General features: G+C 42.1%; 2 protein-coding genes and 1 pseudogene across 2 annotated transcripts in view; 1 reads left to right on the forward strand and 2 right to left on the reverse strand.

Moving 5' to 3' along the window:
* The window catches only part of DACT2 (dishevelled binding antagonist of beta catenin 2), an 18,491-nt gene extending 16,616 nt beyond the window's left edge, over positions 1 to 1,875 (reverse strand). The window contains exon 1 of the mRNA XM_048843978.2: positions 1,161 to 1,875. Within this exon, the coding sequence (XP_048699935.1) occupies positions 1,161 to 1,394 (234 nt within the window). The 5' untranslated portion in view covers positions 1,395 to 1,875. The remainder of the gene's footprint in view (positions 1 to 1,160) is intronic.
* Positions 1,876 to 32,947: 31,072 nt separating this feature from the next.
* Positions 32,948 to 59,550, forward strand: LOC125634962 (sulfotransferase 6B1-like). The gene is made up of 7 exons (XM_048846284.1): positions 32,948 to 33,149; positions 35,330 to 35,469; positions 39,744 to 39,833; positions 40,539 to 40,663; positions 41,639 to 41,735; positions 57,840 to 57,996; positions 59,420 to 59,550. The coding sequence occupies exons 1-7, from the start codon at positions 32,948 to 32,950 to the stop codon at positions 59,548 to 59,550; spliced, it is 942 nt and encodes a 313-aa protein (XP_048702241.1).
* Positions 45,263 to 55,504, reverse strand: LOC142071363 (sulfotransferase 6B1-like; annotated as a pseudogene).
* Positions 59,551 to 72,089: the final 12,539 nt, after the last annotated feature.

The raw sequence follows: 72,089 nt of genomic DNA on the forward strand, positions 1-72,089 counted from the left end.
ACATTTTAATGTGAAAAAGAACTAGAGTCAGGGCCAAACTATAGAAATGGGCTGTAAATCATTTGGCCGGAATTGATAGCTGCAGCCACTGTTCTTAACTCAAGCAGGCTAAATTACTGTGCATCAAAAATGATGTATAATACTGTTATAATCAATAAAAGTAAAACAGACATTAATTTCAGGCACAAATACCAGTGCCTTGGAAATCACTCATCCTTCATTCCTATCATTTTGCCCCAGATAATCATTTTCACACTAGACAATCCACTCACACTTTTTATTAAGATAATGTTGAAGTAAAAAGAAAACGGTACAGAGCTTAAGCATAGAAGTTTCTGGTTATCAGGGAATAAGGTACAGATTATCAAGGGGTGCGAAATTTGGTTTAGGAGCGGGTGGCGTAAGGAATACATAATCTGCAATCTCCCCGATTGGGGGTAAAAGTTTAAGGGGTAAAAGTTTAATGGGTCAAAGTACACACATTGAGCTATGCGGGTATGTTGTCCATATATAATGGCTATATTCAGGTGTGGAGTATAATGAGCGGATAGGATGATGAGGATGGATCTACCCTCATTTGGTGGGATTTAATGTTCAGTGAGTTTATGGTTCCAGTTCATATGGTCCAACTTGAAATGTTCCAATGTGCGGAGTAACCAAATACAAAACTAAGCTCATATTCACATGTTGTCACAATCTTATGCCCTTAAAATGTGAAACTCGTTGCTCAAATCATCTGATACAGACAGGAAATGTTACTTAAAGAAACAGGATGTGAAGGAGGAAAAAAATCATTTTCTGTTGCATTGCACAGTGGCAAAGTTTTCCCTCTCACACCACACGGTAGTATAAAAATAGAGTTATGAATGGAACAAGTTAAAGACAGCAGCGAGTTGTAGCCACAAGCGCGTACCTGTGCATGAGCACGTGTTTCTACCGCTGTGGGGACTAAATACCGTACAGACACAGCCTGGTTACTGAGCCGTCCTGGTCTAACCTACCCTATGTAGGTGCGCACGAGAGACGGAGAGAACTGGTTACACACACACGCTTAATCTGCACTCTGCCCGCAGGCACAAAACACACTCTCAGATCCTTAACCCACAGTGCTAGAGAAAACATCTGGCCGAACAGCTGGGCGGTGGCGCCTCGTCCCTTACCAGTTGTTCCTTCAAGGCAGTCAGCGTGGCCTCCAGCCTGTGCTCCTTGCTACGCGCCTGGTCCCCTCGGGCTGCCGGCTGCGGCTGCATGGCCAGGGCCCCGCTCACCAGCGCCCGCTGCTTCTCCCGCAGCACCTGGAGCTCCTGGAGGCCGGCCAGGGCCGCGTGCAGCCTCTCCCCGACCCTGCAGCGATCCCAGCCGCCCGGCCGGTGCTGCTGGCTCCCCCCCAGCATCTTCAGCGGCCGGCACCCGCCCGGGCCATGGCAATGGGCTAGCAGCGAGCCGGGCGGGCGGCGCTGGGTCGGGGCCGGAGCTGCTCGCCCTCTCCCTGCGGCTGGCAGCGGAGCAGAGGGAGTGCTGCGGAGCCACTGCGGCTCCTGCGGTTTTGGAGAAGGGGCGGGAGGCGGGGGGGGGGGGGCACCTATCTGCGTGGGTAGAGGTGGATCGTCCGCCTTTCCCTCCTCCCCCCGGCCGGGAGGAGGCTGGGTGGTGCGGGTGCCTGACTGATGAGCCTGCCTTTGGCAAGGGCAAATCCAGCCCCAGAGGTTACGTCCCGCTCTGCCCGCCCCGACCCTGGGGGAACGGGCCCGTCTCCCGCCCCAGCGAGAGCGGGACAGGGCGCAGGCCGAAGAGAGCGTCCGCACGCGTGGAGGCTGCTTAAATCCGGCAGCGAAGCGATTACGGGAGGCTTCCTGCAGCCTTCATCCCAAGGAGTTGTCGTTGCAAACACAGGGAAAGCCTGGAATGTGGGGCGGGGGGAGGTGCAGTAAGGGCTGAGGCTCAGCTGTTTGCCATTACACTGCAAGCAGCAGCTTTCTGGGGGGCACATTCTCTTACCCCCTTGCCAGGGGCCAAATTCTGCCCCGACTGCTCGGTCAACCCGTCTGAAGGCGGAGGGCCAAAATTCTGATCTCACTTGCACCACTGTAACTCCACTAAAACCAATGGTATTATCCTAGATTTACACCAGTGTGAGATCGGAATTTGGTCCATTGAGGTTTCACACAGTGTAATAAATTCTACCCCAAGGTACAATTTCATATACAAAATATACATTTTGTAACTTCATCTCTCTCTCTCTCACCCACAGGATCTGCTGCCCTCTCCCACCCCTCAGATGGAGATTAGGCAACACTCTAAAACTGCACTCAAAGTTGCAATAACAGTGCTTGCTCCACGGTCACCCACATAGGGTACCAGAAACTTAGGTGCAAGCAGCTGAGGTGGCTGGCTTGCATGGCTCACACCAGAAAAGGTCATATGGAGGGTTGAGGGTACATGCTAAATGGTGCCTGAAAGCACAGCTGACAGTGGAAACCTAACACAACAAAGCTGTTGCTACCCAGAAATGCCTACACTTACCCTTTCAAACACAGGCAGCTGCATGCAGGAATCCTAGAAGACATTTGGTCAGCAGACAGCCAGGCTAATACACAGGCCAGAGGAAGAAAAGAAACACTGACACTATAGGGGTCTGATGAACAAAATGGACATACGTGAGGCACACTGCAGGAAGCAAATTTGCTACTGCTGCCACTAGGATATGAATCATTGCTACCGTAGCCATCGGTCGCCCAGATCTCAGGTGTGGAGATCGCTGCTTTCAAAATACTTGAGATCGGTTCAGCAAAGGCATATGCTTCCCCAAAGCAGCAAATAAGACATCTAGTACTGGGCTAACAGAGACACACCATCTGCCCATGCTTCCCCTCTTCTGGTTCTATGGCATACACTCTCAAGCAGTCTTGCTTGACTTTGAGTATCACAGTGCCCTTGTCCTGAGTACGTTGCTGTGGTGGGATGGTGGGAACATGCTGCACCGGCACCCATTCCTCACGCATGTTCCTTTCACTGTCTTTTTTTGGCTAATCACGTCCCCCTCATTGGTTGCACCTATTCTACACTAACATTTGTGGGGGGAAATCGTCTAGTTTCAGCAATGGCAGGAGCACTAATGTAGACAGGACATAGGGCCAGCTCAAATCAGGTGTAGAACTGACGGTGGTAAAAATGTCTGTCTACGCTTGTGCCTCTGCCATTACTACCCTCTGTCGAACTACTTTGCTGGTAATGACAGCTTTCAGAGTAGCAGCCATGTGAGTCTGTGTCCGCAAAAAGAAAAGGAGGACTTGTGGCACCTTAGAGACTAACCAATTTATTTGAGCATAAGTCACGAAAGCTTATGCTCAGATAAATCGGTTAGTCTCTAAGGTGCCACAAGTCCTCCTTTTCTTTTTGCTGGTAATAAGGCAGAGGGAGATTTCCTGAAAAATGCTAAGGTAGGCAAGGCTATTGGCTTAATCTGTGTTACACACAGACCCATACTGGGATACCTGGTTATAATATGGCTGTTCCCTGATCCAGTTGCAGCGAAGTACAATTCTGTAGTTCAAATGGGATCGATCCTTATTTTCACCATGCCTCCATCCAAGGCTTTCCCATGAATATGGTTATGCTATTACACCACAAAATGGAGCTGTATTGTAACTGGTTCGGGGATGGAAACACTCTAACCAGATCTCTCAACATGGCTCTACTTGTAGTAGAGATGCCACCCTTCCACGTGGGTACAATTCCCATTCCTAAATTGCACATTCCTAAAGGACTAACTGTGTATGCAAGAGGGTGGTCAATGGGGATACCTTGTGCAAGCTTTACCCACTCTTTCATGAACATCAGCTTTCTTTTCTCACTGAACCCCTGGTGTGCAGAGCTCAGCAACCAGGATGATTAGGCCCTGACTGTCAACAGACACAGCTGGTAGAAAGTGAAACCAACATCGGAACAGAACTAGGCTCGATGTGTGCAGACTAACAACATGAAAGGCTGCCACCTCTGGGGTGGAAGGTGGCAACAAACCAGTACACAACATGCTGTTAGATTCCTGCAAAATGCCATGACACACATAAGATAACAAAGTGTTTTTGAAATTCACTTGTCTTGGCACATATTAAAACAGACATGCAGTACAGATTATTTTATTCAAACCCCACACAAGTCAGTCATACACCACTATATATGCTATATATTTACTATAAGACTTAGATTATGTAAAGTCACATTTCTCTTCTTTCTTTCTTTCTTTCTTTCTTTCTTTCTTTCTTTCTTTCTTTCTTTCTTTCTTTCTTTCTTTCACAGAGAGCTATTATTCTTTGCTCTTTGTTCTTCCTTTTCTTTCATCTTTTTATCTTCCCCTACATTCAGTCCCAAATGAGGCATATCTCAGTGTTATCTTTATCCTAACCAGCTTCCTGATTATCTCCTTGGTTGTATTGATTACTTTCTTCCCCAGAACCTTTGAAGATGCCACTTAATCTTTTTTGGCTAACTCAACAAATAGCTTGTTGTAATCTATTATCTATTACTAGATGAGAGACAAAGGTGTGAGCCCCGCAAAAATTCAAACCATAAAATTGGAGGTGGAAAAGAAATGATGGTGGGAAAAGGTTCATACTGATGAACTGTACAACTTTCACTGTACTTAGCACTGGATCAAAACAAAAGGGACATTCAAGCAAAATACTCGGTTTTGCTGACCAGCATTAGTATACAGAATCCTGCAGCAGTGAATACTACGTTTGCTTTTGATTTCCAGTAGATTTAGCACCTGATTCTTCTTCTACTGATGTCAGTCGACTTCATGGATTTCAAAGGCATGACTCCTGATTTGCACCTGCGTGAGTGAGAGAGAATCAGCCCCAAACTTTCCAATATACAGTTTTGGTGCTCACTTAATGAGTAGTGTGGAAGTAGATAAAGGGAATTTGGATGCAGGCCTCTGAAATGAGCAGGAGTCAGGCTAACTCTAGCTTTAAGAACGCGAGATTTGTAGAAGCGGAGATAGTGCGAAGCGAGTGGAAAACAACTGTGAAAGAGGCTGTTGTGACCTTGTATTAGATAAGAATAGAATGCAGACTATAAAAGAAATGGTAAGAAAAATAAGATATCATGAAGGAATATGTATAAACAATATGCAGTTGTTGCTTATTATTGCCTGCAATAAAGGTATAAATACTTGCTCTAATTGTTTATCTGGGAGAAACCTGCCTAGGTGGGGGAAACCCTGTGTCCTAGTGCGCTCTCTCCCTCTGTGCAATTGCTTGAGATAAGAAAGTGTATCTGATTTGCTGCACCCAACCTGAAAGTGAGAACTGTATTTTTCTCCGACAGTAGCTATGAAGTATTTTGTTTTATCCTCATCCTTTGGTGGTCCCATGCCTCATTTACTGCCCACTATTCAAACCCCACTCTGAAGACAGAATTATTCATTTCCTTGTGAGCTCCTTTATAGTATTTAGCACTGTGGCATTTGAGTACTTCATAAGCACGAATTAATAAGTTTTCACAATACCCCTGTGAGGTGAGGGGTATTATTATCCTCATTTTAGAGATGGGGAACTGAGGCACAGAGAAAGGTCAAAAGTATTCCCTAATTTTTGGTGCCCAATTTGAGATGCCTACAGCCTGATTTTTGTAGAGTACATAGCATTAGCTAACACTTCATGTATCCAAAGCACTGCTCATATTGACTTCAGTTGCAGTTGAGAGTCCTCAGCATTTCTGTAAATTGGATCCCAGGTGAGAGCAGCGGAATGTAGATGGATTCCTGGGTTCAATTCTAAGCCCTGGATGGCAGTGCTCTCTTGCGGTTATAGACCCTTCTGATCTAGTGCCCCAGCCTGTCTCTAGCTCACTCTACTCCAACCACTCAGCCCACCCTGACCCCTGGCCCCTTTCCCCTCCTATACACTCACCTTACTGGCTGTTATCCCCCCACTCCGGATCCTGCAACCCCCTCCCCGCCATTTCTCACTCCTCTTCATTCCAGATGGTGGGGCAGCTTCCTCCTTTTCCTCCTCACATCCTGGACATCAGTAGGGGGAGTATGAGAGCACAGTTGTGACAGTTTCCCAGCTCTCAGTTCTGGTGCCCTGTGGCAGGAGGACAGACTTGGTGCAGCCAGGAGGAGCAATTACAGATATAGTCCTGCTCAGCTCATAAAGCCCTGGAATAGAGCATCTTGGGGAGACGGAGCATGGCATGGGCTGTCTAGTCAGCACATAGGAGCTGGGAGGGGCTGGAGCATGCTCAGTGCAGACAGAATCCTTGGAGAATTTAGCCACCAAAGTCTAAAGGATCTCTATTGAACATGTGTGAACTGAAACATTCAGAGGATTATAACTTGGCCAAATATGACCGTATTTCTGGGTAGACAGCAAAAGGCACATTGCTGGCACCAGGGGGATGCCTCTGCAAAATGTCAAATCCCTTTTCCAAAGATTGGAAGTGCTGTAGCGTTTCACTCAGAAGGCTGCAAGAATTGTTTTAATGATATATTTTCTCTAACCTTGTTCTTGGAACCATTTTAGGTGACACTTTCTAAAGAAACTCAGCCTGAGGCAGACACCTAGCATAGAAAATTTCTCTCCAAACAGATGAAGTTTGGCAAAGTTATAAGCAACTGAGAACAGGATCCCAGAAAGGGAAGTGTTAGAAAACCTTAGCTACTAAAGGTGGCACTGGTAGCACCACTTATTATGCAGGCAGAAGATAGAACTGAACCATGCTTTGATGCCAGGACCAAGTTTCAAATATTTTTGTGGAGTTCCGTTATTTTAAAGTGGTGCAGTCACTGTAGCAGACGTGTATGCTAGTACTGTAGTCCTCTGTCTAGGGAATTATTGTATAGCCTGAACTGTCAGGAACACGGACTTTATAGCCTGAACTGTCAGGAACACGGACTTAATTATCTATGAAGTCTTTTCCATATCTAACTTCTAAGGTTATAATTTCTATGAACTCAACTTAAGTGAATGCAGATTATAGGGACATAAAATTTACAAGACTTTCTTAACTGAATTACTGTATGGCTTGTCCAATCACTGAAGTCAGGTATAAAAATCTTTCTTCTGGATGCTCACAAATTCCCCAATTACTCAGCTACCTCTTACTTCAGTAGTTCCACTCCCCACTACTACCCCTATCCTTCCCTGTACCTCCTGCTGCTTCCTTCTTCACAGAACAAGTTGAGAACAGGTGACAAAAATGTATGTTAGATTGTAAGCTTTTGGGGGAAAGGACTGTCTTTTTGTTTTGTGTGTACCTAGTACAATGAGGTCCTGGTCTATGAAGGGGGCTCCTAGGCACTATGACAATACAACCCCCCTCAAACAAACAAAATTAATGAAGAAAAATTAAAGAAGTTGGGATTACATTCATTGGAAGAGAGGAGACTATACAAATAATGGACCAAATTAATTTATGATGGAAACCCACTTGAAGTCAATGGAATTATATGGGGGATGAATCTAGCCTAATGAAACTGTACTTACATAACACCTTTTATTTAAGCAGCTCAGCGCACCTTCCAGACATTTAATTAGGGTGCAAAGTACCCCAGTGAATTAGTTAATTACTATCACCCCATTTTACAGATGGACAAACTGAGGATCAGGGAGGCTGAGCTATTTGCTCAGTGTCAGGAGCAGAATTAGACAAAATCCAACGGCCCTGACTCCCTGTTCTGTGCTCTAACTAGGCTCATTATCAGTAAGAGAAATATAAAATTTATGAAAGGTTAGTACATTTACTAGAGCCTTTTTAAAAAAAAGGTAAAAATTTAAAAAAAAGAAGATGACAAATTAGGCGATAGAGACTAAATGGAGCTCAGGCAGAACTACTTCATGTAAAATATAATAATCGGAGCTCGTCAAAATGTTTTCCATTAAAAGCAATTTTCTGTTAAAAAATACAGTTTTCTCAAAGTGTTTTGTGGGAACATGTTAATTTCCATTACATTTCTCCTGCACAAAGTAGACAAACAATTTTGACTCCCTCTTTTTGTTTGAATATAGTTATGTGATTTGTTTTGATAAGGCAAAACATTTTTAATTCATTTTGTTTTAACTTGTATACCAAATTAATTTTAATATTAAGTTTAACCAAAATGATAAAGGTGAAACAAAATGGTTTTACCTTATCAAAACAAAAGGATTTAGCATTACAAAATGAAATGTTTCAATGGTCCCAAAGTGATTTTTTTTCAGAATTTTCATTTTGCGGGAATTTTCAAAATTGTGGCTGTTGATTCCAATTCTGAACAAACTTTTTTTTTTTTTTGAAATGTCAGAAATTCCAGTTTCTCATCAATTCTACTAATAATAGATATTACTTACTTCTTATCAGATGACGATAATGAGCCAAAGAGAACATGGCCCCACCTAGCCAGTGAAACTTACTGTTTCTTGCAGAGAAATCCCAACTGATTTTGAAAAATGGTAAGGTTGAGTTGAACCTGTTGGGATTTCAACTTGTGGTTCTATGTGGCTCAAGTTTGATGCCTCAACCACAAAGCTCAGGGTTACTTCAAGAAAATCTGGGGCTCCTTGCACAACTATCCAGATGAGCCCCCCCCCCCCCCCGCTGCAAGGGCTAAGCTTCAGTGTGCAATATTCTCCACACTACCTGCCTCAAATTTCTATGGCATGCAGGCTTTGAGTGGTGAGAGTCAGTTCCACTGCAGGCAGGCAGATAGGGAGGATAGGTGATGCGACTAGGACTGGTTTGTGGATGAGCTGCTGTGTCATGACTGAGAGATATTTGGAGACAACAACTTGAGCCCCCTGGCATACAGATACAGATTTTCACTCAGGTGGGGAGGAGAGAACCTGTGAGATGCCCCAGCCTGAGCCAGAATTAAAAAAGTATATTCCTGATTCCCCAAGGGATTCAAATTATTGTCATCACTTCGGTCACTAACCACACAGCACAGAAGCAGTAAATATTATACTAGCATTTCTTGTCCCAGAGGTTCCTGAAGGATTTGAATTGACACTGCCTCAGCCAATCTTTCCAAGATTTGGTTCCTTACCAAAACCGTTCTTTTCTTTTCATTGTGTCTCTCTCGTAGAGTTGGCCTGAGAACAATAATTCTGCTTTGCAAAAACCTTCAAGGTTTTGAAATTTGTTTTTATTCTACTTGGCAACAAAAACAAAACCTTTCAAAGGTTTTTAATGAAATGGAATAGTCAAAATATCTGTTTTGCAATCTAGGTCTTTCTTTCTCTCTCTGGTTGTGTCTAGACACTGCATATTAAGGTGTAATTGTAGCATGGGTGGTCATACCCTTGCTAGCTTTGATCTAGCTAGCACAAGTAACAATAGCTGTGAAGCCGGGGTGCTACAGGCTTCAGCAAGCACTAACTATCCCAGTACAAGCCTGCCAGGGACCCTGGGTACATACGCCAGTTGTTAGTGCATGCTGGGGTCCATGGTGTGTCTGCACTGCTCTTGTTACCCATGCTAGGTAGATTAAAGCTAGTGTGGGTATGCCTACCTGCACTGCAATCACACCTTCATTTGTAGTGTAGACATACCCAGTCTCTCTCTCTCTCTGGAACTGACCAGAGAGTCCACCCTAGACCTTAGAAATCTTCCAGTTAAAATCTTCATCCTTAATAATTTAAATTTCACTCCGTATTTTTGATCGGATGACTTGCTGTTGGAAAAGCTGTTAAGTAGTGACCTTACCCTAGTAATCGTATGAATGCTTCCCTCCAATCTAACACTGTCTCGCATGCTCTCAATGCCCACCAGAACTTCACCACTGCACTGGCATTCACACACTGCCATGCAGCCTCTGTGCTGCACCATTGCTTAAGAGAGTTCCAGCAGTCCACTGGCACACATCGCACTGCCTCACAAGGCTCAGTCAGAGGAGCCCAAAGGTGATGTCCTAGAGGGAATCTTTAGGGTAAGGGTGTTTGTACAGCGCCTAGCACAGTGGTGTTCTAGTCCATCTTAAAAGCTTCTAGGCCCTACAGTAATACAAATATAATGAGAATAGGATCTTAGTCAAGACAAGGCCTAAGAGTTTCCCCAGCACTACTCTTGTGCATGTTCCCCACTTCCCTCCCCCCCACCCCCACGTGCTCAAGACAGATACAGTCCTATGAGCGGACAGAGCAGGGTTGGGGCATATCTTAACAGCTGCAGGGTTCAGGCTGTGGGGGAGACATTTGCTGGTTTTCAGGAAGTGTAAATTTAGCCACCCTGCATGTTCTGGAGGGGCAGAAGGCAATGTTAGGTAACCTTTAACTCTGAGTTAAAAAAACTTTTTCAACAAATGTGCTCTATCATGCATCCCTGTGTGAAGTGACTGTAAGTAAAATAACAATCTCTGAGCATTATATCTGAGTGGCAGAAGAGCTGCCTTTGAAAACATTCCTCCTGAAGCGGCTGATGTCACAAGGATTACTTCCTCTCGTTAGAGAGAAAGCAATAATTGGTGAGACAACCTCTTGTCAGAGTTCAGTGAATTTGATTTGAATTGAAACAGTGACTTTTTGACCGAAGCTTATAAGGTGATGGATAGGGAGTGAGGAAATCAGAGCATAGCTGGCAGCTACAGCATCTGCTAGAAAAAACAAATTTTGGTTGATAGAGGTGTTTCGAAAAGGGAATCTTCTAAAAACATGAGTAAAATCCTGCCCTAGGCTAGTGGGGTTAGGAGATGTCCATCTGTTTTTGTGATTATTTCTGTTTATTTTTCACAGGGTTATGTTTGATTCTCTTGCAACATTCCTAGCCCAAACAGGGGGATGAGTTTTCTCACACAATTGTGACTATCCAGCATTAAATACACCATTGTTCACTCCTGTCTCCTTCCCATTCACACTTTTGAACTTTATTTTCCACATGTAAATGCCCTTATTTCAGATAATGCAAAGATGCACATACGTGTGCCCACACACACCAATATATACAGTTATATATATATACACACCCCCCCAATACATACAGTATACACACACACATGGAGAACATGACACACAGCTCCCCCAATATATACAGTGCACACACACACACACACACACACAGGGAGCAGTACACACCAATACATACAACACACACACGGGGTGGGGCGGGGGAAGCAGGGAGAGAATATGAGACCTAGTGGTTGGATGGGGGAACCGGAGAAGCATAGAATGCTCAGGAGATTGTGGAAGTGTGGGACATCAGAAGTCCAGAGTAGTCTTAAGAATTTTTATGTCACATTAGTCAGGGTGAATCAGGGGAAAGAAGGGCTCAGAATGGCACTGAAGACAAGATTCATGGAGGAGACTGGAGAGATTGGGGACCAGAAAGGGCTAGAGAGCGGATTGGAAAGTAAGCAATGAAAACCAGGAAAAAAAGTATAATGTTTCTCTTCACAGAGGCAGCAGATTCCAGCCCAGGATCTCAGTCAGTTTTATCTCCATTTTACAGATGAGGAAACTGAGGCACAGAGAAATTAAGTGTCTTTCCTAAGGTACCACATTCTGTGACAGACCTAGAAATAGCATACTGGTCAATGCCTTTCTGAAATAATGTGCACAGAACTGAATAAATATGGCCCGGGCTGTCACATTAGAGCCTTGGAGAGTAATGATTACCACCTGGCTGCATGATGTGATGCCTTCTTGTTGTACGCAGCCCCAAATTGCATTGGCCTCTTTGCTGCCACACAACATTGCATACTCATGTCTGATTTACTATCACTCACAAGTCCCTTTCAGCCTTATTGCTTTCCAGGTTTTCCCCAATCACTACACATGGGGCTTAAATTCAGCCAGAGCTGTCCGGAGGAGAGCTCCAGTAAATATTTTCAAACCCATGGGATAGAAGCCCTCAGCCCTTGTGTGCCCTTTGGGGCTGAAATCCTGAGCCCCCTCACCCCACAGCTGAAGCCCAGAGCTCCAAATGGAGGGCTCCAGGAAATACTGTATGAGAATTTAACCCCTGACTAAACAGGTGCATTTCAGGTTATAGTTTGCATTTTTTTTCAAGCTGAATCTAATTTTCTGCCTATATTGCTATTCTCTCTAGGCCTCTCTTCACTATCTCTTTGTCCTCAGTGTTCATAACATGTCCCAATTTCATATCACCTGAAGATTTCATTAAAGTGTCATTTAGACCCTCTTTCTGATCATTACTCTTAAATAGACCAAATACAGAGCCCTGCAGTATCTTACAAGGCACCTATGCTAATTCAATACTTGCTCTTAATTATTACATTTGCTTACTTCATTACCCTTCAACAAGTTTTCAGTCTAAATGACCATGTTCCTATTCAAGCCACAATCTTTTTGGTATGCCGCCTTATTCCAAAATTCAAGTAGCCCATAATCACCGATTCCCAGTTCTGATACTATTCTCATACACTCTGTCAGTTCTCACGTATTGATTTTAAAAAAATCCAGGAAGGCTTATCTTTACATTGAATTGTCTGCTTTCTGCATAATACAGCTGTCCTCTACATAATTTTGGAATCATATTGACTGTGCATGTTTGATAGTAGTTGTAAAAAGTTCCCTGCTCTCCTGTACACTGTGGTTTCAAATACTGTGTCAGTTGGTCTAAGACTTTTTCATTCTCACTCTCCTCCAGTTCTGGGGCCTTATTCTCCTCTCACTCCAACTAGTGTAGTTCCCTGCAGAGGGAATTCCCCTGAATAACACTGAGGTCCTGAGAAAAGACATTCCCATCCTACAAGACAGGTGGCATTAAAGACTCAGTTCTTGCAAAATCACCAAAAATTGTTTTTGCAAGGAGTATGAATCTGAGAGCCAGAAAAATGTCAGGTTTCAGAGTAACAGCCGTGTTAGTCTGTATTGTCAGATCATCTATGCATTTCCAAGTTTAAACATGGCAGAAGTTCTTAGGACTTAGTGGGATAGAGAATTCTGAGGCCCCAATTTAGCAAGTACACTTATCTTAAGTACATGAGTAGCCCCATGGAAGTTAATGGGACTGCTCATGTGTTTAACATTTGGTACATGCTTCAGTGTCTTGTTGAACTGGGGTCCAAAGGCCCACTGAAGTCTGCGAGTGTCCTTACATTTATTTCAAAGTGTTTTGGATTGAGACCTAAGTGACATCAAACTAAGTGAAGGAATGAAATTCCATTTGTTACAAATAGGTCAATTGGTTTAACAATTTCTAGGGAGAAGACAGACAGGAAGAGAAATTCCTCTCGTTAAGTGTTTACTATTTGCAGATAATCAGGAGTGGTGGGGGGGCGTGGTTCCAGTTTGTTTCTTTGAGATGAAGATCTATATGGAGAATGGAAGTGTGATTGTGTTTCTGGAGTTACTAAGGTAATACACATTTTATTGACTAGCAGCCTCATACATTTAGCACATTAACATCTCACAGCCTCAGCTTGGTGGAAGCTCACATGCCTGCTTCTTTATGGACATTTCCCCTTAAAAGTAGAAGAAAAAAAGATTACAACAAATACACAGATCTGTATGGGGTTCAAAACTCACCAAGCATCCCTTAGATCAGTGGGTCTCAACCTCTCTAGACTATTGTACCCCTTTTCAGGAGTCTGATTTGTCTTGCATATTAAAAAATTGCTGACTTTCTCATTTTTACCATTTAATTATAAAATAAATTGACTGGAATATAAATATTGTACTTAACATTTCAGTGTATAGAATATAGAGCAGTATAAACAAGTCACTGTATGAAATTTTAGTTTGTACTGACTTCACTAATATTTTTTACGTAACCTGTTGCAAAACTAGACAAATATCTAGATGAGTTGATGTGCCCCCTGAAAGACCTCTAAATACCACCAGCGGTACATGTATCCCTGGTTGAGAATTGCTGCCTTAGATCAGTAACGGCCTTAGATCAGAAATGTTCTTTCACAGAGTTTGGGCCAAGTCCAATTCACTTACTTACCTGAATAGACCCAAAGTAAATGGGAATATTTGAGTGAGTAAGGCAAGTAACAGCTGACCTGCTATAAAGTGCATAAGAATGCCCAAAAGTCATGCTGTATACTAGAGCTAGGCAACATTTTCTGACAGAAAGAAAAGGAGTACTGGTGGCACCTTAGAGACTAACCAATTTATTTGAGCATGAGCTTTCGTGAGCTACAGCTCACTTCATCCTGTAGCTCACGAAAGCTCATGCTCAAATAAATTGGTTAGTCTCTAAGGTGCCACAAGTACTCCTTTTCTTTTTGCGAATACAGACTAACACGGCTGTTCCTCTGAAACCTGTCATTATGCCAGATTTTCTGACAGAATAGTTTTCCATCAGAAAATAGAGTTTCATTGAAATCGAAAGGTTTAATGGGAATGTGTAGACTGACAATTTTTGTTTCAATAATATTGAATAGTTTTGAGATGATAAAACATTTTGTTAAGACTTTATCATTGTGATTCATTTTCTATGGACTTTATTTATAATAAGATTTTATCAAAATATATAAAGTCTAAACAAAGTGAATCTTAGTTATTATATTATGTTTTGACATGACCAAAATGAAAGGATTCAATGTTTCTGATTTGAAATTTTTCTAAATTTCCTTTCGGCAAGAAATTGCTAACTCGGGACTTCTAATCCAAATTGGAACAACAACAAAAAAAGTCAACATGTTGGATTCTGTCACAGAATAGAAATTCCTTTGTTTTTGACATGTTCCACTGTGCACTGAACAGTATTTACTTTACAGGCAACTTGGGTTTTTTTGTTTAAAGTGTCTCTGACATTTACTAATCCTGACTGCTGCATCAGAATATCCATTTTATGTTATACTGATGATCTATCCCTTTGAAGAATAAGAATATTAGCCACTATACAGATCTTATTTAATTAATCTCCACAACAACTCTGTCAGGTAGGTAAGCATTATTATCCCTATATTTCAGAAGGAAAATATAGATAGCGAGATCAAAGTGACTTGCCAAAGACCACATAGGAAGTCAGTGGGTACATCCACATAACAAAACAACGAAAAACAAAACAAAACCCACCCACCCAAAACAAAACAAGAACAGTCCTGCAGCAGTGAGTCTCAGAGCCTGGAACAACTGACTTGGGTTTGTGGGGCTTACTCTGTGGGGCTAGAAATTGCAGTCTGGATGTTCAGGCTTGGGCTGCAGCCTGGGCTTTCAGACCCTCCCCCCACTTACAGGGTTTCAAAGCCCAGGCTTCAGCTTGAGCCCCAATGTCTACCCTGCTATTTTTCGCCCCACAGCATGAGCCCCATTAGCCTGAATCAGTTGATCTGGGCTCTGAGACTCGCTGCTGTGAGTTTTTGTTTTTGGTTTTTTGCTGTGTAGGTGTATCCTGTGACAGAGTGCAGGGGTTGAACATGTAAGCCTACACTCTGATCACTCAGGTATTAATGGGTTCCCCTTGAGAAAGCTGATGGGGTAATCAGGCTGGATGGGATAAGGAGCCAATTAGCCCATCAGCCCAAGGCAGGAAGGAAATGCCAAGGGGAGAGAGGGGACCAGGGCTATTTTAGCTCAGTTACATGGAGGTTTTGGGGCAAGAGACCTCTGTTACCATCAGGTCCTGGGATGAGGGCCAAAAGGCACGGTGATGCTGTAAATAGACTATTTATTGTGGAAATTCTGAGGGGAACTTAAAATAAAAGGGTTTGGTGAAGGCACAACCACTGGAACCTGTGAAATTTCTGTGGGGAAGAAGGTGTGGGAGTAACCACGCTCTGTTACATACTCCTTATGAGACCCTGTATTCAAACCAAGGTGCTCCTGACCCAGAGTTCCATGCTCTTTACTTTACTCCTGTTTAAAAATTAAAAAAAAATAAAAAAAAATTGAGAAATCTCCAGCACAAATATGCCCTGGTAAAAAGTTTCCCTTCCAGCCTACAAGCAATGGCGTTTAAACAGCTACTGGGTTTTGAGTGTCTCCCCTATGGGGGAAGAGTGCAGTCTCTCACACTGGAGAAGCCTATCTCCCTGCTGCCTCCAGCCTTGTTGCAGTTTGTCTCCCTGCCCACAGCGATTTTAACAGGTTTCAGGCAGCCCTTAATTGGACTTAGGTGTCCCTAACTGACCTGAAGTAACTCCTTCCCAGCTTGTAGGAAAAAGGGCCTTTAGAATTCTAGGGCTAACACCTGTTTCCCAGACCCTCCTGCCGCTGTCTGGCCTGACTTTGTGACAGTCAGTGACAAATTAATCTGGGCGGATTTGGCTAGTCGGCCATATTCTGCCCTCTTCTCTCACACAGCACAGGTAACACTGAAGAGTTTAACCTCAATACAATTGGAGCTCTTGCAAGCATGGCTGCTGAGAGCTCAAGGAAGCAGGCTCCCACCTCTAATCTCCTTGCTGCTCCTCACTGGAATAAGGGAAGAGGTGGTGCTTGAGCCCATCCTTAAACTGGTTCCAACCTTGCCCTTCTCCTTCCACTAATGAGTGACTATGGCGGAACTGGGACTGGCCTCTCTCTGCTCAACACAAGCACTTGGTGACCAGGTTTCCCGGTTTCCCAGCTGCACTCCATTCTGAAAACATGCTATAGCATTGAGTAGGGTTAAAAACAATCGGGTTTTACATGTGGGTATGTGTACTGTTTCTTTAAATCTGTAACAAGCAAGAAGGGGCTAAGGAAGGTTCTAGGCAGAAGCTGTACAGTGAAGAACAGAGGCAGAATAGCTGTAGGGATGATGCTGCTTTCCTTATTTCTAATGCATTTTCTTGTTCAGTGTTAGAAGAAAGCGATTCAGATTATATTTTTACTACTGTCACAGGACAGTCTATTGAAATTAAATAACATTCTTTAGAAATTAAATGGGTTTCTATGGAAATTACTTTGAAAACCTGCTGTATCATTCCATTGATTGGGATTCAGTCTTTATTAAAAAGAAAAGGAGTACTTGTGGCACCTTAGAGACTAACCAATTTATTTGAGCATGAGCTTTCGTGAGCCACAGCTCACTTCATCAGATGTTTACCGTGGAAACTGCAGCAGACTTTATATACACACAGAAATCATGAAACAATACCTCCTCCCACCCCACTGTCCTGCTGGTAATAGCTTATCTAAAGTGATCAACAGGTGGGCCATTTCCAGCACAAATCCAGGTTTTCTCACCCTCCACCCCCCCCCACAAATTCACTCTCCTGCTGGTGCTAGCCCATCCAAAGTGACAACTCTTTACATAATCAAGTCGGGCTATTTCCTGCATAGATCAAGGTTTTCTCACATCCCCCCCACCCCCATACACACACAAACTCACTCTCCTGCTGGTAATAGCTCATCTAAACTGACCACTCTCCAGGTTTAAATCCAAGTTAAACCAGAACATCTGGGAGGGAGGGGGGGTAGGAAAAAACAAGAGGAAACAGGCTACCTTGCATAATGACTTAGCCACTCCCAGTCTCTATTTAAGCCTAAATTAATAGTATCCAATTTGCAAATGAATTCCAATTCAGCAGTTTCTCGCTGGAGTCTGGATTTGAAGTTTTTTTGTTTTAAGATAGCGACCTTCATGTCTGTGATTGCGTGACCAGAGAGATTGAAGTGTTCTCCGACTGGTTTATGAATGTTATAATTCTTGACATCTGATTTGTGTCCATTTATTCTTTTACGTAAGCTATTACCAGCAGGACAGTGGGGTGGGAGGAGGTATTGTTTCATGATTTCTGTGTGTATATAAAGTCTGCTGCAGTTTCCACGGTAAACATCTGATGAAGTGAGCTGTGGCTCACGAAAGCTCATGCTCAAATAAATTGGTTAGTCTCTAAGGTGCCTCAAGTACTCCTTTTCTTTTTGCGAATACAGACTAACACGGCTGTTCCTCTGAAACCAGTCTTTATTAAGTTGTAGAAGATATTTGCATGAGGGATCGCTGGAAGCTCAAGGAAATGGAAAAGTGACCCAACATTTTTCATGTTGCTGTCCCAGAAGAAGGCAGTGGCAAGGATTGTTAGCATGTGCAGAGAGCAATGGATGTTGGAATCAGAATTCAGAAAATGGATAACACGGTGTGATGGTATTGGCATGTCTAGGAGTATTTTTGTGGGGTGGGAGTGGAGATCTGAGTTACTACAGAGAATTCTTTCCTTGTTATCTGGCTGGTGAATCTTGCCCACACGCTCAGGGTTCAGCTGATCGCCATATTTGGGGTCGGGAAGGAATTTTCCTCCAGGGCAGATTGGAAGAGGCCCGGGGTTCTTTCTCCTTCCTCTGTAGCATGGGCCACGGGTCACTTGCTGGAGGATTCTCTGCACCTTGAAGTCTTTAAACCATGATTTGAGGACTTCAATAGCTCAGACATAGGTGAGAGGTTTATTGCAGGAGTGGGTGGGTGGGATTCTGTGGCCTGCGTTGTGCAGGAGGTCAAACTAGATGATCATAATGGTCCCTTCTGACCTTAAAGTCTATGTGTCTATGACATTTTAATTGTTTTTTACTTCTTCCTAAACTACATTTGGGCTCTCTCTGTACTGGTGTTTGTTTTTTGGTAGCTATGCCAGTGCCGGATATGCAGCTGCAGTGTAAATTGGCAGAAGTTACCAGGTCAAGTCACACCAGTGCAGAGCATCTACATTTGGGGTTTACACTGGTGTAACTACCAATCTAGACAAGCCCTTGGCTTTCTTCATACCTGACAGCACCATTGGGGGAGCCTCGGAAAAGGAGAGAAGGAGGTTATAGCCATTTGCTTGTTCAGTGCCCCAGCCGCCTTGCCTGAGGGATCAGGTAAACCTGTTCCTCACTATTAGAAGTATATAGCAACTTCCATTATTTCAAAATGAGTGGTGCTGGTGGAGAAACAATACCCATGATGAGAAGCTGTGTTTGCAATCAGACATACAATATCCAGAGATTATAATAAATCCCTCTACATGTTAATTTTGACAAGCTTTGAGCTGTTTGCTTCTTGTCTGATCGTGAGGGGGTCAACCTAATGCATTGCATCTAGCACCAGCTGTGGTGGTGATCAGCTGTAGGGTCATAAGTAATTTAATGCATTACAGAAAAACAAGCGGGAATGTTGGTAAAGGAATAGAATGAAAGATGGACCTGAGTCAGAAAAAGTCTGAACCTCTTTGAACTTGGCAGCCTAAACCCATCTCTACGAAATGCACCCAAAGCATCCTCTGAAAGATACTGGATTGACTCCACTTCATCCATCCTCCTGCCCTCAGATACAAATGTTTTACTTATTAAACAGCATCTGATCAAAATCCCTGCAGATATAAATGGATGCAGCATCACAGAAGTTAATGGAGTTGAGCCTGTTTATGCCGGTGGTGAATTTGGCTCATTGTGTTTAAAATAATCAACTGTGCCGGAGAGTAGGTTTATGGATAACTGCCCTTCTTCCACTGGGATTAGCAGCAGCACTTGTGCTGGAATTGTTGCGGCTCTGGTTCCACTGCTTGAAATATGAACTCTGTGGTATCCATTGACATATACAGCCTCTTAAAAGAGGGTTCGCAAAAAGAAAAGGGGGACTTGTGGCACCTTAGAGACTAACCAATTTATTTGAGCATAAGCTTTCGTGAGCTACAGCTCACTGCTCACGAAAGCTTATGCTCAAATAAATTGGTTAGTCTCTAAGGTGCCACAAGTACTCCTTTTCTTTTTGCGAATACAGACTAACACGGCTGTTACTCTGAAACCTGTTAAAAGAGGGTTGGACTGAATAGCTGAAGAAGTGACATGGATTGCTCCTTCCCTAGAATGTCAAAAACAAGTCACTGCCCATGGCATTATAGGGAAGTACTTATCTTTATTTTTGGAGACTATAGGAATTGTAGGTGAGTACCGATCCCTGAATTTTGGGATGATGGCATACTGGCAATTCTGGCTCACTTAGGCCGACTTTTGACTAACTGCCACTCCCTAAGTATTCATTAGGCTGACACCTGAGGAAGGAAGGGGTGAGGGTGCAGCCTCCATCCTGAAGTGTTCCTACAGATAGAAAGGGACAAAGAACTACAGGGAGGCACAAGCAGCATCAGTGACTTAGAATGAAATTGTGGGGAAGAGGAAGGAAAACCAGGAAGTGCAAAGTTGTCATTTACTTAAATGGTTAATTAGACTTTTCTGAGCCTGAAAAGAAAAAAAAAAAAATCCAGGCTGATTTTGGATTTAAGGACTGAACTGGTCTTTGTCCTATCTGGACTGGTTCACCCTTTCCTAGCTCAGATCTGATAATTGTCACACATAGCAGAGACTACTACATTTTCTATTCTCCTGCCCCAATCCTTGGAGCTCTGGCATGAGCAGGCAAAGGGCATCTTTCAAGTCTTCCTCAGAGTCATTGAAGCCCTCTTGCCTTTGTGCTGTCTCCAGCCACTTTACTGAGAGAAGGAATGGCATAACGCAGGCCATTTCTTCCCCCAGGGAATTTCCATTCCCAACCATTCCCCGCCAGGTAACACACATTCAAACATTTCCACTCCCTTCTATGCAAATGCATATTTCTTCAAAGAATTTGTTTCCCCAGCCAGGAAGGAGCAATTTCCCACTGCTGATATTGGAATTCTTGCCACTTCACAGATTCTACTTAAGCAAAAGATGAAGGTTAACACCAACTCCTTTGTGAGCCGCATGTCTACCTAAGTGACATTATAGGGCATGAAGTTGCCAATTCCCTCACATAGGGCACTACTATATATTTTGATCTCACTAGGCACACAAGACCCTCTAATGCTGGCCCTGAGTCTAAGCATTGATGTGAGGGTCAAATTTTGTCTATCTCTACTACAGAACAGATGCAGTTGCGGTCTTCATTGTTACCAAGAAGAACATCTCCTGCTGCAGAGCCCAGAATCGCCACACTAGATCAAGAGTTTGAAACGTTAGCTAGCAACTAGCCTGCTAATGTTTTTAATGCTGTTATAACAACAGCGATGTTCCAGCTGCTGTGTTTAAGGGCAAACACAGACACGCTTGCAAAAAGCTATGTGTCTCTGTGTGCCTGAAGAAATAGTTAATCTAGTCACACAATGGGGTGTTTTAAATGAGAGAGACACATGGCTCTGCTGATCTGCAAGTAAATTCTTGTGTAAATCCTGTAAAGTTCTTCTTAGAGAAAACTTGGACAGGCTGGGCCTGCTCTGTACCATCCATATGTGATAATAAACCTATTCTGTTCAAGACTTTTCCTGGCTAGAAGTCAGTATAAGCCACCCCTCCAGAACACTAGATTATAGTGACAATAGAAGCTCTTTCTAGTTTGTTATATTCCCTGTACATTACTGAAGCTACTGTAACTGCCTTATTTCTTACCATATCAGACAGACATGAGGCAGCATCTGCTATTAGGCTTCCTTGCAGCAAAGATTTTGTATCAGACTCTGGACAACCCCCTGAGGGATGTTCAGGGGGACAAAGAGAAATATTTAATTGGCCAGAATGTAATTAGAGTGCACAGGCCTTGCTCCCTACCGGTATCCCCATAGACCGGGAGAGAGAAGGGGAGGTTGGGACCCTGGTCCAGCGCTTTCCACACCACCTAGACATGGAGTGAGGAGTGCTCTTCACTGTCTCCCAGGCTGGCTGGCTGGCTGACTACTCCAGCCAAGTGTGTGCACTGTGAGAGCCCCAGGAGGGATTCTGGCTAAGTAAGGCACAGATCCTTCTGGGGACTATGGTACAACTACAGTGTAGACTCCTGTGTGCCCCCTTCCAACAGCCCTCAGGAAACAGCAGAAGCTTGCCCTTGTGGGAAGGTTGATGGTGACTGCAAGAGGTTTGAGGCCCCCCTGGGAAACAGGCCACCTCCGTTTGAAATGCCAGAGTTCTACTCCCTCTACCCGAAGAACATTCTCCAACCTGGGGAAGATGATCTGTGGATAGGTTACTGGCCTGGGACTGGAAACATTGGACTTCTCTTCCCAGCTCTGCTACAGACTAAGTGATTTCCCAAGGTCACATATCATCTCTCTAGGAGAGACGTTGGCTAAGTCTACACCACAGACCTTACAGCGACACACAGGTGAACTGCAGCTGCACCACTGTAAGGTCTCCTGTGTAGCTGCTCTATGTCAATGGGAGAGAGCTCTCCTGCTGGCATAATGAAACCATCCCAGTGAGCAGCAGTAGTACCCCTGACTGACAGAAGTGCTAGAGTAGTTATAGCCTGTGAGCCCTTGACATAAGGCAATACTCATCATGTGGCAAATCATTCAGCAAAGCTTGTACTCTGGAAACCCATCTCTTGTGGATGGGTGAAAAGAGAGGGTTAGGCTGTTTGCTTCTCTACGCAGCCCGCCCTTTTTTGGGATCATCTCTCTGGAGAAGGGCTGCCAGTTCCAGTGTGGAGTCTCCCAGGATGGCACTGTGATGCAGAGATCAACACACTGTGATGCAGGTTGGGTATTACGTATGTGGCCACCAAGGTTTGTAGTTACCCATCTCCTAATTTCTTTGGGCTAGTCCATCTCTACCATAAATATAAACAATAGCTTTGCTATTACAGAGCTGAGCCAATAATAACTTTTATGTTTATAATCCTCTCTTTAGTTTCATTTTGAGCAGAAAGAAGAGCGAATCCAGTTCCGTCTTGCTGAGGCATATCAGGAAATCTGCCTAAAAAGAAATCCTCTTGATTAGATTACAAGTTATTAGTTTAAACATGCCCCACCTCCAGCAGTTTGTGGAAAAGGGTTTAAATTAATGGCAGTCACATAACAATGGTCAAAAATTCATCATCAGAAATAGGCTTTTTATCTTTAACTAAAAATCCAGGGTGAGTAAAAATCGTTAGCTGGTGTCAGTCACGCGTTCAAGTCAGCAGGAGGTCTGGGAGTCTGTTTTGAGAAGGCAATTCTGTTCCTCCTTGCAGGGCTAACATTTTAGTTTAGAAAGAGGCAATATACCATAGTGACAGGGAAACAATACGACAATCAGGTGTGCAAAGACCCTGCTCCTGCTCCCACAGAAGTCAATGGGCCACAGGATGAACCCCCAAAGCTCTAAGAGCTGAGGCCCTAGCACTTTTCCCCTCCCTCCATCAAGTTCAGAGTAATAACTGCTTCTCCTGAGCGAACCACAGAAAGCTGATGAACTGTTTTACTTGGAACAAATGTGCAAAGACTGGCAGAAAGAAAAGGAAGATTAAAGGAAACAAAGTTAGAAGAAAAAAAAAAAAGAAAGGAAAGCAAGAAAGCAGTTAATTAGCTGGTCTACCCAAGTCCATTCTGCAGAGCACCCCTTTCCAGTGCTTAACATAGTCTGAAAAAATGAGGGGGTGAGAGAGTCTGAGCTTTGGTAAGACACTCTTTAATTTTTTGGTGGGATGAGAGGGTGGGGTCTGAGTGTGCAACCCATGCCACAGCCCCCCACCCCATACACCCTTTAAGCACTGCCTTTACTATATTTCCCTTGAATGTGAGAGCCAGGCTCAGAACTGCACTGCCCATACTTTCTGCTTCTCAGTCTGAGCACTGATTGCAGTTGTAGAAAGCTTGAACCACTGACTTTAGAAATGTTCCTTCCTGAACAAAAGAAACAGGGGGCAAGATGTCAAAGGCTGGTTGTGGGTGCAGGTTAAACACATTTGCTTGATCTCCTGCTGGGAGTACAAAACCTGTATTTCTGCACACAAAGGAGCATTGGCACCATGAAAATGGAGACTGGAGCACAAACACTGGCTGTCCACATGCAAAGGGTACATATGCACTTTTCTGGAGCATAACACAAACATTAGTCTTTGAAAATTTGCCCTATGTTTTGATCATTTATTTATTGAGTTAAAAAGTTGTTTGTTAATCCCTTTTACACGGTCCAGAGTGACACCCAGTGGTACAATATCAGGCTGCAGCTTGACTGGGGATAGCTAAGCAGTCATTTCTACACAGCAAAGTAAAACTCATGGTATGGAGTCAGATATCTATACTCCAGTAAGACCCCTGCATCAGGCCTGTATCAGCTAACTTGGGCTCACATGGCTATAAAACTACAGTGGCGATGTTCGGGGTTGCGCTGGAGCCTGGGCTCTCAGACCCCATGACGGGGGAGGTTCCCAGAGCCTGAGCTCCAGCCCAAGCCTGAACGGCAATGTTATTGCTCCACAGCCCGAGCTCCAGTCAGCTGATACAGGCCAGCCCGGTGTGTTTTATTGTAGTGTAGACACACCCTCAGAGCCTGCATCAATTGACTCAGGCTTGGGCTGCGGGACTAAAAATGTCCAGAGACGTTTTTGACGGGGCTGGAGTCCAGGCTCCAAGACCCTCTGCTCTCACTGGGTTTCAGATCCTGAGCTCCAGCCTGAGTGGGAATGTCTACATTCCTATTTTTAGCTGTGCAGCCCATGCCCCATGAGCCTGAGTCAATTTACCTGGACTCTGGAACTTGGCACTGGGCGTTTTTCTTTGCAGTGTAGACATACTCAGAGACTACAGTTTCCAGCATTCACCAAGTGACATGAGCCAGATTAATACAATAGCAGATTAAAGTAAAATGGTACACTGGGCTAGATCCTCAACTGGTGTAAATCGGCATAGTTTCATTGAAGTCAAAGCTGTGCAGGGAGCAAATAACAACAAGAGAAAAAGTCTGGCACACCTAGCAAGCAGCAAACCAATTAAAGGCAAAGAGCATAATAAAAGGGCCCGATTCTGCTCTTGGTTACACTTATGCTAAATTGTTAAGTAAATGGACCATATAAGACAACAATGAGAGGTTTTTCGCAGGAGTGGGTGGGTGAGATTCTGTGGCCTGCGTTGTGCAGGAGGTTGGACTAGATGATCATAATGGTCCCTTCTGACCTTAATATCTATGAATCTATGAAAAACAATGTGTTCTAGATGGGGCTACACCTTAAATCCATATTGCACACATATAACCATTAACATTGGCAAGTCAAGCACGCAAAGGTTAGGAAATGCCAGAATTAAGGTTGCCTGTTTAACCTTATGACACAGTCTTTAATTACCTGATCATGATCATGTACTGTTTTTTCCACAGGACCCTGCCTGAGATGTAATGCATATTTATAGCGGAGCTGATTGGAAAACGGAATTTCTGTCCCACGGGAAATTCTAATATTTTAAAATTTATTTTTGTCCTGAATTGAAAGGAACAGTCAAAATCTTGAAATATTTTGGAGAACAAAATGTTCCAAAATACATTGATTCAGAAACATTGAGGTGTTTTGTATCAATGCTGAAGCATTGTAATGTTAATATTAATATTGTGTCTATATATTCTTATAAAACATAACATTTAAATGATATAATATAAAAGTAAAAATGCAACAATAGTTAAAACTAAGCAAATAATCAGAAGGAAACACTACATTTTTAATCATTTCAAAACGTTTCAGATTAAAACTGCATCAAAATCAACACATTCCCACAAAACATAGATTTTGAGAAAAAAAGCAATTTCCAACTAAATCCATTCCACCAACATTTTGACCAGCTCTACTTTATAGTAACATAATTTTTAGTGATACACACAAGAGATCTAGCCACCCTATTAATCTAAAAATACATCTGTATGTGCCCTGACATCTCTGAACCAACGAAGGAAATTCTGCATTGTTAAAAATACCATTGGAACAAAGACAGTATATCTGTCATAGTCCAGTGTGGAAGACAAGCTATTGGAATGCGGGATAAACCCCCATATGAGGACCACAATAGAGGGAAGAATCTTGGAATAATTTGGTCTCAGAGTAGCACCCGTGTTAGTCTGTATCCGCAAAAAGAAAAGGAGGACTTGTGGCACCTTAGAGACTAACAAATTTGTTTGAGCACAAGCTTTCGTGAGCTACAGTTCACTGCATCTGATGAAGTGAGCTGTAGCTCACGAAAGCTTATGCTCAAATAAATTTGTTAGTCTCTAAGGTGCCACAAGTCCTCCTTTTTTCTTTTTTTGGAATAATTTGGGGTTCTGTGAATTTTGTTTGCCACCCTGGACTCTTAATGAGAGTTGAGGAAGCATATTTTAGTTATAGTATTAAAAATAAATGTGAGAAATCCATTTTCCAAAATACAAAATACAGTTATAGAGCAGCAGAGGAAGGAAAGAAATAGGAGGCATAGGATGGGGGGAAAAATACAGGTTTTCAGGTAAGATTTGAAATGTTCAGACCTGGAGGTATATGCAGTATGGGCTCAAATTTACAAACACTTAAGGCATTTAGGTACCTATATTCACAATGGGCCATATCCTTGGGTGTGTTGGAGCAGCCCATGTTGCACCTGGGAGAAGGGGTGGCCTTCTGTCTCCTTCCTACACATCCCACTACATACAATATGATAGCCAGGAGCCAGTTTGGTCCCCAGTGCAGGACAAGTCATCCGTAGGGCTTCTCTAATGTGCACTGGCAGTAACCACAGCCATTTTGCTGTCCCACAATTGCTGGAGCAGAGAGTGTGTTTTAGCCATGGTCTTTTCTGTACCCAACCCACTCCCTGCACTGGGGGAGCCAGGACTAAAGTCTAGGTAGCAATTAATGCTCAGTGATAAAAATAAGACAGTGAAAATCTCTTAGGTACTTATATCCCCTCCCGCCCATTACTGTGGTATCATCTGCTCATATAACTTAAGTATTGAGGACTCTCAGATCTTTGCTAAAAGTGATTTGCAAAATAAAAATTAGGTTTGCACACTACTTAAAATAGAGTGTAAGAAGACGACCTGCACATTATTTTAAACGGCTGTTTTTCCTGTTTATTTCTAGATGAGAAATTCTGGTCTTGTCTACCATTATTCTTAGAAGACTCTATGGATGACTAAAAAACTAGCATGTTTATGACGTTAGGGAAATCATATAAGTGAAACCTGAGTAACAGATGGGAAGTAATTTTCTAACTCTTAAATTCTTCTTGTTAACACCTATTCAAGTTAAACAGTTGAGAGAAATGCTCTCTTTGTTAAAGATTCAGCACTTTCAGCCCTTTAACAGAGATTGAGAAAATGCCCACTCATCTTCTCAGAATTATCTAAAAAGTCCTCTAGCAAAAACAGAGAAGGTGAAACATGACATTCCTATGTTACTAAGACTAAAAAACATCCTAAATCAGCAAAAATTGGCATCCAGTTTTTAAATTTGTGCTCCGCTGGTCACCGTTAATGCTTTTCTTTCTCTAAAGGTGTCTAGAATGAAATTTAGAAGTGACTTAAAAACTGGAGCTGTATTTTTTTTTAAGTAAAAAAATTAATTGCCAGTAGGGCCACCTTATTTCAGACAGATATTCACTGTCTTGGAAGATGACTGGGTTGGCAAATCTAGAAACTTAACATCTGGTAGCCTCAAGCTGCAGTCTTCGCTGTTCATTTTCTTCTTTGTGTATTGATTGCCCTCAGAAGGGGCTTTCTGCTAAACATCTCTAGCCTGAAGGCATGAGCCTTTGTTTTGTTAAGTTTTTGGCAGTTTGGCAGCAGCTGGATGCCCATATTTTAAACACATTTGTCCTTTCTTCAGCTCTGCAGAATGCATTTTAATTATATATAGTTTCACATCAGCCCCAGGACGTTGCCGGCTAATGCAGTGGCAACTGTAGCTGCCTGTGTAGGAAGACAAAGGCTGTTGTATTTTCAACGTGTTTATGTCTCTCTTAAAGACCTTTTCATCCCAGAGAAGAACTGTGCAGTGTTTGGGAAAATAAACACATCATCAGAAAAAAGGTGCAAATTTTTAGCAGTGAGGGTACTTAAGCGTTTGGACAAGGTATCAAGGGTTGTTGTGGATTCTCTGTCACTGGAAATTTTTAAATCAAGATTGGATGTTTTTCTATAAGATATGATCTAGTTCAAACAGGAACTAATTGAGAGAAGTTCTATGGCCTATGGTGTGGTGTTTGAGAGCTGAATCTGGGCATTCCCCCTTTTCTCTTGATCCCAAATAAGCTGCTCCACATAAGCGCTGCAAAAATACAGATTAGCAGGTGGGCTGATGATATGGCTAGGCCTGTTCTTTGTTGTATGCTCTATTTCACAAAACTGCAGGGCAAAGTTGTTCCAGGTGCTGCTAAATGAGTCCATCATAGCTTGTCCAGGTTCCTTCTACGCACTGTGGACCACTCCCAGCCTGAAGGGGGTTCTGAAATGGCAGCTGAGAGATCCTGGCAATCTGGACCCTTCAGGCCCTATCAAGGGGCTGCACGGAGCTGTGGAAGCCTGTAGGTAGTGTGGACACACAGTGTCTCAGCTCATATGGTAATTGCCTCAAGCAGGTCCCTTCCAATGAAAAATGCCGATTAAGAGGAGGCACCCTGGCCTCTTCTGTGTGTGGGGAAATCTTACCAGCTCCTACAGAAAAATGAGCAGGAAACTCTACATTTCTTCTCCCTCATGTGAGATGAACCTGCCTATATGAGGTATAAAACCTTCATTCCTATTTTTTTTCCATTCAGTCTGTAATCCTCATTTATTTTTTCTTCCTCCAAGGGAGACACTATTCTATATATGGGTGAATCAAACAAAAGGAGCCTGATTCTCTTTTTGATAAAGACTTCTTATTGCAACTTATACTGACCGAACTAGAGTGATCAAAAGCGCCTAGAACAAGCAGCTCTCTCAGAGGCTACAGCAATCTTCCTCCCATTAAAGTTAAGGAAAGACGCATTCATTTCAGTGAAAACTTGACCAGAGGCTGAATCAGCATAACAGACTTCTCTCAGTCCCATAGAAACACAAAAATATAGTTTTGCAAAGTTCAGAAATGTTAACGTTCATTATTTGGAGGAAATGAAGATGGCATAAGAACATAAGAAAGGTCCATCTAGCCCAGTATCCGGTCTTCCGACAGTGGCCAATGCCAGGTGCCCCAGAGGGAATGAACAGAACAGGCAGTCATCTAGTGATCCATCCCCTGTCGCTCATTCCCAGCTTCTGGCAAACATGATGGATATGGGACCAGTATCAATCAATTCAGAAGTGAATTGGGTAGAAATACTATCTGCTAAAGAGTACAAATTATAAAGTGCCCTTCAAACATTATGTTGCCATCAAGTCCTTCAGAATGGTTTCCACAGCTGTAGCGTCCCAGAACATTAAAATTTTCTCGCTTTACATCACTTTCAGTTTTGTTGAAAACACTATTGTTGCCCGAATTCATAGATTTTAAGGCCAGAAGTCTGACCTGTATATCACAGCCCATTACATTTCACTCAGTTATTCCTGTATTAAGCCCAATAATTTGTGTTGGGCCAAATCATGTCTTCCAGAAAAGCATCTAGTGTTGATCTGCAAAAAATCATGAGATGGAGAATTCACAACTTCCCCATTGGTAGCTTGTTCCAAAGGTTAATGTATCTCACTATTAAAAAATTGTGCCTTTATTTCTAATTTGACTTCAGCTTCTAGCTATTAGTTCTTGTTGCACCTTTTTCCACTAGATTAGAGAGCCCTTTAATACCCAGGCTCTAGGGGTTTGGAGGAGCAAATGGCAGCAGAGGTTGAGGAGTGGGAAGGGCTCAGGGCAGCAGGTACCTGCTGAGGAGCTCAGCGTGAGGAAGCAAGAAGCTGGGGAGCAGGTACCTGCCAGGGCTGAGGAGTAGTGATGGCTGGAAGGGGAGAGGATGACTTGGGAGAGCAGAAACTTTGGGAAGAGGAACTAAATGGGGCTTGAGGCAAAGGAGGAAGGGGATGGGAGCAGGTACTGACTGGGAGCAGTGAGCCAAGAGAGATCAGGAGGGAGGGAGGGAAAGCAGGAGCCAGAGTAGGGAAGGCTGTGGGGGGCAAGGAACCATGTAGCAGATACACCTGGGGTGCCCCAGAAATTTTTCAGACAATCAGATAGTATGAACTAGCAGGCATCAGCATGAAACTTCTAAACAATGGACAGAAAGCTAGCAGGAGAAGGAAATCAAAACTCATGTCTGATAAGATATTGCATATTGTAAACTTCAGTCTGAAAAAATATAGTTCAAAAGTAGATGGCAAATGTTGGAGTTGTGATTCAACAGGAAATTTTTGGGCTCAAAACAAGAGTCACTGGGTGAAATTCTATTATCTGTGTTATATAGGAGATCAGACTAAGTGACCTAATGGTCCCTTCTGGCCTATATATATATATATATATATATATATGAAGCAAGGAGAATTTGACTCATTTAGAGCTGTGTGAATAATTGATTTTTCAGTTCACTGGCAGTTCTGGAAAAAAAAATTGGGGTCAAGCTGAAACCAAAATTTTTCAGAATTTTCAGTGAATCAAAAAGATTGACCCAAAATGAATTTTTTCTAACTAATCATTCTGCTTGACCCAAAATGAAACATTTTGTTTCAATTTATGGCATCTTTAACCATTTTGTTTAAGCAAACAACAATTTTTGTGGTGGGCAGGGAGAAGGTTTTGCTCTCTGAATTGCAGCATCATCTCCACTGAATGCAGTCTCCTTCAATTTAACTACACCAGAAGAAAAAGCACAAATATTATGGCTGAACTTAAATAAATAATAATTTTACCTAGCTCTCTCATTAGTAGATCTCAAAGTGTTTTACGAAGGAAGTCCGTATCATTGCCCCATGTTACAGATGGGGAAACTGAGGCATAAAGCATTAAAGTGACTTACCCAAGGTCACCCAGCAGGCTAGCAGTAGAGGTAGGAATGGAACCCAGGTCTCTTGAGTCTCTTGAGTCCCAGTCTCAATTCAGTAGGCCACACTGCCTCGCCAACTTTCAGTATGTAACATTAAAGCAAGCTAAACATTTACTTGCACAAGTTATTGAACAACAGCACAAACACTAATCATTATCTTCTTCACTGTAGACCAAGAAAGTCACAGCTAGTGAGCTGAACACATATCCATGGTCCATGCTGGGCTTGTACTGCCTACACTAAAGCCTGCTATTCACTGTCTTCATTGCTCTTGTAATTGGATTCAAGCTAGCTCAGGTGGGCTAGCCCACGAACAGCTTGCTCTGTGTAGCCATACCCTTAGTTTAAGACCAGATGTAACAGATGGTTGAAAAAACCAGAGCAGGATTGTGTGGGGAGAAGACAGAACACCATGACAGTAATATGAACTTGGTTTTTTTGGTTAGACTAGCTGTGTGCACAATTTGTAGGTGTTGAGGGTATGGTTGAGCGGTCAGTTGTTGTTTGCTGTTAAGGGAGCCAAACAGAAGGTCAGAAGCAGTAGTCAGCTCACCACTAGCCTAGCTATTAGCTGCCAATGTTCTGTAGGCATCATGTCTGAAGCCCACTAACTTACCCTGCAAAACTCTATGTTCAGTAAAGAGCAGTTCAGACACTGCATTGTTGTCCTAGACCTTTGGGAGGTGGTGAGCTGGGCAGAATGCTGGATTTCATTAAACCGGATACTACCAAGTGCTCTCATCTTTTTAATTTTCCACTTTTTGTAAACACCTTCTTAGAAGCTTTTAAACAAAATTGTATTCCTCTGCCATCCTCCCCTTTTGACATTTGGTGCATTCAGATGGCGTCGTGACTCTGCACATTTTATATAATCTGTATAAAGTATTGTGCTCTCTCCCAATCTCTTAGCAAATGTTTAATAGCAGAATGCTGTACTGAGAGCTCAAATTACTAAGACTTTATCAGGCCTTTTGCCAAGACACTTAATTCTGCTCCAAATCCCTCCTCAAAACTCACTTTTTCTAGCTGGCTTTCCACCACGAATCTCCATTCTGGCATGACCTAATCTTACTGTTGTGCCTGATCATTGCTATTTGGGTGGGAGAGATAGCTCAGTGGTTTGAGCATTAGCCTGCTAAACCTAGGTTTTTGAGTTCAATCCTTGAGAGGGTGATTTAGGGATCTGGGGCAAAAATTGGAGATTGGTTCTGCTTTAAGCAGGGGGTTGGACTAGATGACTTCCTGAGGTCCCTTCCAACCCTAATGTTCTATGATAATAAGAATCCACCCATAACAAACAAAGGGCCCAACCACCCCTGTCTGAAGAAATACCTGCAGGAGGGAAATCCCTTAAGATTTCCCTCAAAGATCCCAAATTATTTCATTGGGGTAGGGTTTGAAATAAAATGGGCCATGGTTCTACCACCAAAACCGCACCCTAACCCTAATATGGTCTCAGTTCTCTCCTTGAAGAATTTACCAAGGTCCTGTGCAGAGAGGAGTAGAATTTAAGGAGGAACTCAAAGTCTTCAAATAAGTGATTGGGATTGTGGGAATGGGGTTCAGTGAATGAGGAGAATGGGACTTATTGCTCATGGGAATACAGTATCAGAAAGGCTGAGACCATAGATGCTCCTCAAGGCAGAGATTTTGGCCTCGCTGGAGTCAATGGGAGTTTTGCCTTTGAGTTCAATGGAGCCAGGATTTCATCCCTTGATACAGACACTAATTGATCTATATGAATACAAACATAATAATCATTAATAAAACATTATGTACTCATTAAAGAAAAAAATCAGCCATCCCCCCAACCACTAGATAGCAAAAACTCCATCATCTCACTCCAAACTTGAGAAAATGTTTGGCTGAAAGGAGGAGCTAGCCATTGTACCCTGAAGGCCACCAAATGGAGGCTCTGGTGACCCACCCTAGCAGGCGAGTTCTGAAGCCATAAGCCCTATATGGAAGCCACTCTTCTTCAGGTCTCAGGACTCAAAGAATGATGTGATTGTGTAAAGACAAAACCCATTGTAATGCATATGTAAAAGGGCAGGGTTATCATGGGAAACCTATTCTGGGGCATGTACTATCCCAACAGGAACCTAGCATCAGTGTAATTTTTTGCATGTCACTAATGTATTATGTACACGGGCACTATGAACTCATTCTACAGCAATCTTTTACATGTGATATTTTGAAATTATATAAGAGTTTTGGCTTAAGAAGCAATTTAATTCCCTTGTTTTCCTCTTTCGGTCTTCTCCAACTCCCACTGATGTGAATGACAGGACTGTAAATGACCCCAACATGAGCTGGATCAGGCTTTCTGTCTGGGGCTCTATCGCTGTCTACAGATGAATAGGGAGGAGTCAAATGTTGTTCACTTAATCCATAAAAGGGCTACTAAAAGGTAGTCTGCACCTGTCTCTGTCTGCATACAGCTTTACATCAAGAGAGAGGAGAATGGCAAACCATAGGAAGAAATTCATTAATCTGGTGGATAAGGCAATTGCTGTTGGTGACACAATGGACCATGAGGATCTGCTTTTTTCTTACAATGGGTTTCTCTACCCCACAACTGTGTGCAGTCCTGAAATAGTCAAGGCTCTTGAATCCTTTGAAGCCAGACAGGAGGATGTGATCCTAGCAGGGTATCCTAAAACCAGTGAATATAATGTGTTTGCTATGGAAATATAAGGTGTAATATAATTATAAATAACCAGGCTGTAGTTAAAACAGTGAATGAATTATTCCAGTTTATGTTAAACAACCTTGGTTAGGAAGATATGGCAATGGGAATTATTCATATAAATGAGAGAAGAAAAATGATTTATCTCATATTCCTTGCCAAAGAAATGCCATTGCTATTTAAAAATTTAAATGTACAGGTTAGGAAAATCAAAGTAATGGTTTTTACAGAAAACATTACTTGCTTCTATGGTGCATATATATTGTTTTGTAGTACTGTGCATTTTGTTATATTTGCAACATTTACAAATATGTATTTTTACATAACATTTAGCATTTGGTTTCTCATGCGTTTTAGTTTCTTTTAGTTTCTTCCTATTAAAAAAATTGCAGTTTTCTGAAACTTCTTGAAAAATTGACATGTTAGGATTGTGAAATCATGGAAAGTGAATTAGTGAATAATTCTCCATGAATTCTTGTAATTTTTTCTTTCCATTGATTTCACTCAATCCTATTTGGGTGATGAAACTGGAAATTATTCTCTATGAAACTTTAAATGCTGGAATTTATTGCCACAGGAAGTCACTGAAGCAAAGAGTTTATGAAGATTAAAAAAGGGATAGGACATTTACATGGAAGACATAACTGTCTAATTATCATAATTCTGATAAAACTTTTGAAAGAGATATTAAATGTGATGATTAAGGGCTTAAGCCAATCTCTAACTATTAGAGATGAGAATCAGACTTCACGTGGGAGGCAGATTATCCCACATCTGCTCTATTGGCATTTCTCCCTATTCTTCCAAAAATTCCATGGGCATGGGGGTAACTGTCATTAATGCAACAATAAAGATTGAGAAATCCAGCACCCAAATGTCAGGAAATGCAAGGCTAAGGGTGAGAACTCACTCTATGCTCTCTTACAATTGATGCATCAAAATATCACTTTCTACTAGGCAGTTTTACAAACTGGAGTTCTGTGTACAACTTTACCTACTAGTATAAGTTACTATACAGCACAGTCTTCAGACTTGGCTAGATTTTTAAAGTCTCAGTCAGGTCTTTAGAAAAGTATGCATGAAACTTTCACCAGAAAAAAGAAGAGGAAAACTTCTCTTATAACTAATCTAGAACTACTGAAATAGGTATAAAATGGGGCTTTCTTCTCCATTCTGTTGGTTTCCAACCCTAATTAAAATAGATGTAAATGGCTTTAATAATTCCCATATACTGCTTCTACTGTATAACATGTAATCAAGAACAAAAGTTAATGGAGCAAATTCAATCCTGATGTAACTTCACTGACTTGGAGTCACATCACGGATAGATTTGGCTTAACAGGAGTTTTGACAAAGTTTTGACAACAGAATCAGCTAGAGAGTACAATGCACTGCAGAACCAGAATATTTCTTGTTGATTTTGATTAATATTCCTGTGTTATCTAACTGAATAATTCTGTACATCTGAACTTAATGTATGGTAAGTGTCACACTGCTGAGGCTGTGTTCATTTCTGTCCCCTGTCTAGTCTCTCTCAGTGTACCTGTTGTTCAGGTGTTAGGCTTCATGCCCTTACCTGTCTCAGGTGTTGAATTTCACAACTTCCCCACCGTTAGATGGGGATCAGGGTTCAACACCACATCCATGCCAATCACTTATTACCATGCAGGTTCAACTGGAAACCTCAATTTCTTCTTTTTGGGAGCCTGTGACCAATGATATAGTGACCAACTGCCTCCTTAAAATCAGTATGTTTATTTGCAGTGGAATAAGCATTAGAAAAAAATATTTCAAAACAACAAACAGCTTATATGCCTATTTAGCCTCACAGTATTTTTCATGTCACTACAAGCTAAGTTAGATAGGCTTCTCTTCCGTAATAGGAAAAGAACAGACCTGAATTATACTCTTTTAGGAAGCCTTGGAGCTCTTGCTATCAAGTATGGTCCCAGTTTGTCTGCCAGGCCCAGACTTAATTTATTTAGCTCCTTGAAGCTCATTGATTTTTCTTGTTTTTCTTGATTTTTCTTGATTTTTCAAGATTTTTCAGAGTTAATATACTCTGTACAAATCTTTCCAATTGCTGTATATACATTCAAATCTGAGAAATTATTTTTTTCCCAAAGGTTTTTAAACCAGTTCTGTGAATTTTTAAGGTTCCAATTGGGTTGGCCAGATCTTAACTGACTTGGTAACAACATCTGCAGAAAATAATGAAGATCAAACAAATAGCCTGAATGATGAGGAACTGGAAGAATTTCCTTACCTTGAAGTTGGAGATGCTGAGAAATATCAGGTGGGAACTGAGGACCAGATCCTCAAAGGTATTTAGGTACCTAACTCCCATGGAACTCAATAGGAGTTAGGTGCCAAAATACCGTTGAGGATCTGGCCCTGAACACTTACTGAAATTGCTAAGACATACTGTTTCACATATAATTGATGACAACATGGTGTGTGAAATACCATTGCAAAGCAAGGTCTCTGTCCAACTACAGCAATTGCTGTGACTAGAATAGATGCTGCATGCGCCACCCAATTCAGGGGGAAATGCTGGTAAATGGGCAGTCAGAAAGAGTTGAGGAGAATGCAAATGAATAACAATTACATGAGACACTTACAAAAACTCAATAATATATTATTCCAAATAGGGTGTACGGGGGAGTTCCATACAAAGACCATGGAATAGAATGGAAATGCCAGACCCACAAAGGTTCTTAGGTGGGTAAGTCCCAATTTTAGGCTCCACTGTGATCCACAAAACTCCTGATTGGCTGCCACCTAACCCTGCAGGTGCCCAAACTCACATGTCACCTAAGTTTTTTCAGTAAAAGTTCTCTAGGCACCTATGTTTCTGCCTCTGGGCCTGTGCACAGATACCGCCCTAGGCATCCAGACGTCTATCTTCCCCACTAATTCCTGTGCAATCCACAAACTGGAGAAAATAGGTGTTCCTCTGCCTAACTGGTGTGCTGAGTCCAATCCAGTAGGCATGCTCAAGATGCTGCCTAGATCTACCCAAAATGGGCGGTGGAAGAGAGAACCACCTCCCTTATACTCTTTAGCCCAGCAGAATGTGAGAGACCACTGGTTCAAGTCCACCCTCTACCTGATGAGGAGAAAGGATCTGAACAGAAATCTGCCACCTCTCAGGTGAGTGCTCTGACCACTGGACTATGGGATCTCCTGATGTGGGCCTCCTTCAATCTCTCCAACAGAAGTTGTTCCACTTTAATTGACTAATTACATATTAATTAGGTGAGAAAAAGAGAGTCACTCCATAGTCCACTGATTAGAGCACTCACATGAATGGTGGGAGTTTCTTGTTCAAATCCATTCACCTCATCAGGCACAAGGGGGGAGTTGAACCGGGGGGAGGAGTGGTCTCTCACCATTGGACTAAAGATTAAAAGGGAAGTGTTCCTTCTCCTCCTTGTTTCCATCCTGCACCCCACCCCAGTTGTTTTATGTACATCTGGGTTCTCAGGACAAATTTTTTGGTGGCCTCAGAGTACGGCCACCAACTCTTGCTGGTGGCCGCTCTTCCACTTTTCCCTAAAATACATATTTAACTTTAGGAAAAACAAATAAATTGCACATGTACACATCCTAATCATTGCCATTTATTTATTGCTAGCTAGTAAGTCCATTGTGAAAAGTGATATTAACAAACATACAAGTATCACTTTTAACTGCAGACTTAGTCCTGCCAAGCCTGGGAACAAATTAAGCCCTGGATGGGGTTCCAGGGGATGCAGCAGGGGGATGGAGCCTGAAGCCCCACCGCCGGAGCCTGGGGCCTGTTGCTGCACAGCTGGAGCCCGAAGCCCTGTGGCCAGAGCCTGCCACCCCACCACCCCAGGCTGCAGCCCAAAGCCTGAGCTCCACCACCCCTGGGAAGGAGGGGAACTCATTGGGTGCCTGCTCCTCCACTGTTATGGCCCAGGTGTCTCCAGAGGAGGGCAGGTCCCAACCCCTACTGTGGCCCCAGCAACCAACACCAAGGCAGGGCGTCCAGGAGCAAAGGGAGGGGGAGTGGCCACTACATCCCCCCATCTCCCACAGCCCAGGAGGCCGTGGCCGCAAGAAAAAACCCTGGTGGCCGCATGCTGCCATGGTGGCCACATTTGGGAAATGCTGACTCTGAGCACACCTACCAGATCAGGCCCAGCATACTGTCAAGCTGTCTGGAGTGTCTCAAGAGCATGAGTCCCAATCTCAGGGCACACTGTTAAGATTCAGGGCACAAACCCGAAGCTAGTTGTGAACTCTATACTTAGATTTCACCAACCAGATATCAAGTGTGAACTTCTCAAGCACTATAATAGCCTTAACGTGGTGCCACAGACCATCCCCATGGGCACTTCAGTCTATCTGGCCACCTAGGCAAGCTTGCTTTTGTGAAACACAGCTCCTTACCCCTTACCCCCAAAATCACAACAATATTCAGATTATTACCAGTCCCAAAGGACCAGTCATTTACCCCAGGTCAGTTGCACCTTAGATCTCACACCAAGGAGAACACTTGTAGCTAATTCTATAAGAAACTATCTAAAGATTTATTAACTAAGAAAAAGAGATGAGAGAGTTATTTACAAGGTTAAAGCAGGTAAATGAATTACAGACTTAGGTTCCAAAAGGTGTAGAAGCTTCTATAATAAGCAATCTCTATATATCCTTTAGGGCTAACCCAGGCCAAACACTAGGGATCTTTTGCTTATGTTTAGTAATCCTTGCCCCTCAGAGTCCAAGCAGCATAAAGATACAGTTTCTTCTTGTCAGGGATTTTTACTCCCTTCCACCAGAGTTCAAGCTGATGGGACAAGTTCACATGTACATCTCCTGTTCATGGATGTAGGGGCGAGCAATCAACAAAGCCTTTTGTCCTCTGATGTCCCACAATGGTTTGTCTGGTGTCTATGGGCCTTCTTTTGCTGGGCAAGACATAAAGCCTCTTGTGGCAACTAGTATTCCACACTTGGTAATATTTCTATTCTGACTGTGGGGGTTTACAGTTTCAGAGCAAACACTTTTACAGTTATCGAACAAACACTTAAATATTACCGTATACCACGGGATACAGATTTTATAAGTAAGATTAATGCAGGCAGCAATTTACAAGCATTTCATAATGTCTAAACACTAAACTCTTTTATAAACCTAATACCAATTTTAACAATACGAACACACAGGTGAGCCAGACTGGTTTCCAGCTGTGCATTTGCCAGTGTTCAGTCGAGGCATAGGGGCCTTGGCATGAGCTGGCACCTGGTCTGCCAGCATCACATGTGACTGAGGCAGAGGAGTGCCTATCTTTTCCCAGTTTGTGGATCACTAGCAGAGATAGGCACCTCCCTGTAGCCCGGACCTAAGCACTATCTCTGAGGGCTTAGAATACACCTACTCACCTGTGTTTCCCATTGGCTAGTTTAGGTGGCTCCTCCCCAGCGTGCTGGCTTTGCAGATCGTATTGTATGGCACCTGTCTCTCCCCATCCATTGTATAGGGAGCCTCAGTTGCCTAATTCAGGCTTTGTGGATCACAGTGTGGTTCCTGTGGTTTTCTAGGGACCTAAAAATCAGGTAATGCAATACTGATCATCGCAATGACTAAGTCCCTTTGTGGATCCGGGCCTGGGTACTTAATCCTAGATGAAATCCCTCTTGCACCAGTGCCAGGCTGATTCAATCCATCACTGCTCTGCTGCTCACCACCTCCAGTCTGTGTATTTATTAACATTTTCATTCATGTACTTAGTTTTGTTTCTGACGTGAGCTTAGTGCTTGTCAAAGGCGAAGTTTATTTATCCAGAAAAGAGATACAGCTTCTGCAGAGTTAGTGAGAGGTTCCCTGTGCTGTCTTGCCAATGTGCCTTAGTCATGATCTAGATGAGCTAGCTCTAGAGGTGACAGAGTAGCTCTATCCCCAATGCCTATTCAGTCCTTGGCCTTTTTGCTGAGATTGCAAACAAGGATGCCAGTTACTGATGGGAACTCTTTGAAAGATACAGCCAAGAGGAGTCAGAGCTCAGATGGTTGTCCTGAACTTTCTGAGTTATCACTTTTTTCTACGTTCCTCTCTTCTCCTTGTCCCATCTTTCACACCCCCTCAGAACCCAACCAGAACCTCTTTCCTTCTTCTGGTTCCCAACCCCCTCTCTCTTAGTCCCAACAGATCCCCCCATCTTTATAACTCCTCCTTTTGACCCCAAACAATGTCCTTTAGTGCTCATCTCCCTTTTCCCTCATTCCCCAGTTAGATTCTGTTTCTTACTTTTAGATGTGTTCCATCATGTAGGGGGAAGTGTGAAATCATATTTCACTTTATCCATTGGGTATTAGCCAGGTCTCTTCCCAATTCTACTACACTCAGGGGTGTCTATATATTTGAGACACTCATCCCAGAAAAATCACAGAACTCCTAAGACATGAAAACTGCTATCAGCTCAGCAGAGCTTTCCAGAGCCACTGATACACCAGCAATGGGGTATTTTGGCATAGGGTTACAGAAAATGTAATGTTGCATTAATTGATTTGTCTGCTTTTCCTCTTCTTTCAATTTGTATTAAAGCGAATGGAGAAATTATCTTCTAGAAGAGTTATATTTACTCATCTCCTTCCGCACAATCTACCTGAGTCCATCTTCAAAAATAAAGCCAAGGTGAGTGCTCATTTAAATGTCTTGTAGACATATGCCCTTCAGTAGAATTTTCAGGCTTCTTTAGACTTCCATTGTCATTTTCAAAGTCTACATAATAGGTACAGAGTGCTCATTATGGCCACTTTTAGGGCCTAGTCCTCTGTCTAGTACAGCATAGATATTTCACATCACAGCACGATGAAGTCTGAGAGTGTATCCAGCCCCATAAGGATCACTCAGTAGAAGAGGGATCGTCCACTGATAGAGGAATTGCTACACAGTCTATTGTGGGTGGTCTCTCATTTTGGTGTCACTAGTGGGTGGGGCTTCAGTGTGGATGGAGCTTGAGTACCACTATTTATTTTTTCCAATATGGCCTTTGATTTTGTCCTTGTAACTTTTAATCCAGTTTATTTTAAGAATATTCATTAACACAAATGGGTGAAGGAGTCTTGTTTCAGACAAAGCACATGCAGATAGTGTATAATTAATTTGGGGAGATCAGGACAAGCACACTTAAGTGAATGTAGCCAATAATCTTTGAAATCTAATGAGGAATAATGAAAGAATTGCATCATTTGCATATAGGATTACATTGTTATTTCTGTGCTTAATATATGAGGTATAAGAAATTACCAATATTACAATTAAATATTATTATTTTTCTGATACTGCAGTTTTGCTATTTCTAGCTCCAGAAATAATACATATATATAAATTGTCTAGATTCTGGTGCTTGTTCGAAATCCTAAAGACATAGCTACATCTTTTTACCATTTTACCAATGGCATGTCTCCACTTCCCTCTTATGAGACCTGGGATGAGTTCTTCACAGCTTTCATGACTGGAAAAAGTACTGTTCCTTTTTCTACCTATCCCAATTATTCAATGTGTAGACTAAATCTGAAAATATGGAATTTGTAACCCAGATTCATTATTCTTTTTTCATTTTATTTTATCACAAAAATGACAGAGATTAATAGAAGGATCTTTAAAAATTCAGACAATCTTCTTTTAAAAGGGGCTCATTGTGGGAACATGTATCATTTTTATAAAAATCACTGAGGACAAGGAAGAAACAGTCTCACAGGAGCAATCTAGAGTTTATAAGGAAGCCCAAATTGCTGACCCAAGCTTTTGGGCCCAAGGCTAAAGTTCTGTGAACAGAGTAAACTGGAACTCCCCATTTCCTTCACTGGTAGGTAAGGATTTTGAGGCAGATATCTCCAAAGAATGTCAGGGGACACATTTTTATTGCCTTGTAAGGGAGTGGAAGGGGAATTGAAATAAAGCCCCCGTCTTTGCCTTCACCTGGGGAACCCTTTTCCCTGTTTGCAAAGTCCACAGATGTGACTTTTGTTTTAGTCTGGCCTGCCACAAATCAGTTTAGTAAAAGGTGGCTTTCTATTGTTGGCGAATGAACAAATAGCAAATGCATTTTTAAAAATATCACAGTAAATAACCAAAAACTTTCAAACCTAGGCAAAACAACCTACCTGCATCTCTCACCTTATTTTAATAGTTAAGGGATGACAATTAATTTCCAGTACAAAGTGTTTGAGGAATAAAAGGAACATAGAGGTTTCTAAGTAAAATTCCTAAAATTCTGGTACCCGGAACTGGACTAAATCCTATTATGTCTTTAGTGGGCTAAGTGAACATCAAGCTCTAACAATCTTCTTCAAGAGTGCCATGAGACTATGCTGCCTGGCAGAGGGGTCAGTCTGAAGTTCTAACTATTAGTCTAGGTTTTAAGAAATATACTCAGTCTTCCGCCATTATTCATGTTAATAATTATTAATCTATATGATTCTTTGGTGTCCTTCAATGCCTTGGGGCTCCTATTTTGACTACATTGGTGAATGGAGCAAGCATGTTGATGATGAAAATGTTATGACAATAACCTATGAAGAACTGAAAGAGGTGAGATTACTGAAGAAGTGTTCAGGTAACAATTATACAGATTGTCTTTTGACTCCATCAGTCTTGCTAAAATATTTAACAGCATTTGGTATGTGGAGACATTTTCAAAAAATGTTTTAAATGAAGCATCTTCTTCATAAAGGGATTTCTACCAAACACAGGGACTGATTTATCTCCAGTTCAAGTCAATAGAAATCTTTCCATAAGAAGACCCATAATAAGCATTGATGAAATGGAAGGACAGAGAGAGTAGTTATTAAAATAAAGGGAGCACAATATTTTCTTAAGGCTTTTCATCGTTCTGAAAATAGAGTCTTAGTCTGGGACTGAATGGCTTTGGGAAATTTGCCTGCAGATTTATGGCCAAATTCCCTGCTGGTGTAAATGGGGAAAACTGCATTGGAGTCAGAGGCATTGTGCCCATTTATACCCACAGAGAATTTGACTGTTAGTATCCCAAAATACATTACCTTGATTCTCCTCTTGGTTATATGGGTGTCAATCAGCAGCAGCTCCGTTGAAATCAGTGAAGTTACACCAGAACAAAATTGGCGCGAGGGAGAGCAGAGTCAGGCTCTGTACACATTTTCTTGTGTGTCATTCTTAACTCTTCCTTTTGTTATTGCTGTATCTATAATACAATTAAAACTATAGTCTAGCAATGACTTATACGCTATTTCACAGATTCTGTTGGTCTCCAAGACACAGAACTTGGCTTGAGGTTTTGGGGTAGCCCATCCTGATGCTTAGGGTCACAAGTGGGATAGTGGATTTCAGAAAAAGGTGTTTGAAGTGTGCCTAATATATAATGCACTAACCGGCTATGGTAATAATTGAGTGAACAGGGAAACTGAAATACCCTGCACCCTCAGCTTTCCATGCAGTAGGCAGGGAAAAGCTTATTGGCAGGGGAGGGTAAGGACACTGGTGCTCCCTTGTCCTATGTGGTACTTATTATATGGATAAAGAGAGGACTTTAATCTCCATGGCTGTAAATTCAGCATCTTTCCTAAGCACTAAAATTCAACAGAAAATTTGTTAACGAGAATAATATTCCAGGCCTGCTCACCTGATGTCAAGGTAAGGCAGTTGTTCAAATACTGGAGCCAAGAACACCTACAAGTGCAAAGAGATGATACAGAGGATCAGAGAGAAATGATAAAAATGGCCAGAGTACAGCGAAATAGCGATCAACCTGAATAAATGCCTATTGTTTCCCAAAGGAAAAATAATCTCAAACACATATATTCAATGGGAATATATAGGAAACAGCAATGCTGAAAGGGATTTAGGGATGAAAGTGGACAGCAAACTACATTTCAGTTTGTAATACTATATGGCTGCTGTGAAATGGTCAGTGCAAGTTTAGGGTGCAAAGAGAAAATAATAATGAAACAAAGAGGTGATATTTCCCCTCTATGTGGCTCTACTTGACTGTGTCTGAAATATTGTGTTCAATTCTGAGAACTTCATTGCTAAAAAGATATTGACAAACTAGGTGCAGTTCAGATAAGATCAACAAAGATTATCAGCGGGGTGGAGGGATTGATGTATAAAGAAGATTCAGAGAGTGAGCCAGATTATGCTCTTGGTTACACCAGTTTAAACCAGGACAGAAGCCAAAGGTACAAGTCAACATCATAAAGCAATAAAATATACAGTACTTCACCCTGGCACCAAAATGTTAAAATAAAATAACTAGTTTATAGATATACTAGACAATGGGTAAGGCAGTAAATTATCAAGCCTCATGTACTTTGTTCAATTCAGCAAAGCTAATAAGATGACGTGCCCTTTAGCTCTGGGCAGTAATTTTTTAAAAATACTGGACTATGAACTCAGTTATTCCCGCAGCCAGAAACTAATGGTTAACAAAAAGCTAGCTATTGCTTCAGGTTTATTGGCTAGGGTGCTAACTTGGGAGTCAGTTGATCTGTGTCTACTGTCAGCTCAGCCACTGGCCTACTTTGTGAATTTTGGCAAGTTACTCCTTCTCTCCACGCCTCTGTTTTATCATCCATCCTTTGTTTGTCTGGTCTATTTACATTGTAAACTCTTTAGAGCAGGAACTGTCTCTTCCTTTGGTTATACGGCACCTACTAATACAGAGACTTGATTTTGGTTGGGGCCTACAGGCACTAGTATAATACAAATAATAAATATTAATACTATATAGGAAATGTAGTTCTTCCTTTATTTTTAAACAATACACTACATTTTATTCAAAGACAAGATTTCTTTTATTATTCACAGACAAAAGCAAACAAACTTTGTTAACTTGAAGTTAGGGTTGCAAAAGGGAACAGAACTCAGCCAAACTGCAGTACAACACTGCAGTTTAAAATTTTCAAGATTTTTGAAAATAGAAGCCTAAAGTTAGGTTCTTAAGTCCATATTTAGGCACTGAAAATTAGGCACTGATATTTAGGCACTGATATTCAAAATTGCTAAGTACCTAGATATTCTCCCCTTGACTCTAATGAGAAATGCTTGGTGCTGAGTGTGACAATTTGGGATATGGCTACATCAAATTGTGAAGTCTGTTTTGGGCCGGTGTTGAAATATTGGCACTTTAGCGACATTAACTCAAACTTTCCTGTTATGCTGCATTTCAAACACCTGCCCTTACACTGGCATAAAACTGGTGGGAGATCAGACTCAAGCATTATACGCGTTTATGTGTCACCTTTAACCACTGATATTGTGACTGCTATAGCTATAATACAATCAAACTTTAGTTAAGAAACAGTCTTTACACTATTCCACAGGCTCTCACTGCTTTTTTCACACAACTCCAGGAACCCAGCAGCCCTTGGGGGACAAATCCTGCTTGCCTAATTCAGATGAGTAGTACAACTGACTTTAGGGCATGAGTCAAGGTTAGGAAGAACTGGATCTCCAGCAATTATCATTTAGTTATATCGTTAATTTTATCCACTAGTTGTGTAAAAACAATGGTGTCGGACTATACTTGTACTAACAATTGCTGTGGCCTGCCATTTCAAACCAAGATATAGATCCTGGCATGAGATTTTGGGGTACACTGCAAGTGAAGGTGTGGATATATTAAAAAAATCTTAGAGCTAAATGGTGTAAGTGAGTGCAAATCCATTTGAAGATAACGGCGTTACACCTGCTTACAGCAAGGCTGATGTTGGCTCTTGGTAATGATTTCCGCATGAAGTGGATACTATTAGATGTAGGCCTTATTTATTCCAAAGTCTCTTTGTTCCTAGAGTCAAGTTTCTTGGCACATTGGTGGTCACAGAAGGTGAAATTCCACCCTATTCAGAGGTCTTCACCAGGAGTATATGACATTTGCATCTGACTTATTTCATCATAGGGTTTAAGTAGAGCTGGTTAAAAATTTTCCACTGAAACATGAGGGTTTTTTTTATAGAATGTGGCTTTTTGATTACATTTTCATCAAAATTTCTGTTTTGTCCGTTTCTGTCAAAAACAAAATGAATTGTATAGGCCTGGCATGGGCTTAGTAGATGTGTTGTTATCATTTGCTATGCACTGTTTCAGTATGAAGTAAAGATTCCTTTAAACAGCATTAACTTCACCTCTTTCAGCTCTTCATAGGCTATCGCCATGATATTTTCATCATCCACATGTTTGTTCCATTCAACTAAATAATCGAAATAGGAGCCCCTGCACACTGGAGAAAAAAATCCCAGAAAATCAGAATGATTCAATAATAATGAGGTAAAGATGAACTGAGACAGGGAACGTGGACTCCTTTTATAGGCTTAGTCTGACTTCATGGGGTCAGACAGGGTTTTGAGGTGAGAACTACAGTAACACGTTTTGCCACTGCTCCTCTGAACAGAAGCAATAAGTGTTCCTTCCATCTGATGGCTAGTACTGGCCACTAATGGAAGAGCCCACATCTGCTAGGTCGAAAGGACTAAACACCCTCTTAAACACCTTAGGGACATAGTGTACAAGCTGGAAAGCTAGCCAGCTGAACATTCCAGTGCACTTCTGTTTGCCAGGGAGACATCCTGTCTGACTGTTGGCTGCGTCGAAAAGGAAGCTCTCCTTTGCACTGTTCCCTATTACAGCTGAGTGGGTGATGGATTTTTTGGTTCAGACAGTGAACCAAAAAGTCAAAAAAAAAATCTGGTTTGATTTGAACCAAAAATAATGTTTTAATTTTAATTATTTTTTGTTTTTGCTGAATCAAATAAGTAGAAAAAAAATTAGTTTAGAATCAACTAAAATATTTCACTTGACGCCAAACAAGTTTTATTTTGAGTTATTCATTTTGATTAAGCCGTTTTGGATTTTTTTCACCCTTTTTGTAGTTTTTTCTTTAATTTGAAAGTGAAATGCCATTTTGAATAGAAAGTTTAACAAAACATTTACAACTGAAACAGTCAAAATGAAATGATTCAGAATGATTGAAACAAAATGTTTCGTCTGTTTAGAAATTTTGTTTCCAAACAAAACTATTTACCAAATTCAGCCTGAAGTCAGCAAATATTTTTGACCCCCAAAAAACAATTATTTGAAAACATTTTGGTCACCTCTATTCCCTACTTTGTGCACCAGAGGGAAGAATTTTAGCCTTCTACCCAGTAAATGAATTCAGCTTATGCATAGATTAGTAGAAAGAAAAGTTTAGGGGGAAGTTGTTTTGAGTTAGAATATTGGGTTTGGATTTCTAGGCCAATATAGTTATGTCTATTTTAATAAGTACTGTATTAGCATAGTCAGTAATATAACTCATATTTAATTTCCTAAATCTGTGTTTCAGACTATATAAGGTTCACGGTAATGGTGGTCAGGCTGTAAAAGCTTACATGACTTACTCAAGATCGCAGAGGGAGTCAGTGTCATCGAATGAATTAACTCTTGATTTCAGTGGTCACAGTCTGATTTCAATTACATCATTTATAAATCTAGAATAACTCTAAGACCATGAAGTTCTTCTCGAATTATAACATTACAACTGAGATCAGAATCTGCCCTAGGTCTTCCTGAATCCCAGTGCCCAGTTTTGCCAATCCATTAATTAATCAGAATAGCTAAAAAACAGAAAAACAGAGTGTACATTTTCTATGCATAAAAGCTGTAAAATACTCATCCCATGAGCTGAAGGAGGGAAGTGGAGGCATATTGTTGTGAAAAGGAAGTAAGATACACCAGTGTCTTTTAGATTTTGAACCAGCAGCAGTATCTAAAAAATATAAGTAAATGAATTATTTATTTAAAGCTTGAAAGTCAATACAAAACAGTTTGTACTTTTCCTAGCACAATGAGATCCTAGTCTATGACTAGGGCTCTGGGCGCTATGGTAATACAAATAATTAATAATAATTAAGTAAGAAAAAGTTTATATTTGTTTAACAATCACAGCATAAGTAGAAACAGTTTAATTAATTTTACCTTATTTGAAAAATAAGGAATGGCTAAGCTCATTAGCAGGATATTTCTGCTGAAATGATAGCAGAGAAACAGTAAACATTTAAATTGTCAGCATTAGGTTTCAGTGTCAATGCATCCTGTAGATGAATGGGGCCAGTTTACTCCCAACCTAAAGCTATTCTTTCAGCTGTTTGCTGTCTCAATACATAACACTGTATCAGTTCACATGCAGAAATCTTATCTTCACAACCATAAAACCTAGATGAAATCATAGAAAACACAAGGCCCTGCATATAACATAGAGGAAATCCAGACTGGTCTGAAAATGCCATTACAGTGCGTATTTTCTATGATACTGTAAATGAGGACTCACTTTGGCCTTGCTTTTGAAAATAGATTTCGGCAGGACTTGAGGAGGGAGGTGTGTTATTATGATTCTTCTGAAAGGTAATTCCTTCATCCTCTTTCAATAAAATTGGAAAGAAACATAAATTTAAATAACAGTCTATTAAAGAGACTATCTTTTTAAGAATTTTGTTTTAAAAAACTAGACTTAATAGGAAATAATATTTATTTCCTGCCAATTTAGAGGGTGACTATTTCACTATCATTAACATACTGCAGAATCTAAGACAAATTAGTATTAATTTTTCCAAGTCCTTCTTGAGTCTCTCATTTTTTTCAAACTTTAACTACCATGCTCCCAATTATTAATGTTCCTCTAATGCCCTCTAGTGAATGTGGTCCCATGTATGTTGCTCCTCCAGAAGAAATACTGTGCAAGACCCTGTTCTAACAGTATTTCCAGCCTGACTAGAAATAGGGGGCCTGTTCTTTTGAGATGTCCAGCTGAGTTTAGGTAGAACCAGTGATGCACTCATTATCTAACAGCTGACAGTAAGCACTTCTCCTGTTTTCCAAAACCTAACTCTTACATGTTCAGATAAACAGAACTAGCAAACCCCTCTGCAATAGCACCCTCTAGTGCATTTACGTACATTACGTACTAAGGGTGCGTTTACTGTCATCTCAGGGGTGGCTTTGTGGCCAAGCAGATGGATAGAGCACTAGACTGGTACTCAGGAGACCTGCGTGTTTGTGCACAAGTCATTTCTCCATTCTGTGCCTCAGTTTCACCTTCTCTAAAATGCGGATAATAACACTTACCTCCTTTGTAAAGTGCTTTGAGATCTGCTGATGAAAAAGGCTATATAGGAGCCTGGTATTATTATGTGTGACTAATGAATATCTTTCTACAGTTCCAAAAGGACAGGTCACATGTCACAAAAATCATCATCATAGCTCTGTCTAATTGTCCTTAGAGATGGGAAATCCAGTTTAAACACAATAAAAGCCAACCTAAATCTTGAACCAAACCCTGTTTTTTTCCAGTTTGATAAAATGAAATCCAAGGGGTGGGTAACACATAAAACTGGGAGTCAGGAGTCCTGGGTTCTTCCCTTTCTGGCTCCGTCACAGGCTTTGCATGCTACCCCTTTGGGATCAAGGAGAGAAAACGTGGCAGTGGGAGGAGGAGTGTTACTTGAAGACAAGTGAACTGATGTTGGGAGTGTTTTGGATGGATGAGAGAAGGAAAGGTGGAGAAGGATGGAATATGGTAAATGTGGAAAGCTGAAGGGGGAAAGAAGTGGATTTTTAAAAACAATTCATATTAATCTGAATGAGCATCTAATGGACCTGGAGACTGGATGATGTCCCCCCTACTACAGCAGAGCCTTCTAGGTCAGGATTTGAGATCCTTTGACAGGATACCATGAAGCTATTTGCATTGCTTGTGTTATGAGAGTTTTTTGTCTAAACAGAGGGTCCTATAAGATGAAGTCATCGATATGACACCTTTGTCAGGCAATAAAATCAGTTATTTACAGAAATGATAAAATAATAACACACACAAATTCTGTCTACAGGGAGCGTCCATGGCACATCAATCAGCTGTTCAGCAGCTGCAGATTCTGTGAGCTCTGTACTGCTGTTAGAGGTTGTTCATCTAGGATTAATCACTTATCTCTTGAATTTTTGCTCCTGTTGGTCTCTGTATTCGACAGTGAATGAAACTCCTCCTTATGACTTCGGAAGTAATATTTGTTCAGTAATTGTTATTCATTCATACTCCCACTATCCTTTATTATTTACTCATTGATCTGCACGTTTGTCCCTAATGTTTGGGCATTTTGCCCACTGACACTTCAGAAAAGCCACAGACCAAGAGGAAGTATAGATCCAAATATCTCTGCTGCAGTTCTGGCTTCCCACCAGATTTATGGACTGGTCATGCTGCCGGCAGTAGGTACGCGGAGCCAAGAAGGGGTTACAGGGGCAGGTCCAACCAGAAAGTTGATATGGTCCCTCAGTTTCACCATATGTGTCCCCAAAAGTATCAGTGTTCCCTTCACACCCCTCCCTGCCCTCATTCTTCAGCGGATTACTACTGCTGTCTTCTGTGGAAGAGCTGTGCATGGGCCTAGGGTTAGCACCCTGCTGTGTTTGCCGCCTCAGTGTGCTCTTGTTTTTGGAGTAATTTGGTGCAATACTATGGCCCTAATCTACGTTCCCTCTAAGCTGCGTGGCCACTCAGCAGTCTACCAAGTGCCACACACATCAGGTGCCCCTCCCCCCACTGCCACACTGCTCCTACCCTCTGCCTTGGAGCTTCTGGCCAGCTGCTCCCAGGAGCCTCCTGCTTGCTGTGCAGAGTAGGGGGAAGGGGGGCGCTGATGTCAGGGTGTCCCCCTCCCACCCCTGTACCCCATCTCCACAGAACGGGGGGGGGCACAACAGGGCTCAGGAGTGGGACGGGGGGAGTTTGAAGGTGGCTACTGTTGTGTCTGAACAAGCAGGCTTCAGACTGGTGAGTACCAATCTACTTAAAAGGGCAGCGTACTTAAAGTGGCAAAGCGTCTCTCTCACCCACACTGTGTGTGTGTCTCTGTCTGTCTGTCTCTCTCTTCCCCCCGCCACACACAGTTTGTCTCTGTCTCACACACACACTGTCTTTCACACTCACTTCCCAACACATATCTGTATTATTGCTGTTGTTGTTACTTCTTGATACTTCTTTCAAAGTGCTGGTATTTGAGTGATCTATGCATTTCATAATTTTTATTTCTCTCTTACGCTTAAATTTAATTCTTTTTGAGTAGTAAATTCTAAAATACCTAACCTGTACTGGCTTGAGTAATTATCCCTATGATAACTCTTTAAAGATATATATTATATCTAGGTTTTTTGTTTCTACTGGTGGCACATGTCCACACATTGCCTTGATATGATGCACATAACAAAATTTATTCTGCACATGGATGGAAAAAATTAGAGGGAACACTGGCCCTAACACCATTCAGTAAAAACAACGAGGGGTCTGGTAACAGCTTAAAGACTAACAGATCTATTTGGGCATAAGCTTTCGTGGGTAAAAATCCCACTTCTTCAGATGCAAGGAGTGCATTTTTACAGAAAATTACAGATACAGGTATAAATATACTGACACATGAAGAGAAGAGAGTTACCTTACAAGTGGAGAGCCAGTGCTGACAGGGCCAATTCGATCAGGGTGGATGTGGTCCACTCCCAATAATTGATGAGGAGGTGTCAATACCAAGAGAGGGAAAATTGCTTTTGTAGTGAGCCAGCCACTCCCAGTCCCTATTCAAGCCCAAACTGATGGTGTTAAGTTTGCAAATGAATTGTAGCTCTGTAGTTTCTCTTTGAAGTCTCTTTTTGAAGTTTTGGTTTTGAAGCTCTCAAAACTGGAGACTCTCATACAAAACCAACCTTCCATGTGCTGGACTTTACAAAAACCAGACAAGCCATTTACAATGCACACTTTGCTTCTCTACAGAGAAAAAAGGACAGTAAACTATCTAAACTCCTACATGCCACAGGGGGCTACAACAGTGGTACCCCAAACTCACCCAACACTATTGTTAATCTATTCAACCACACACTTAGCCCGGCAGAAGAGTCTGTCCTATCTTCGCAAAAAGAAAAGGAGTGCTTGTGGCACCTTAGAGACTAACCAATTTATTTGAGCATAAGCTTTCGTGAGCTACAGCTCACTTCATCGGATGCATACTGTGGAAAGTGTAGAAGATCTTATTATATACACATAAAGCATGAAAAAATACCTCCTCCCACCCCACTCTCCTGCTGGTAATAGCTTATCTAAAGTGATGCTTTATGTGTATATAATAAGATCTTCTACACTTTCCACAGTATGCATCCGATGAAGTGAGCTGTAGCTCACAAAAGCTTATGCTCAAATAAATTGGTTAGTCTCTAAGGTGCCACAAGTACTCCTTTTCTTTTTGTGAATACAGACTAACACGGCTGTTACTCTGAAACCTGTCCTATCTTCGGGACTCTCTTTCTGCCCCACCACCTCCAGACACATTTTACAATTCTGCAGTGATCTGGAAGCCTACTTTTGCTGTCTCCAAATCAAGGAATATTTTCAACACACCACTGAACAGAGCACTGACCTACAGGAACCCTCCTACCAACACTACAAGAAAAAGAATTCTGCGTGGACTCCTCCTGACAGTCAAAATGACAGACTGGACTTCTACATAAAGTGCTTCTGCAGACGTGCACAGGCTGAAATTGTGAACAAACAGCATCACTTGCCCCATAACCTCAGCCGTACAGAACACAACGCCATCCCCAGCCTCAGAAACAACTCTGACATTATAATCAAAGGGGCTGACAAAGGACATGTAGTCGTCATGAACAGGTTCGGATTATGAACAGGAGGCTGCCAGGCAACTCTCCAACACCACATTCTATAGCCACTATCCTCTGATCTCACTGAGGAGTACCAAAAGAAACTACACCATCTGCTCCAGAAACTCCCTGCTATAGCTCAGGAACAAATCTACACAGACACACCCCTAGAGCCCAGACCACGGGTATTTTATCTGCTATCCAAGATCCATAAACCTGGAAATCCTGGATGCCCCATCATCTCAGGCATTGGCATTCTTACAGCAGGATTATCTGGCTATTTGGACTCTCTCCTCAGACCCTACATTACCAGCTATCTTTGAGACACCACCGACTTTCTGAGGAAACTACAGTGCATTGGTGATCTTCCTGAAAACACCATCCTGGCCACCATGGATGTAGAAGCTCTTTACACCAATATTCCACACGAGGATGGACTACAAGCTGTCAGGAACTGTATCCCTGATGAAGCCACGGCACACCTGGTGGCTGAGCTTTGTGACTTTGTCCTCACCCGCAACCATTTCAGATTTGGGGATAACTTATACCTTCAAGTCAGCAGTACTGCTATTGGTACCCACATGGCCCCACAGTATGCCAACATTTTTATGGCTGACTTAGAACAATGCTTCCTCAGCTCTCGTCCCTTAGCGCCCTTCCTCTACTTATGCTACATTGATGACATCTTCATCATATGGACCCACAGGAAGGAGGCCCTTGAAGAATTCCACCTGGATTTCAACAATTTCCACCCCATCATCAACCTCATCCTGGACCAGTCCACACAAGAGATCCACTTCCTGGAAGCTACAGTGCAAATAAGTGATGGTCACATATATACCACCCTATACCAGTAACCCACTGACTGCTATACTTACTTACATGCCTCCAGCTTCCATCCAGGATACATCACACAATCCATTGTCTACAGCCAAGCTGTAAGATACAACCGCATTTGCTCCAGTCCCTCAGACAGAGACAAACATCTACAAGATCTTTATCAAGCATTCTTAAAACTACAATATCCACCTGGGGAAGTGAGGAAACAGATTGACAGAGCAAATCGGGTACTCAGAAGTCACCTACTACAGGACAGGCCCAACAAGGAAAATAACAGAACACCACTGGCCATCACGTACAGCCCCCAGCTAAAACTCTCCAGCACATCACCAGTGATCTATAGCCTATCCTAGAAAATAATCCCTCAGTCTCACAGACCTTGGGAGGCAGGCCAATCCTCGCTTACAGACAGCCCCCCAACCTGAAGCAAATACTCACCAGGAACTACATACCACACAACAGAACCACTAACCCAGGAAACTATCCCTGTAATAACCCCATTGCCTACTCTGTCCCCATATCTACTCTAGCGATACCATCAGAGGAGCCAACCACATCAGCCATACCATCAGGGGCTCATTCACCTGCACATCTACTAATGTGATATATGCCATCATGTGCCAGCAATGCCCCTCTGCCATGTACATTGGCCATACCAGACAGTCTCTATGTAAAAGAATAAATGGACACAAATCAGACATCAGGAATGGTAACATAGAAAAGCCAGTAGAAGACTCTAATGGGCAGCAGCCGTAGAACTATTCCCTACTACCCTTTTCTCCGAAGGCAGAGTCTGAGTGCCCTCCCATCGCCTCCCCCCAATAACTCTGAAATAAGGGGAGGGGTCTCTGCAGCTGAGTGAAATCCTGGGAAACGGTGGGGCAGAAAATCAACCCTGGCACTGACTGAGAGTTATGAAGGAGCTGTTAGCAACCAGAATGGGAGACTCCATGGAAAATGAAATGGAGATGGCATAACAGAATCTTTCCTCAACCCCCAGTCCCATTGCTAACTGCCTGTTTTGGGGTGGAGACTCTCAAATCCCTCCTCTCCACATAGTCTGTTCTATGGGGACGGTAGTAGTGCAAAGGAGAGAGAGGGGGACAGATCGGAATCTAAGGAAACCAGTGGTGGGGAGGTCATTTGCATGAATTCTCCACCCCTTGTCTGAACTTCCATGGTTTCCAGTCATGGAAATGCAAATGCACTGCACTCTGATTTTCCTGACCTGATCACACCCTGGGGAAGGTAAGAGTCCTCTATAACTTGTAAAATTCAGCCATTACATTTGATCAATTCTTATCAATATGTCATACAGTTCATATTAATATTTCTAATATCATCCCGTACTGACCTTAAATTTCTCTGGATCCCCAAATTCTAGATGTAGAAATTCACTTGTAATATTAATTCTCTCATTCATTTCCTTCTCTGTATGTTTTGCAGCTGTAATTTCCAAGTCATTTAGGATTTGATCAAGCCAGTTAGTACCTGAAACAAGATAGAAACTGGTTTAAAGTCTATAGAAGTGAAAATTGTCACAACAAGTGTTGAATGTATTTAGTTGGAAATAACTATGTATGGTATCGATTACTGTGCAAGAAAAAACATTAACATTCAAGGATCATAGCTAACAAAACTGAACTCATACTTTGATACAGAAATATTTTGCTGTTGTTTATGACACAAGCTATGAGTGAACAGAAGTGTCATATGATTGGGCTAAATAATCTGTTGACAAACAGGAACAGTCCTGTCTGTGAAACACATACTTCTTTGCGACTCACAATGAGGTTATAAATCACTAAATTAAAAACTATGTTCTCTGGGTGAATTCATGTCACAGATAAATGCAAGCACCACCATTGTCACTGACTACTCTCCTACTTGCCAATCCAGGGTAAACCATTAGTACTAGCTCGACCAAAAGCAAAATATACAATAATGGCTTCTAAAAAGAAGAAATCAATTTGGGGGAAATAGACAGAAACACTTGTTATCATAGTTATGTGAAATCTGGATACCCTCATATCTGTGAGTCATATTGTGTTTTTTCTCACATTTCAGCTGTGTAAATTTGGAATCATTCCATTGGCTTCAATTGAGTGTTTGCAGATTTACAGCAGTGCAACTGATAGCAGAATTTGAGCTAATTTTTCTATATGAGACATGCTCAATTAATACGTAAAGGAATTGTTTTTCAACCACCAGCCTTTCAAACTCAGTCAAATTGACAGTCAAGCTGTCTTCTCAGCTCTTTCATCACCACAATGCAAAATATTAGCAAAGCTTTGTCATGTGCATTGAATCAGATCTACAATGAGACACACACGAACATTTTCTCTAAACCGATAAACACTGGACATATAGTTACCTAAAATGTAAAATGTAAATATTCAGAGGGAGAAGAAATTAATTGACAGTCATTAATGGCCGAAATTATTCTTCTCACCTCATTCATCTGAACAATCCCTAATACAGTATCTTCATGATGGACTGCATTTACTATAAACTGCAGTCATGTATAATCATCATATTAAATGCTGCCTAATCATTCATACTACTTTATAACATTTCACATTTAGTTTTGTAACAAGCTAGCAATATTCACCATTTTTAGGGTATCCCGCTACGATCACATCCTCACTCCTGGCTTCAAAAGAATCAAGAACTTGGAAAGTTTCAAGGTTGCAAAAAGTAGCAGGGTACAAAATTCCTGTATAGGAAACTAGCAGGTCTTCAGGCGTTGCCTTTTCACTATCAGCCAATGCCTTATCCAGCTATTCAACTACTTTCTTCCTGCTCTTTTCCATGTTTGTGAAACTCTCTATTCAGAGAGACTGAAACAAAGGCTGTCTTTTAACGAAACAATTGTGGTAGTGATATACAGTGTAATTTAATGGTAAATGACACTCCCTTGGGCATGAAGGTAAGTAAGTATGTCAACATGAGCCAGTGGCCTAATATTAAAAAATACTGAACATCTATAGTTCCCACCGGTTTGGCTGGGGCGTGTGGGTGCGCTCTGAAACTCAGACCAAACATCTTCACCATAAAACCAGCTGAGTTTTTCAGTCCTCACTCAGTCAGAACTTTAAATTGTCTTCATTGTGGGACATTTTGCCAAAATGGAGGACAATAAGATATGGTCATATGTAACCAATGTGGACTAAAATGTGGACGTCTCAAAATCTCACACGAATGAGCTGGATGGGAATGTATTCTACATATCGCATTAAAACCTAAATTACAGTAACATGAAGTGTGTGAAGCACTGACAAAATCCACAAAACCACCTAACAATGATTTACATTTGTAAATCAAGGCTGTCTTTAGCTTGCCTTCCTATTATGCCCAGCTACCACAAAGCATATGGAGAGTGACCATGGGGAAACACTAACCACTTGTATAATAGGTTAAGTGGAAAAACCGTGTTCCGTTTACAGTCTCGACACCTAACCTTGCTAAAGAGAAATGAATTCACCTGAAATTTCACAGATGTGATAATGGGCAGGGTAGATTTTTTCCTGGAAAGCTTGCTGCAAATTGGACAAGGTGTTTGGGAGATGATTTTAAAAAATAAAATAAAAACAGGGTGATCTAATTTCTTCAATGCCTGCAGTGTGGTACCTTGGCCCCACACTAAATCTATTTAGAAAAATCCTAATGCAATCTCTCTTTCTCGCTCTTTAAGATACTGTCAGCTTTCCAACAGAAAATGCTGATTCAATGGACTCTACATGTTCCCATGGGAACATGTAGATTGCTTCAATACTTTTGATGGAAACCAGGCAGGCCGGCCAACTGGCCATCCTGCCTCCCTGCTTTCCTGCTAGCTCACCTGCCTGCCTACCTCTCTGTTCTCATGCTTCTTGGCAGCCTCAGTGGTGGAACTGGGGTTGTCCCGAGCTTTCAGGCTCCTTGTTCCTCAGCAGCCAGGCTCCTTGCTGCCCATCTGCTGAGCAGTTGCAGAGCTGGGCTTCCAAGCTCCCTAAGCTACCAATAGTGGCGGATTAGCCACTGGGCCAATGGGGCCTCTGCCCAGGGGCCACGACCACTTGGGGGGATCTAGAAAAAAGGGTGCCCCAACCTGCTCCGCCAGCCACCGCGGTGCTCCTGCTGGGGAGCATGATGAGGGTGCAGGGCCTTGCCCCACTCCCCGGCAGGAGCACCAGGTGGGTGGAGCAGGTTGGGGCACCAGTGCAGGAGTGCCAGGCAGGGCAGGGCAGGGCAGGGCAAGCCCCCATACCCCAACCCCATTTTCCCAGCAGGACTGCCTGGAGGGGGGCGAGGGGGACGCAGGCAGAAGGGGTGGGGAGGAGCCCCCACTAGCTGTGGCCCAGGGCCCCACAAAACCATAATTCGACTCTGGCCAGGAGTCTGGGTGGCTGGCTTCCAGGGATGCCTGCTTCATGAATGGACAGGTGGGATCCTAGGCTCCCTGAGCAGCTGACTCCCTAGCTCCCTGGGCTACTGGTCTCCTTGGCTGGCCAGGTCTCCAGGCTGCCTGCCAGGTAGGTGATCTGGGTATCCCAGTGATCATATTTCACTTTGGAAACACCACAACATTTCCACTATAGGAACATTTCAGCATGTTCGAAACAAGATATTACAGAATTTGAAATGTTTGGCCTTTCATCCCAAATCTGGATGAAAAGTTCTGCAAATTCAATTTTTTTGGTGGGATGGAAATTCTGTTTCCTGGCCTGTTCTAAGGGGCTGCCTTATTTGATTAATTTATTTTATTCTCCTAGTTTTCCTCTTATTATTTTTAGGTCCACTACTGTCAAATCCCCTTAGAACAACTCTTTCTGCTCACTGTTGTATCTGTCAAAATGCACTGTCACTTGGTGTGTGAAGGGCACAACCACATATAAAAAGTATAGAGCCCAGTCTTCATTTAGACAAACAATCCTACTTGCATGAGTTAGGAGTTGGGGACAAGGCTCACTGTACAGAAGCTGTCTGAAAATTAAAACCTGTTAGAATTCCTTGGTAATGCAAAATGAAGTAGTTTCAGATTTTTCATGGTAATTCTGCTCTGTGAAAGTACGAGCCCTTCAGAGATACTGTTACAATTACTCCACAGGTGCGATCCAAATGGAGTGTTGTTTCAATAATATTCACTCTTATCTTCCTTTTTTTCAGAATCAGACTTTAGGACTGAAAAAAATAGCTGACTTCTTTGGGTTCTCCCTGAGTGAGGAAGAGATTCAGACTGTTGTAGAGAAGAGCGGCTTCAAAGCTATGAAAGAGAAATCCTCCAAAACTCATGGAACATTTGGGAAAATTATCTTCTGTAAAGGTGAATTTCTGAAAACTCCCTATAAGTGATCACCAGTCCCTTGCAGTGAAGTCATTGGCCAGCACCTCTAGCTGGCTGGGTGAACTGAAGGTGCAGGTTCTGATGAGGTCTTGGCTCCAGCATCCCAGTCTTTCAGGGCTATTGTAAAAGTCTGGTCCTCTGTGACATCACAGACTTGGCAACTCTAGCTTGCTGGTGTGATGTGAAGGCACAGTCCCCTGCAAGGGTTAGTGGCACAGGACTTCTGTCTTGCTGGGATAGCATCCAGGAACCTTTTATTGCTGGGCGGCTGGCCAGGGAAAGACCTCTCTCATGCCACTAGAGTAGCACTTATATCCCCTACTGTGATGAGCATGTAACATCCACCTCCAATCCCAGGCCAAAGACAAAATCCAGAGTGCATCCAACTCTAGGTGTTGAACCAGACTGTCCCCGGGCTAGTGCTATGCCTGTCATTGGTGGCTGTGGAATCTTGGGCTAACGTAGAAGCTCCACAATCGATGCAAAAGTTGAAATCGTCTAATACAATCGCTGCTGTGACTCTGGCACTACTACTGGTTTGTTCAGGAAGGTACTCCGCGATACAGCGGGGTTACCTGTAGCTCACATTAGCCTGGGGCTCTATTATCTTTCACTGGCATTTGACTGCATCCCGTCCCCTGAGGGGACACCATGCCTGTTTCTCCCTCAGCCTCGCCACTGGCCCACCTCTCCTGATATGTGGATCACATGGGCTCCAGAGAAAGGGGAAGATGAAGTGAAGACAGTTCACCCCCACCTTCCGTAGAGAATACATCAGATTTGTGCATGGAGGTTCCCCTCTGTGGGTCATGAATCATGGGGCCTTATCAGGCCCTGAGTTAGGATCTCTGCTTGCCACAGGCTGAGGGTGGCACACAAGAACAGAGCTACTAATGGGGGAGTGTGGGTGGAGAATCTGTCTTCCCCTCCATTTATTTAAGAATAAGTACCACGCCTAACAATACACGTGCTTAGTTTGCAGGTTGAAGACCATCTGGTCAAGAAAAAAAGCTACAGACTTGGGGCCAAATCAGACCTGGTATAAATGAGTGTAATGACTCTTGAATATAACAAAACAGATGTTTCTGGGGCCAGTTATTTCTGAGATATGTTATGACTAAAAAAAGAAGATATACCAAGAACTCTACCTGTATTTTTAAAAAAATCCTACATCTTAGAAATGGCTTCACCAATTCACCTCATACATTGCTGAAAAAATTCTCCGGCGGTCACAAAGCTCAAATGTAGAGTCTCAAGAAGAAAGGATCAATTCTAAGGGATATAGCTGGGGGAATGAAGGTTGTGATGTGCAAAAATCAGCTTTGCAATGGAAAGCTAGTTACCACTTCAACCAAGGAGTTTCTCTCTAACAAATGATTATATATTTTTTTAATGTTTGCAGGAACGGTTGGTGACTGGCAGGACCATTTTTCTGAAGCTCAGAGTAAAGAAATGGACAGAAAATTTGAAGAGTGTTTAGCAGGAACTAAACTGGGAGAAAAGATGAAATATGAGTTGTATTGCAAGGCCTAAAGAGCAAAACCTAATGCAACTGTTTTCCTTAGTAGGATCTGTTCACTTGTTTTTGTACACTTGAAAAATCATCTAAACTTCTGCGTATCCAATTGTAAATAATTATGTTCTAGTCCTTAATACCAGCAATTTATGTCAGATGTGTGCCTTAAATCTGATACCTCATCATGCTTAATAGATCTTTTATGTATGCAGATGCCAATTGTATGGCATTGCCTTAGAAAGGAGCTCTAGAGTTCGTTATCATCTACACTATTCTGAGGAGGTATCAGCCAGAAGCACCATCAGTTATTTAACCACTCTGTCAAAATCAATTTAATCGGAGAGCCAATTCTTCTCTGAGAAATCCCTTGAAATTCATGGGGGTTGAATTTGTTGTAAGCTAGTGCAGAATTAGACTTAGAGTATCCAGACGATCCAGATGTACAAAAGCGACAGAAAGTCCACCAAATAATATTAATAGCAAAAACTAATCTAACAGTGACTTGAGTCTGGCTATCTTCTGGTGGAACATGTTGATTCCCTCCAGGATAACTGTTAGCCAAGCAGCTTTTCTGTTTCTGTTTTTCTGCTTGCATTCATTATTTGTATGTGTCCTTTTAAATCCTTGATTTGATAAGTGTATTAAAAATGTTACTAATTGGTTCTTCTTTCCTCAATCACAGGGGGTATGTTGGAAGTCTGGTTAGGATTGCCAGTTTTGTTTGGACATATTCCTGAAGGTTTTATGACATGACATAATCTTTAATGAAAGATTCTTTAATTCCTGGAGTCTCCAGAACAATCCTGGAGGGTTTGCAACCCTAGGCCTGGTACAAGACAGAGGAGCCCTGAGGCTTGAATTATTCATGGTCATAATCTCTATGCAGAGTAGCAAATGTTTGTATCATTGCTGCAAACTAACTGGTCTACTCTGGAAGCTGTGGCTGAGATTTTCAAAGCCAGGGCAACTGCACTGAAATTAATGGGAAATTAATTAATTAGTGGTTAATTCTCCTAGTTGGCTTTGAAACTCTCGGTCTATCTATTGTACTCTTAGCATAACCATACTATTGCCAAAATATAGGACACCCCTTCCCTGAGAAGATCTTGAGGATACAAAATCAAAATAAAGCACCAAGGCTGGAGACCAGTGGGGCGTTTTCTCACGGCACATCTGACCCATTCTGGGCAAAACCAAGACACATGTATCTGATATAGCTGCTGGTATCATTGTGCTTCCTGAGCTTTTGTGAATGACCCTTTTAAATCTACTCCTTTGTATTAGCCAAAAGGTTGGGTGTTTCCCTCCCACCCCATCAGACTCAAATTTCTTCTCTTGCTTCACCCAATTTTGAAACCATGATGTCAGTGTGTATTCCAAATTTAGAAAAATAAGTTCTCCCATTCCTATTTTTTTGGTTACTTGTTCTCAAAAATAGTGTTCGGGGCAGGTAATCAGCATGCAGCCTTCTTGTCTGTGTCTATCTATCTATAATATATAGATGTTTCTAGTTGGAAAAGCAGAATTTTCCTCCTGAGAAATTCTGATATTTCTACATTTATTTTCACTCAAAATATCGAGCCAAAAAGTCAAGATAGTGAAATTTTTCACAGAACGGTAAGTTCTGAAATATTTAAATTCAGAAATGGTGAAGCGTTTCATTTCTACATTTACAACTGAAACAAAATGTTTTGACATTCCCAAATTGAAACTTTTCATTTTGGCCTGGTTCAGCATTATTGTCCGTGTCCTTCTGAGTTGCTGTGGTGTCTCGTAGGAGTTGTAGTTTAGGTGGCTTAGACCCCCATTTTCCTCTATCAACCAGGCTCCCAAGCCAGACTACATCTGCATGATGCACAATGTTCACTCAAGTCCCATGATTCACTGTCGAAGTTACAGGGGAGACTGCGGTGTATCACGGGAGACGAAGTCCAGAGGGGGAGCCTAGCCCATAGAGGAGAATGGGGATACGAGGCACCTGAACTGCAGCTTCCATGAGACACAGCACTATCTCAGGCAAATATTGCTTAATGTCAAACTTGCCTGGAAATGAGATGTTTTTACTTAGGCAACCAGACCCCAAACTAAATATATTTCATTTTGATTTTCCATTAGGAAAATCAAAAAATTTCAGCAAGACTAAAATTTTCCAGAAACTGCATTTTCTGCCAAAACACGTCGTCATAAAATTCCTGACCAGCTCTAATTCCTATGTATAGATGTAGATACAGGCTGTAGCAGGGTGCTGGTGCAAAAGCACCTAATTGGCCCCTGCCCAGTCAGCTCCAATCAGGGGAAACAGATTGGGGCTGATGGAAAAGGCCTGATGCTGGCCTGAGGATTGGCAACACCTGCTGGCCTGACAAGCCAAGGGCTATAAAGGCTGGGAGGAGCCAGAAGTAAGTCAGGGAACTAGAGGTCTCCTAGCTGAAGGCTGACTCTGAGGTGGAGGTAAAAGCGGTTGAATAATCCTGTAAAGCTTGTAAATAGATAAATACTGGTGGTGGGATAACTGCAGGTAAATAAAGACACAGGTGTTGCACAACCCTGAAGCCTTTCTGAGCCTTATTGGGGGCAGCAAGCAGGCCCCAAGAAGAGGGGTGGGTCATGGACCCTGTTACACAGGCCAAGATTGTCAGAATTGGCTAGTGATTTTCAGTGCCCAACCCAAGACACCATAAAGGAGCCTACTTTTCAGAGGACAGATGCTCAGTGCTTTCTAAAAACCAGGACCCTGTAAGGAGTTTCAAACCGGGCACCCAAAAAATTGAGGCAACCTAAAACCACTAGCTACTTTTCAAAACTTGGGCCACAGTATGTATGTATGTCCATTTATTTAATTCCAACCAGTGTGCCTGTATGTATATACACACACACACACAGAGTGAATATGCTGTCAGAGTAAATCCAGGCAAGAAATGGGTTGGAGAATATTACTTCAATAATAACTCCTTTGCTGTGGCTGCTTGTACAAGATGTTACACTGCCCATCACCATCTTCTGGAAAACTCTCTTTGAAATCCTTTAAAATACTTACAAATGCATGTGCAATTTAAGGCACCACAGTTAGTCTGTTGTATCCTCCTTCGGAGGAAATTAATCTTTATGATCTCTCAAATGGGTTTAGCAGAACACCCCCAAATCTCTGTACCACAGAAGGAACTAAGTGCAGCTTGTGTACCATACATTCTAAGGAGCAAAACCTGCTCCCTTCCCCAGATACACAGGCCTGAGGGTAGGTCTACACAGCAGCTAGACACCCGTGGCTGGCCCATGCTGACACAATATAACGTGTCTCTCCCCAGGGAAACTCCTGGGAAAGCAATTTGGCCTTGTGGGGCTCAGCCTGCGGGGCTGTTTCATTGTAGACTTTTGGGCTCAGTCTGGAGCCTGGACTCTAGGACCCTGTGAGGTGGGAAGGTCCCAGAGCTCGGGCTTAGCTGTCCTATCTTATTCCTCCTGAAGTACATGACAAAGGCCCCATGGACTTTGATGAGGTTGGGCTTAGTCTCTAGGTGTGGCTGAGTGTTTTATCACTCAGATCCTAGCAAAGAGATTCACCACAACTCACCCTTGGCAAAAGAAAATGGGAGTGCAGAGGCCTCGGCCCTTGCCCCCACAAGGACATGGTGTACGATCCTTGTCCCCGCAACCATCACACAAATGAGTTAGAGTATGATTTCCCCTCCAACTCACACTCGGACACAAATACGAGATGGATCATGACGTCCCCTCTCCTCACTAGCAGTCTGTGTACAACCCACACATGCGTGAGTAGGAGGAAGCAGTAATGCAGAGCTGCTTCTCTCTGTCCCCCATCCCGTGTGCCAGAAAGAGCAAGGTAACTTATTTTCAGCATAGTTTTTAAAATAGTCAGAGGTTAAAGAGATATTGTATGAAGTAATCAGTAGATTTGACCTTCCTCTTGACTCAGTGGTAAAACAAAGTTCAATGTTTAAGGCTCATACAGTACTTCATCATAATCCTTATAGGTATCCTTGGGTTCACAATAAAGTGTTCACTGCTGTAGCCCCAAACAGCCACCAGAGGGCAAACATCATCTATTAATTTGCAGAGTTGGAAAAAAGGGGAGTCTGGCCCTGGCCCCGGCCATGTTCCTTACGCAGGTGTGAGCCCTGGAACAAGTGTTTTGGATTATACTGAAACAGAATGCTGGGGATAGTTTGGATAAACATGCTTTCGCAAACCTATTGCTCTGGGCTCCTTTTGTACTGTCAGATTGAAAACTACTTCCCTCCCCCACTCCCAACCCCCACCGCCAGTTAAACTCAAACCAGATGGTACCTCTCAAAGTGAATAAATGCTTCTTTCTTTATTTAGCGAAAGAATAATCTAGATGAAATGTTAGAAATGCAAAATACAAAAGTCAGACGATAAGTGTGATTCCACAGCAATGGAATCAATCGCATGACCATGGGAAAGGCTTCCTCAAAGAGATCGTGGTAATAAGCCATCAGACTTGATGTCTTTACTGGAAAGAATTAAGGGGTATATTTTTCATTACATTTTTTGTCAAACATAGTAATTAGAGATCTACACTACTTTGCGTGTGTTTAGTGTCTAATGTTTCTTTATTAAAACTTTAATTTTTTGCTTCAAGAATCAGCTGTCAGCGGAAAGTAGAACATAGTCACCGTGTTTGGTAATTTGCGAACTGATTGCTCCAGTGGCTCTTGAAGGCATTGTCTCATTGTCTTCTGGAAAACAAAAGAAACTCAGGAAAACAGGATTTTCCATACAAGAACAGATCCAAGAACCATCTTGTCAGTTATCATGTTGCCAACAACAGCCAGTCCTGGATGAATGAGTGGAAAATCCTAGCTAAAATGCACCTAATTTTGCATTTGTGTATTACAGGCTGGAAGAAAGAAAACATTCTTGACCACAGCCAATTAGCTTTTGCTGTGTAACATTAGATGATAGAAAATGTAATGCTTTATTTTTCTGCCTCTTTGCTCACCCTCAGACCTTCATTATTTTAAAAATCAAAGTACATGAAACTGGGACTTTAATAAGACTGAATATATTCCTTTCAAAATCAGAGTGTTACTCCTGATGGTTCCCACTAACTGGAACCTCCTGCTTGTCCTATGGCCAGGTACAGAAAGGGGCATCAGAGAAGTTTTTCACTCTCCACATATTCCACATGAGATTTGCCTCTCCATGGCTCAGATGAACAATCCTTGCCACAGGTACATAGTCCTTAGGACGCGATCCTAATTATCTCTGAGACAAAGTCTGACAAAAGGAACTCTGCTGAATTATTTGATTCTTTGTGTGTGACTATGTGTGTGTGCTTATGCTCAAATAAATTGGTTAGTCTCTAAGGTGCCACAAGTACTCCTTTTCTTTTTATGTTTATTTAGCTTTATACTACTTTACACTCCAAAGGCACTCTCTGAAGATCTCAGAGAACTTTCCAAATATCAGTGCAGTTACGCTCGTGGCTGTTGTGAAGTTAAGTATTACTATCCCCAGTTTACAGATAGAGCACAAAAAAGTTAAATAACTTGCCCAACACAACAAAGAAAGTTTGTGGCACAGCCAGATTGACCGTCCCTCCCCCTGACCAGTAGATCTGTACTTTAACCACCAGACCATCTTCTTTTGTTTCCCAGATACCACTTTGTGGAACTACTGTCTCCATTTTGGATGAAGCAGTGACAATAGTCAGTATTCAGTCTGAAAATAAAGGATTCTCCTTATAGAGTACATCTGCCATGAAAAGTGCCAATGTGAAAATGGAATCTTCATGCTCAACAGATCTTCTCCTTTTGGGTATGCAAAAGTATTGTCAATCCCAGGCCTTCCAAAATCATGAGTCAGGCCTTAAAATCATGAGATTTAAAAAAACAAAACAAAACAGTAAGTTTGTGGCTTTTTTGTTTGCCTTCTGGTTTCTGAGTGTTTAAGACTCACTCGGGGCACATTTTCCAGCTTTTGTCTGCAACCATAAGGGTTAGAAACATGTTTATTTTTTAAAAACGCAAGATGAAATTTTCACATAATCACTTAACTGAGGGAGCTGGGGCTTTTGAGAAAACATTGTGAGACTCACAATAAAATCGCAAGAGTTGGCAACACAGTGCAGTGTCACCCCTCCTTTTTGTACAAAGTGTCACATTTTACTACTGTAAGTCCCCTGGAAATAGGGTGACCAGATGTCCCAATTTTATAGGGACAGTCCTGATTTTTGGGTCTTTTTCTTATATAGGCTCCTATTACTCCCCAGCCCCTGTCCTGATTTTTCACATTTGCTGTCTGGTCACCCTACCTGGAAATAACACAGAAGAGAGTGTGAACTGGATCCTTTCCTGGCTCATGGATCATTAACAGAATTGATAACTAAGTTTCATTAGAAGGGCCATCTGTGCAACCCCACCATTCTCAAATTATGTGCTAAATCACACCCGTGCAACCCTGTGGAATAGCAGAATTATGCCAGTGGAACACAGGACATAAATTCTTGGCCAATTAAGTTGCACATGTTGAAATGAAAGCAGCATTTGGCCTGCAGTATCGTTAGGCAGGTGATGTCACAAACCATAAAGAACATTGTTTGGCGTTCAGAACACAGGCTGAGCTTGTCATCCGTTTAACACTCTTCACCCCATCTTTTTACTTAAAAACATTGCAAATCTGATTTGGAGCTACTGAGACACAATAAGGTCACAAACCTGCAAACATTCATTCTCTGTAACTTTAAGCATGTGAGTAGTCCCACCGAAGTGACTGGCACTACTCACGAACTTAAGGTTGTATAATCCTCATCTTTATATAGCAACATTTGCTTTTTAAGTCCAAAGGCAGGGAGAGAAGCAGTGGGGACGAGACGTGGATTTTTGTTTGAATCCAGGGCCGGGCATCTCAGCTAGAAGAACCCAGAAACATCTAGAAATAGGGTGTTGCAGTTATTAGACATGCTCAATAACTGTTCTGGAAGCTGTACAGTTTCCAATAAGGACAAACCATCTTGCAGGGACCACACATATTCACCATCTGAGAGCAGAGCCAATCAGACATTAGAGAGGGGAAGGTTGTAGACACAGGAGGTAAAGACAGCCCCGTGCACTCAGTGGCTGATCGATGCAGGACCAAGAGATGTGTCTGTTGTAAGACTTGGGTGCCAATGCCATGTTGGATACAGGTGTTTGTTGTGTCTGCTGTGCACACAACGTTCAGATATGAGGAAACCAGCTGGACATAGCTGGGCTCCAAATAACCACATTTATTAACTATATATAAAGATACATGGTCTAGCTACTTATATACACTGCTGCTCTATTAAGTTCTGGTGGCTAGTGCAATAGGAGACAGGGAGGCCCACTAGAGGGATCACAGCCTACTTAAAGGGATATTACCCAATTCCTATACAATTCAGAGTTATTCCCACTTTACTGACACTCTCAGCTGAAGTAATGAAAGGTCCACCACAGTGTATTTTATGGACCCAGAGGGAGAGCTGGAGGGGAGCATTTGTCACACCTTGAGGCTAGAGTGTCTATTGAAATAAAACTTGGCTTTTAGCCAACTACTTCCTACTAAGATTGTGTCTCGGTTAAAGAGAAAAGAATTAGAGCTCAGAGAGGTGAGGGTCTGTAGATCCGTCTCTGACTTAGTTGCTCTGGTGGGGATAAAATAGAGCCCGATGGACTAGAGTGACAGCCTTTTAGACATCCACAGGAAACTGTAATTTTATATGCTGATCCCAATACTTGTACCACTTGGGATACAGGCTGTAGATTGCCTATTTTATCAGCTACTGAGAAGCCAAGTCAACTATTAACCCAAGGACTGAAGCACTGCCAGTTGTGAGAATCCCCAGACTTTTGTTTGCTGACAAGACTACAGTGTTTGAGAATAAAGAATTGAGATGGTTGCCAGTCTTCTCAAGCTCTGAAGAGGATCCAGGTGTCAGATATATTTTAAGGCCACACTGTAGAGACTTTCTTCTCTAAAAAAGGATCAGAGGGAATATGTGTATGTATGTATGTGTGCTAATGTAACAGAAGTGTAAATGTTCCATTGGAACCCTCCATGGAATATACATAATGGGAACAAAGGGGTGAAAGTCTGTATAAGGAACATCAGTAGATTTACTACTTAATAGCTTTTGTTTAAAAGTTTATCATAAGTATTCCAAATATTATTTACAATTTTTCATGGGTATCAAAGGTTTGTTTACTAATCATTATGGGGTACCGGCTTGGAAGCTGTCACAAGCACCTACATTCAGGGTTTTGCAAACAGTAGCCCTGAGGTTTAACTCTGTGTAATTCTTTCCAAAAAGTCTTGAAAGGGCAGAACTCTGGCCTGTGCTTCAGCAAAGAGTTAAGCTGAAGTGCAGGAAAAGGGAGTGTCCTAGAACTTTATATAATTTAACCCAAGTATCTGTAACACAATGGCACGCAAACAGGGACTGCCACTTACTACATTTGCATGAGTGTTTGCAGTATGATGCCCTGTATATGGACCCCACAGTGCCCAAACTGCTTTGCATGTACTATTGTCTTCTAATTTTAGTAATTTTCATAGCATTGCATTTTTGCATGGCACAATAGTGAAGAAACATAAAATAAATGAGAACATACGTACTACTGCTCTTTTAAGGGAACAGGCACTAGATGGCACTACAGACTAAGGTAAAGATCTGCATATTATTAAGACTAATTCTGAAAATTGCACTAGTTCTGTTCACTTTCATGGGAGAAGTTAATTCTCATTTAAAAATAAATTGGAAATAAAAAAATAAAAAGTGTTTTTGGTTATGTACAGAAACAGAAGAAAGAAAAAATAAGCATCTCATTCTAATTATATTGATTTCCATTTGTTTTTTATAGACTACTCAGTGTTTCTCAACCACCAGTTTGTGGACAGGCCCTGGTCCCTGAGATCATCCTGACAGTTTAGGAAGGCAGCAAGTCCGTCCCTAGCATCAAAATGGTTGAGAAACAGTGGACTACATCTTTTATTCAAAAGGATCACAAAACAATTTACATTGCAGATATATATCTATTCCAAGATCACCTTTTTTGACAGGCATTTTTACAGAATTCTCTCCTGCTGATTTTGCAACCCTCAGTTTCATTGAGACTGTATCAATAAGGGTTGCTTGGTTTACATTAATCAGGTAGCATGTTATTTCATTAAACTGTATTTTTTTTAAAAAAACAACAGTATGCAAGCACCATGCAGCCTAAGGTCAGAGGGGTACACAGGACCATGGTGCTCCAGCATGTAATACGGGCATAGAAGTTGATGTGTGTTTGGGGGACGGGTGCACGCCTCTGCATCACCGCACATTTCCCTTCTTATCCCATCTTTCTTACAAGGACCTTGGCTAACCTTCTCCCCCCTCTTTAATGTCCTTCCCTTCTCTTTCCCACAATCCAATATAGTTTTGTATGTGCTCTAAGGTGAATGGGGACATTGGCAACAACTATGAACCATAACTTCTTTGTACACAAAGCAAATGAATGGACAGAACCATAACTTCTTTGTACACAAAGCAAAGCAAATGAATGGACAATATTTAACGTCTAGATTTTTTGTTAATTCGCCAGTTTGTAATGGAGACAGGCAGGAAGGACGAAAAGCAAAATTTGATCTTTTTTTTTCTTTCTTTTAACAAATACTGGCTTTCTGTCAGTCACCCCCATAAGGCTTTACAGGCATTCTTTAGGGAGCTCTTGCTGTGCTAGTTGAGCTCAGGTGAAATGTAATAATTTGTATTTCCTTTTGTATTTATTAAATGTGTCCACATAGCCTTTGGCTGTACAAATTTGAAAACCAAGTAGTTTGTTGATCTATGTCAGCTCTATGTAGAATCCCATCCAGAGTAAACTAGACACATTTCCCACTGCTACCTCTGCAGGCAAAGGCCTGAGTAAATAGATGAGCCACACTCCCTGTCCAGAAGGTCAACAGATGTGCATTCTGTCAGATCAAGGGAGGAAGCAAAATTTCATAGCAGAGAGTTCTCCACCAACAACTCCCTGCCACCAGTGCCTAAATCTTCAAAACTAGGGGTTGCTGGCAAAAGTGATCCAGCTGAGCTTGTGGAAAGAAAGAGAGAGGTGGTCTTGAATTGAGGCAGTTTAATATCTGACATGCTTTCTATCAGTGGGGGGTGGGGGGTTAGAGGCCCAGTCCCACAAATCATAGAAATAATTCTATTGAAACTGAGGGATTATTTACAGGAGTAAAGATTACTTACATAAGGAAGGCTGGAAAGATCTGGCCATATATTGTGCACTTGTAGGAAAAGGACTATGATGATCTAGAAGGTCTTTTCCATTTCTATCTCCTAGGATCCCATGAGCCAAGCTGACAGAGAAAAGAGAGAAATATTGGGTGCCAATTTTCCTGATTTACACTTGTGTAAGTGACAGGAGAAACTCCAGTTCCATCAATGGAGTTATGCTAGTACAAAAGCAGAGTGAGAGGAGAATCAGGCCCCAAGAATGGTTGCATGATGGCCAAAATATTTTAGCCTTTATTCAATATTAGGTTGACTCCATTGACTTGAACCCACTTACAGAATTTAGCCCACGATGAGTGGTTGCTAGCAGGTAACAGATAGCTGTAGCTCTGCTTGAGCAAGCCAAAAGAAATGCTATGATATTTATTGTATTAGCTCCCAACAGAACAATCCATCAACTTTGTATGTATTCAAACCATAATTAAGGCAAGCTGGTATATGACTAGCAATTATTCATAATCCATGAATAGCAAGATGTTGGGTATACAGCTGTCAGGTGACAGCTTTTCCTTGTTGACGTTCTGAGAAAACAAAACATTCATTTAAAGGTGAGCTGAGGTGACTTGGAAAGCTTTTTTTTTTTAAGGGTTTAAGAACTGTGTATGAGCATGAGTGGAGGAGAGCATGTGGTGCCCACTGATTTATTTTAACCACATTGTAAAACATATTTTCGTCTTTTACCTACCTGTCAAGACCTTTGTTCAGGGTTATATTACTCCTGCCTGAGCTGAATAAATCACAAACAGTGCACAGCAGACCATTTTCCTGCACTCCCCATATGGCAATGGTTACCAAACATTTTTGTTAAATTGTTCCCTGGTGACTGACATATGGACCTCCCAAGGCTGTTCATGTCCCCTCACTCTTGGCATGCTTGCCCCCATCTCTCCTTTTGTCTTTCCTCTTTCTCCTGTTCTTTCTTCGTTCTCATCTTCTTGTTTTTTTCTCTCTCCCCCCCTCCCTTTATCTGACTACCTTCGTTTTTTCTCCCACCTTTTCTTCTCCATCCCAGCATAAATTCCTGTTCCTAGGCCACCTCCTGTTTCCAAAACCTGTAATGTTTTGTGTCTTGTTTAAGCACGCACTAAAAAACTAACACAGTCCACTTCCAGCCAGTCCTATTCCCAAGAGCTCATTCTGACTGCCAAGCAGGGGTTAACAGGACAACATAGCTGCTACTCAACAACCCCAACAACTGTGATGAGACACAAACACAAGAATGGTGGCTGTCCTATTTTGATCTATTTGAACCACTGATGCTGGGCAGGCAACCCCATCTTTCTTGCTGTTGTTTGACACGAGCCCAGAAAGCCAGATGTTCTGAGCTAGTAACTTCAGAAAGGCGCGTCTGTGTCTTGCTTTGGTTTCAGTCTAGCCAGCTACAGCTAGAGATGTTGACCCAGTGTCACAGAGACCTCTCTCTTGATATCAGCCCAATCAGATAGAGGAGTGGAGCCAGTGACCTCACATAGGCCTGTGCTTTTACAACACACAGCAAAAAAAGGTGCTGAGCAAGGATTAAAGCAAAAGGGAGCACATGGAAGGGCAGCCTGGCAGCTCCCCCCGTTCTAGATGCTGAGTAAGAGAGTTCCCCTCCTCTTCTCTACAGCTTGGGTGAGCTCAGGAGAGCTCCCTTACCTTCTGCCACTGCAATGGATGATGAAATGACAACTTGTGAGGTGGGAGAATCAGAACTGGGATCAGAAGTGGGAGCTGGTGCCTGGATGTGTGGAGTAGCTGTCATGGAGTCATTCCTGGAACTATGTTCTCCTTCATTTCCATGTTAAGGGCCACTCCATGCCTTAGCATGCTCAACACACCCCCTGGAGAGTTTACGTTAGGAGGCCCCAAGCCTTTCCAACAGCAGGTGGAGCAGCAGATGGAGAAGAATTGTCCAAGGTGGAGTCCCCATCTACATTCATTTTTCTATTTCCCTGCTGGTTTCTCCTCTGGGGCAGGGGGAAAGAAGTAAAACCTGCCACCTTCAACTCCTCTTCTTTCCTGCGGAAAATGGGGACCCTGCTCTCAATTTTGCCAACCTGAGCTAGAATCTCAATGGCAGAATGGCAATATTAGTTCTGTCTCCTGTCCTGGCTCTGTATAATGGGAAGTGGGGGTAAGAACTCCAGTGTTGTCCCCCATTTAGCACTATGGTCTGTGTTCACAAGCACATCCATCCTTTTGTTTGGCTGGCTATGGGCCTTTTGAAGGATGCTGCCTCCCTTCAGACACAATTCCTCATCTCCATTCTCTATCCCATACCACTTCCCATCG

This window comes from Caretta caretta, chromosome 3, assembly GCF_965140235.1.
Source record: "Caretta caretta isolate rCarCar2 chromosome 3, rCarCar1.hap1, whole genome shotgun sequence".
Lineage (NCBI taxonomy): Eukaryota > Metazoa > Chordata > Testudines > Cheloniidae > Caretta > Caretta caretta.

Excerpts from the sequence above, each read along its gene's own strand:
- LOC125634962 (XM_048846284.1), top strand. The coding sequence starts at position 32,948 with ATGGCAAACCATAGGAAGAAATTCATTAATCTGGTGGATAAGGCAATT. Across the intron at positions 35,470-39,743 it reads GAGATGCTGAGAAATATCAG|CGAATGGAGAAATTATCTTC; the intron begins GTGGGAACTGAG and ends TTTGTATTAAAG. Across the intron at positions 57,997-59,419 it reads GAAAATTATCTTCTGTAAAG|GAACGGTTGGTGACTGGCAG; the intron begins GTGAATTTCTGA and ends TAATGTTTGCAG.